The sequence below is a fragment of the Salvelinus fontinalis genome, chromosome 7 (assembly GCF_029448725.1).
Source record: "Salvelinus fontinalis isolate EN_2023a chromosome 7, ASM2944872v1, whole genome shotgun sequence".
NCBI classification, from domain to species: domain Eukaryota; kingdom Metazoa; phylum Chordata; class Actinopteri; order Salmoniformes; family Salmonidae; genus Salvelinus; species Salvelinus fontinalis.
Genome location: NC_074671.1, coordinates 28,674,274 through 28,735,221, shown reverse-complemented (window position 1 = coordinate 28,735,221; position 60,948 = coordinate 28,674,274). Strand labels below are relative to the sequence as shown.

At 42.1% G+C, this 60,948-nt stretch overlaps 1 protein-coding gene across 1 annotated transcript; it reads left to right on the top strand.

The window, feature by feature from the left end:
- The first annotated feature begins 2,484 nt into the window (after window positions 1–2,484).
- On the top strand, window positions 2,485–56,817 carry LOC129859337 (protein disulfide-isomerase TMX3-like). Its single transcript, XM_055928983.1, has 16 exons — window positions 2,485–2,602; window positions 2,888–2,939; window positions 7,013–7,052; window positions 9,946–10,069; window positions 12,882–12,927; window positions 17,535–17,615; window positions 18,260–18,359; window positions 19,052–19,129; window positions 19,582–19,648; window positions 38,617–38,715; window positions 39,408–39,465; window positions 39,697–39,750; window positions 42,264–42,320; window positions 48,842–48,971; window positions 50,180–50,248; window positions 54,391–56,817. Exons 1-16 carry the CDS (start codon window positions 2,485–2,487, stop codon window positions 54,661–54,663), a joined length of 1,446 nt encoding a protein of 481 aa, XP_055784958.1. The 3' UTR covers window positions 54,664–56,817.
- Window positions 56,818–60,948: the final 4,131 nt, after the last annotated feature.

Here is a 60,948-nt window from a genome sequence, read left to right as displayed (position 1 = left end):
CAACGGAGACTTGTTCTTGACACATTGATGAAAATCAATTATGGCCTCTCAACCTTCAAGCTTCATACTGGACCCTATTTCAACTAAACTACTGAAAGAACTGCTTTCTGTGCATGGCCCTCCTATGTTGAACATAATAAACGGCTCCCTATCCACCGGATGTGTACCAAACGTGGCAGTAATAAAGCCTTCCTGAAGACAAACAATGTATAAGAAACGCATCAGTCTGGTTTCAGACCCCATTATAGCACGGAGACTGCACTTGTGAAGGTGGTAAATTACCTTTAAATGGCGTCAGACCGAGGCTCTGTATCTGTCCTCGTGGTCCTAGACCTTAGTGCTGCTTTTGATACCATTGATCACCACATTCTTTTGGAGAGATTGGAAATCCAAATTGGTCTACACGGACCATTTAAGCCATTTTGCCACAACTTTGTAAGTGTGCTTGGGGTCATTGTCCATTTGGAAGAACCATTTGCGACCAAGTTTTAACTTCCTGACTGATGTCTTGAGATGTTGCTTCAATATAGCCACATAATTTTACTTCCTCGTGATGCCATGTATTTTGTGAAGTGCACCAGTCCCTCCTGCAGCAAAGCAACCACACAACATGATGCTGCCACCCCCGTGCTTCACGGTTGGGATGGTGTTCTTCGGCTTGCAAGCGTCCCCCTTTTTCCTCCAAACATAACGATGGTCATTATGGCAAAACAGATCTATTTTTGTTTCATCAGACCAGAGGACATTTCACCAAAAAGTATGATCTTTGTCCCTATGTGCAGTTGCAAACTGTAGTCTGGCTTTTTTCTGGCAGTTTTGGAGCAGTGGCTTCTTAATTGCTGAGACGCCTTTAAGGTTCTGTCGATGTAGGAATCGTTTTACTGTGGATATAGATACTTTTGTACCTGTTTCCTTCAGCATCTTCACAAGGTCCTTTGCTGTTGTTCTGGGATTGATTTGCACAAAGTACGTTCATCTCTAGGAGAAGTACTATTGTTTATACAGATGAACGTGGTACCTTCAGGCATTTGGAAATTTCTCCCAAGGATGAACCAGACTTGTGAAGGTTTGCATTTTTTTTTCTGAGGTCTTGGCTGATTTCTTTTGATTTTCCCATGATGTCAAGCAAAGAGACACTGAGTTTGAAGGTAGGCCTTGAGATACATCCACAGGTACACCTCCAATTGACTCAAATTATGTCAATTAGCCTATCAGAAGCTTCTGAATCCATGACATCATTTTCTGGAATTTTCCAAGCTGTTTAAAGGCACAGTCAACTTAGTGTATGTAATCTTTTGACCCACTGGAATTGTGATGCAATAAGTTAAATAATCTGTATGTAAACAATTGTTGGAAAAATGACTTGTGTCATGCACAAAGTAGATTTCCTAACCGACTTGCCAAAACTATAGTTTGTAAACAAGCAATTTGTGGGGTGGTTGAAAAACGATTTTTAATGACTCCAACTTAAGTGTATGTAAACTTCCGACTTCAACTGTATATGTTTTACATTGTTTGCAAACTGATATGTGACACGTATTAATGCCAAAATAACATGCAAAACAGGCAAGCCCCCCAAAAATAATATATATATATTTTTTAAATAACTTTATTTTCATTTTTATGTTCGGCTCAAAACAGGCCCTGAATGACGGGTTTCCACTGCCAATAGCTCTTACCAGTTTATAAATTACAGTGTATGGAGAATGCTGTATTTCTACTAAAAAGAATGAAGTAGATGCCTCTTCCTTTTGGAACCGGCAGGTTCACTCGACTTTATTCATGGTGATGGAATTATGAGTGAATTCAAGGTCAGATTAAGGTGTGTCTGTAGACACAACCTCTACCATAACTTCATTTCTTAGATCTCCACCCCCAACGAATAGCGGGAGAACAGAATTCAATTGTCATGCTTAAACTGAAGGTCAGAATAGGCATAGAGAGAAAAGTGCATAAGAAGGGAATTACATTCAATTTACAGGGCTTAACTCAGGTCGGAATCGGCCCCCTTAAGGCATTGGCCTGCCACAGCCTCTGGAATGCCCTCCCAGACCACCTGAAGGAAACTCTGGGCTCCTTTAAATGGGTCTAAAGACTTTTCTCTTTAGGATGGCTTTGTGTTGATAGCTGTGCTTCTTGGTGTCCTTGCCCCATAGCGTCAGCTGTATTCTTTGTGTCAGTTGCAGTGTCTAGTTGTGTCCATTTTTTTCTATTTGGTTTTTATTTTTATTACACTTATTACACATACACTTATTATTCTTTATGAGGAAAAGCACTTTACAAATGTAATAAATTATTATTAATTATTGGTTAAACGGAATCAGTTAATTTAACAGCAGGAAAATAAATATGCCTAAGAAAAGATTGTCTGTAAATTTAATTATGATGAACACTGAAAGACTACATGGGCTTTAAGTTATTATTATAAAAGTATTAGTATTTATGCATTTCTGATGCCTGCAACCTTGTGATGCTTCCGATTTAATGCAGCGTAATCACAGCGCATGCTCAGACAGACCGAAAATACTGCTTGTATTTATTTCCTGCTTGATGTTTCCTTTCGGAGCAATGGCAAAAGTGAAAGCCACCTTGGTTTGTGCAGGTACTTACACTTTCTAACCGTTTCTGTTTTGTTAATAAATGCGTTATTCGTTGCATTACCTTGATAACTTGTCTGATTTTTTTTCGTTTGGGTGGAATTGTGGTGCAATATGCACGGACAGTAACAGTAACGTAGCTAGCTAAGGGCGCGAGCTATTCTAGCTGATGCATCATGAGGTTGAAAGCCTTAGGTAACGTTAAATTGCAGAAGCATTTGTGTAACTGTTGCTTATTTGTTAACGTGATGATTTACACATTAACTGTTAATTTTGTTTTTATATTGTAGGGCTTTTTCTATGTTCAACGGTGCTTGCAATTGTCGAAGAACTCGATGACACGTAAGTGATGCTCTAATGTATTTCGCTTGTGGAATCTTCCTGTCTTTTGTTTAACGTCAATCCCTAGTATGTATGCGAATGTTGTCACCTGACGACCATTTTGGTTAATGTAATAGACCCAATGAATAACTATTTTATGGTAAAATAACTTAAGCTATTCCAATCTTAAACCAGGCACTCTCCCTGTACACAGAAACGTATGTTAATATTGTTTGTAAACAAAATTGTAGACTTCTGAGTTTGACTCAGTGTACCCATCACCAAGGGTGTAACTTTTGTGTTGTTATATTGGGGTGGTTGGGGGGGAAATAATATTGTTTGAAAACAAAATTGTAGACTTCTGAGTTTTGACTCAGTGTACCCATCACCAAGGGTGTAACTTTTGTGTTGTTATATTGGGGTGGTTAGGGGGGGAAATACATCCCAAACTTCTGATAGTTTGGTCAAAATATCCCAACCACAACTGAAATACCAATCATTTTGATATTACTTCAAACTGTTAGTCTAACTTTATTATGCAATCTGGTTTCTGAGCTGGTCATGGGTGCACCTCCGCCACGCTCAAGGTCCTAAACGATATCATAACCACCATCGATAAGAGAAAATACTTTGCAGCTTTATTCATCGACCTGGCCAAGGCTTTCGACTCTGTCAATCACCACATTCTTATCGGCAGACTCAACAGCCTTGGTTTCTCAAATGACTGCCTCGCCTGGTTCAACAACTACTTCTCAGATAGAGTTCAGTGTGTCAAATCGGAGAGCCTGTTGTCCGGACCTCTGGCAGTCTCTATGCGGGTGCCACAGGGTTCAATCCTCGGGCCGACTCTTTTCTCTGTATACATAAATGATATCACTCTTGCTGCTGGTGATTCTCTGATCCACCTCTATGCAGACAAGACCATTCTGTATACTTCTGGCCCTTCTTTGGACACTGTGTTAACTAACCTCCAGATGAGCTTCAATGCCATACAACTCTCCTTCCGTTGTCTCCAACTGCTCTTAAATGCAAGTAAAACTAAATGCATGCTCTTCAACCGATCTCTGCCCACACCTGCTCGCCCGTCCGGCATCACTACTCTGGATGGTTCTGACTTAGAATATGTGGACAACTACAAATACCTAGGTATCTGGTTAGACTGTAAACTCTCCTTCCAGACTCACATTAAGCATCTCCAATCCAAAATTAAATCTAGAATTGGCTTCCTATTTCGCAACAAAGCATCCTTCACTCATGCTGCCAAACATACCCTTGTAAAACTGACTATCCTACCGATCCTTGACTTCGGCGATATCATTTACAAAATAGCCTCCAACACTCTACTCAGACTGCATTCAATTTGCTATCACAGTGCAATCTGTTTTGTCACCAAAGCCCCATATACTACCCACCACTGCGACCAATATTCTCTCGTTGGCTGGCCCTCGCTTCATATTCGTCACCAAACCCACTGGCTCCAGGTCATCTATTAGTATTTTCTAGGTAATGCCCCGCCTTATCTCAGCTCACTGGTCACCATAGCAGCACCCACCCGTAGTACGCGCTCCAGCAGTTATATTTCACTGGTCACCCCCAAAGCCAATTCCTCTATTGGCCGCCTTTCCTTCCAGTTCTCTGCTGCCAATGACTGGAACGAACTGCAAAAATCACTGAAGCTGGAGACTCATATCTCCCTCACTAGCTTTAAGCATCAGCTGTCAGAGCAGCTCACAGATCACTGCACCTGTACATAGCCCATCTGTAAATAGCCCGTCCAACTACCTCATCCCCATACTGTTATTTATTGTGCTCCTTTGCTCACAGGAACTCTCTATTTTCACACTCATCTTCTGCATATCTATCACTCCAGTGTTTAATTGCTATATTGTAATTATTTTGCCACTATGGCCTATTTATTGCCTTACCTCCCTTATCCTACCTCATTTGCACATACTGTATATAGACTTTTTCTATTGTGTTATTGACTGCATGTTTGTTTATTCCATGTGTAACTCTGTGTTGTTGTTTTGTGTCGCACTGCTTTGCTTTATCTTGGCCAGGTCGCAGTTGTAAATGAGAGCTTGTTCTCAACTAGCCTACCTGGTTAAATGAAGGTGAAAAAAAACACAAATTTGTTCAGAAAGTAACCACGCTTGGCAATTTTTTTGGTAGAAGGACTGTGAGAAAGTCAGTTCTGGGGTGCGTTCAGTTCGATTGAACATTTGCTACATTGTTTAACGGATGGTGTTGTTTGGTGGGTGTGGCAGGGTGTGGCTTGAAACAGTGAGTGACATATTTGAAGGCCAGCGGTGAATTCTGAACCCACAACCCCTGCCCGTTTTTTAAACTGGTTGTTCAGAACAACGTTGCCTTTTATTTTTGTACCGAATGCAGCCCTGGTGACGTTTCTACTCCAAAATGAATTAAAGTAATATGATGGTGACACCATTGAAATATAATTTTACAATCCAAAATTGAGCCTAACAACATTTTGACCATGCTTGTCACTTATGAACATTTTTGAACATCTTGGCATAGTTCTGTTATAATCTCCACCCGGCACAGCCAGAAGAGGACTGGCCACCCATCATAGCCTGGTTCCTCTCTAGGTTTCTTCCTAGGTTTTGGCCTTTCTAGGGAGTTTTTCCTAGCCACCGTGCTTCTACACCTGCATTCTAGCTGTTTGGGGTTTTAAGCTGGGTTTCTGTACAGCACTTCGAGATATTATCTGATGTACGAAGGGCTATATAAAATTGATTGATTGATTGATTGGTCCATATTATCAGGCTGGTGTGTTATTTAGCAATAAGCATTATCATCTGTAGCCCAACTGATGCATCATAGTGGCTATAAATAAATAGACTGAAGCATGGGGTTGCCCATCTGTTTTTGTGCTAATCATTGACTAGATCAGTGCTTCCTAAACGTTTTCTGTCATGGCCCCGTTTCCTCATGGGGGAACATCATATGCCCCTTAACCTCCCCACAAAATGATGTTATAAGAATACTTTTTAGTCATCAAGAAACCGTACATACAAACACCAGTAACTGGTTTCCCTTCCATATTGAAATCAAGAAGAGAAAATGACAAATAGAGCAGCTTACTGCTGTGCAATGTCACATGTATCCTTATTAAAAATATAAAGTTGTTTCTGGGAGTACTCATAGGGTGACTATTAGGCTCCATAAACATGATGAATGCTTTCCTCCCTGAATTTTGGCCTTCAAAATAGTTTTCTAGGTTGCTGCTGCTGGTCATAGTATGTGAGACAGGCATACTGCCTCTGACTGGGGAGAGAAACAGGATTGCCTACTGCCAGAGGTTCAGAGGAACAGCCCTTCTCTAATTCTGTAGCCTACTAGAAACAAGTTGTTTCAAGTTTATAATACGACCAACGTGGTTTGAACTCACAAAATTTAGCCCAGTACGACCGTTACCAATTATCACTCATTTTGAGAAAATCTTGTCACTTTGCAATAGAAACTTAAACGTAAAATGTTTTCTTTTTCTATATAATTCTTATTCGTGCTTAGGAATTTACCATGTTAAATGTGACTGTCTTTATTTGTTACAAGTCAGCTCACAAAATTAAGGGTTTGTTAAGAGGAGAGAGCGAAAGAGCGGAGCCCAAAGCATATTTTGCGGCGGGGGGATCCAATCATAAAATTAGGAATTGAGTAGTAGTGTAAAGCCACAGAAAGCTAGTAACTACGGTGGGGAAATAATTTCCAATTCAACCCCTGCAAGTTAAGGGCCTGCTCATTACGTCCTTGTTGCAGTATGTCTTGTTCATTTTACTTGTGTCTATAATGCCTCGTTCACATCATATTGGAAACTCAAATGTCTGACTTGCTTACTCGTTGTAGAAAGATAGGTTTCCCACTTGGGAAATATCAGAATCAACCAATAGGAAACTAAACGCAAATCATTTTTGCTTAATTTAACTCCGAGGTCCCGATTTTCAAAGTTTCATACCGGTTATTGCGAAGTTTCATGGTTTGAATAAGTCTCTTTTAATGGCTTTGGTACTGGTTAAAATATAAAGCCAAAGTTTTATGAATTCTGATTATTATTATTATTTTTTCTTCCTCAGATTTAAAGACACCAGAGTAGATGATGTCTGGCTGGTGGACGTGAGTCTTGTTTGCTTTGCATCGCACACACTGTAATCATACTGACGTGACGAGGCTGAATGAGCCCATTCAGCACTGCTTTAGACCCTCGTCCTGACACCAGTGTCCAGCTCATCCCTTACGGAGGTGGGAAGGGGGAGGTGTGTCTACTGTGTGTGTTTTAGTCAATGAGAAGTCATGCATGGCGGGCGGCGCGCCTGGCCTGGGGGCTTTGGGGGGGTTTATTCCAGAGCCCAGGGTTCATGTCTGGGGCCTGAGCAAATCCAGCTGGCACCCAAAGCTGGCACTCCCTGTCCAGACCAGTCTGACCGCTTGAGGAGAAATGATTGGAGTGACAGCAGTTGTACTATATACACTGACGTGGATCACTATAGGCAGGCACAGACACAGCCGGAAACACAGTCTTGTAGACTGGTACACAGAACAGGGCTGTGCATTGACTATCAGGGAAAAAAATGCTTAGGTGGAAATGCCAATCCCAATACCAAGTACAGCATTGCCACAAAGATGGGAGATTTTTATTGAAATGTTGTAATTCAACTTTTTTGGCTGGTGGTGTGTTCAGGGTTGGCATTTCAAGTAAACCCAGGGTATAGCTAAGTGACAGGGTGGGGTTGAAGCTCTTTAAGGCCTACTGCATTTCTACACAGTTAAAAAAAACTCTAAAATGCTATTTGGAGAACAGGTCCCATGAGCGCCAACATGTTAAGTTTACAGGAGCATATATAATGTGGTGTCAAATGAAAGCTGAGTATATATTTTGGGGGAATTAAGGCACAGATATGTTTTTCAACCATTTTTCCATCCTAAAAATGTGGAATAAGCAGAGGCTTTGATTTCTGATCACACAGATGGAAAAGGAGTCTTAAAAAAACATTTAGAAAAAGTCTTAAAAGGTATTAGAAATACATCAAACCACAATGTTGAAGAAAAGGCCCCTGACAACTAATATCAAAATGTATATTTACTTTTGCAGAAATAATTTGCCTTCTGTAAGTTTAAGAAATATTACCTCATGTTTCTGTTACCACAAACCCACATATCTTTAAAATATTTTCTAATTTCTCTCCCTCATGAGGAGGGAGGATTATGAAAGAAGTAACAAGTAAAGGTAGACCTACAAATTAGTTAGGGTTTTTACTGAAACTATTTTGTTTATGAATTATTAAATGATTAAAACGTGTCACTCTGTTACCAAATTGGTACCAGTGACCAAAAACTCGAACAAAATGACTGCAATTGAATTGGGAAATAATAGTCACAAACCACAGGTACAGTAGAGTTCAGTACAGTAGAGAATACATGGGAAGAGTGCAGTATAATGCAATATACTGTACTGAACTATACTCTACTTTTTTTTTTACATGTACTCTACTATGCTCTACTGTACAGAACTGTATTGTACTGAACTTTACTGTGGTGTCAACTTGTGGAACATAGATGTTTATGATTGGTATAGATTTGGTCTGGACCAAACAAATTTGATCTAGTTTGGGAGCTGAGCTCATTAGAATAATAGCCATAGTGTAGAATAATATGCAAATGATATGCATTTTTTTTCTAGCTTTGTGTACCTTTTCAGGATACATCACCTTAAAGACAATGACTGTATAGTACAGATCCCATGATGCCATTATGTTACCATCGTTCTGTTATGTTACCGAGTGTTACTCTAGTTCAATAACCAAAATATATATTTTTCAAACTCAAGGTGTCATCCTAGCTGATACCGCATTCTTTTTGCAGACGTGTTTGAATTTTAATTCGTAGTAGATATTTACGTGGTCACATAAAAATCTGAGGGAGATTTTATTCTGTTAAACTTTGCATCTGCACTGTTCCTCAGGTACATGTGATTTAGTCAGTGGGAATTGTTAAAAGTAGACTTCTGCATGCACTGTAGGTGTATGGTTTGTTAAACTTAGCAATCAATGTTTATTTTTTTTGACATACATTTTTTTAAGTGAGTCTCTGCGTCACATTGTTACCGTGGAATTGCCAACAGCAAAATTGACTCCAGCCTTTATCAGTCCCTCCAGGATTTCCAATCTATTTTTTTTTGCCAAATCAAAAGTTCCCTGCATATTATGTAAATTTGTCCAATCACTGCAATATTTCTGGATAAAACAGTCAAATTATTGCATAGAACTGACCCATCACAGCAGTGCCAAAAGAGGGCTCACAATTTCAACCAATCTCCGCACATTTACCACATATGGTTCAATCAAGCCACACCACACATCAGCAAACTTTTTCCTTTGTCACCACATTTTTGCGACAAATTGGACAAAATCATTGCCTATTGCCATGCAAAATGTCAGAATTGGCAAAGTAAAATTAAGCATTTTTGCCTGCAAATATCACAAAAAATCCCTGCGAAATCTTGGAGGGACTTTATTTATCACCTTGGCTGCTGTAGCTTCATTCACCTCAAACACATGTCAATACAGCAGTTATCTTGCTACTCACTAGCTCAGCATCTGGATTAAAAACTAGTTTTGTTTTGTTTTATGTCTTGTCAAACTGCAGTTAAGCCTACCTAGCGTCCTAGCTGTCTACAGCTGTCTTCCACCTCTGCACTGTTTTGAGAGAAAAGTCTCGCTGTTCATCTGCCCGCTCCGACGGTGTCCTCGTGGTCCTAAAGTCAGCCCGCTAATACCGCTAAACTGCATTTGTCTTTTAATTGGATTAGGAATGATTTTATTAGCCTATTTTAAATTGTTGTGGTTGAGCTAGGATATGGCGACTGCCATACCCAGTTTGATGTCCCTGGGGGTGTTGCCGCCATGCGTGTTATTTCTGAACAGTGTGTGTATTTGTGTTCATAGTTTTAGAGCTAGGCCTATTTCATCATTTTTACAGTGACTGACAGTGTTGTGTTGGGCCTTTGCAGTTTTATGCACCGTGGTGTGGCTACTGTAAAAAACTGGAGCCCATTTGGTATGACGTCGGCGCCGAGTTGAAAAGCTCTGGATCGCCTGTGCGAGTGGGCAAGATGGACGGCACTGCATACTCTGGTGAGTCTCTGTTGCAGTGACCTTGTCAATGGCTTCTCTACATGTTCCTGATTGCCTGTAGTCTTGACTACCTACATTATTTTGTCAATGTAAGCACATTTGAACAGCTTTAAGTCTTAGACAAAAATAACAGTATGCATATATGGGTTAACATGTAGTCTATCGGGTTGACACCATAGCTATCTATAGTTCAGACAGGAAACGCCACGTATTCGTTTAAACATTTATTAGAAAAAGATTACAGTACATGCATGCGTTAGTCTTGGCGTTAGGCTCTGCTCCTTCGGGGTAGCTCACTGCCAGAGTGCATTATTATTATAATAATTATTATTATTATTATTATTACTATTATTATTACAGGCAGTGAGCAAGGTACGCTGTACAAATCCCTCTGACCAAAACAAAAACGGCGCTCAAACAGGTGGAGGCTTGCGTGGGGTGGGAAAGCAGAAAACTGACATGCATGACGAGTAACACGTTACAGCAATAGCATGTCACCAGAACCCCAGCGCATAGCTTGCGTGTGGCAGCCATCAGAGAATGTGTGTGCAGAACCTGTTTGACTGAATAGGCCGCCATATTAAGGTAGTGATGAATCTAATTTGTGCAATATCAGCTGATGCCAATACTTGGGTTTTTTGTCTGAGCGATTATGATGATTATTTTTTTTGTCTGCATACCAAATATACATGGCCAAAAGTATGTGGACATCCATTCAAATTAGTGGATTCTGCTATTTCAGCCAAACCCGTTGCTGACGGGTGTATAAGATCGAGCACACATCCATGCAATCTCCATACGCTAACATTGGCAGTAGAATGGGCCATACTGAAGAGCTCAGTGACTTTCAACGTGGGACTGTCATAGGATGCCGCCTTTCCAACAAGTCCGCTAGAGCTGCCTCGGTCAACTGTTAAAACTGTTATTGTGAAGTGGAAACATCTAGGAGCAACAACGGTTCAGCCGCGTAGTGGTAGGCCACGCAAGCTCACAGAACAGGACCATCGAGTGCTATAGCGCGTAAAACATCTGTCCTTGGTTGCAACACTCACTACTGAGTTCAAAACTGTCTCTGGAAGCAACGTCAGCACATGATCTGTTCGTCCGGAGCTTCATGAAATGGGCTTCCATGGCTGAGCAGCCGTACACAAGCCTAAGATCACCATGCACAATGCCAAGCGTTGGCTGGATTGGTGTAATGCTCGCCCCCATTGGACTGGACCCCCTCTTTTATGCTGCTGCTACTCTCTGTTTATCATCTATGCATAGTCACTTTAAATTTACCTACATGTACATATTAGCCAGACTAACCGGTGCCCCCACGCATTGACTCTGTACTGGTACCACCTTTTTATATAGCCCCGCTACTGTTATTTTCACTGTCATTTTAACTTTACTTCTTTTTTTTAACTACTTATGTGTTGTATACCTAATACCTATTTTTTTTTACTTAAAAATTGCACTGTTGGTTAGGGCTTGTAAGTAAGCACGTGACAAACTTTGATTTGAGTCGTGGAAACGCGTTCTCTGGAGTGATGAATCACGCTTCACCATCTGGCTGTCAAACAGACTAATCTGGGTTTGGTGGATGCCAGGAGAACACTACCTGCACGAATGCATAATGCCAACTGTACAGCCTGGTGGAGGAGGAATAATGGTCTGGGGCTGTTTTTCATGGTTCGGGCTAGGCCCCTTAGTTCCAGTGAAGGGAAGTCTTAATGCTACAACAGTGACATTCTAGATGATTCTGTGCTTCCAACTTTGTGGCAACAGTTTGGGGAAGGCCCTTTCCTGTTTCAGCCTGACAATGCCCCTGTGCACAAAGCGAGGTCCATATAGAAATGGTTTGTCGAGATTGGTTTGGAAGAATTTGACTGGCTTGCACAGAGCCCTGACCTCAACGCCATTGAACATCTTTGGGATGAACACCGACTGCGAGCCAGGCCTAATCGCCCAACATCAGTGCCCAACCTCATTAATGCTCTTGTGGCTGAATGGAAGAAAGTTCCCTCCCGCAGCAATGTTCCAATATCTAGTGGAAAGTCTTCCCAGAAGAGTGGAGGCTGTTATAGCAGCAAAGGAGGGACCAACTCCATATTAATGCCCATGATTTTGGAATGAGATGTTTGAGCAGTTGTCCACATACTTTTGGCCTAGTAGTGTAAATATCTTCCATCTAATTGAGCATACAGAGTCCCAAATGGCACCCTGTTCCGTGAATAATGCACTGCTAGGGCCTTTAGGGCTCTGGTCAAAAGTAGTCTCTCTTTAGGGTTCCCCTATGTCTTACTGTGCCTCCCTTGAAACTGCCATTCTGCTATCGGTTTCACCTGGCTGTTAAAGATGCACTATTCCTATTGCCAAGACCTAAGTCTGACTTCATTACTTAGGATCTCTTAATCTTTTTTTTCTCATGTTATTAACCCCTAGCCTCTCACTCTGGCTAATCACGCATAAACCAGATTAAAATTCCACGGACAGATTACATGACTGTCTGTCACTGACTTTACTCGCAGTCCAAGATTAGGCTAACTAAGAGGCTACTAAAACCTCATCAACAGGTGACGACAGCTTTCAGGTATTAGGGAAAGTGCATTCTGCGGACAGAGCTGGTCCTTAAAATGTAGTCCCAAAACAATTAACTGCGGATTATGGTTACTGTAGTTCTAATGGAATTTCTATTTCTTATTGTCCCATTCTGTAGTTCCATATGGGATATGCAGCTTAGGTTAATTTTTTAAATAAGAAGTAGTTGAGAAAATGGATTGACACATGCTTCAGTTTTGTTTAAATATTGTCACTTTCCATTCAGGCATGTCCTCAGAATTTGGAGTACGAGGATACCCCACAATCAAATTGTAAGTATGAGCACATATGAAGACAATATACACTGACCATTGCCGTTTGTTAGAAGTTTACATAACGAGCAATGCTTTACCCAATATTTTCTTTCACAATGATCACGTCTTTGCTGAACTGAGTTGTCCATTGTGACTTGACTTGTCAGCATTAGGCCTGATGATGAGACCTATGGAATAAAGCTCCCCATACGCCCCTGGGGCTAGCCAATGGGGGATTTAAGGTGTTGTTGCCGCCTACCCTGAGGGCAGTACATGGCCTAATGAGGTATTGTATCATTAAGATATGATGATTTGATAATCTATTTAGGTAATCCAAGGTGCCAGTCAAATATACTGAGTGCAGTGGAGCAGAATGTGTGTGTACAGTGCATTTGGAAGGTATTCAGACCTTTTGACTTTTTCCACATTTTGTTACGTTACAGCCTTATTCTAAAATGGATTAAATTGTTTTTTTTTTTTTCATCAATCTACACACCCCATAATGACAGCAAAAACAGGTTTTTAGATTTTTTTTGCAGCGATTACAGCGAGTCTTCTTGGGTATGACACTACAAGCTTGGCACACCTGTATTTGGAGAGTTTCTCCTATTCTTCCTTGCAGATCCTCTAGCTCTGTTAGGTTGGATGGGGAGCGTCACTGCACAGCTATTTTCAGGTCTCTCCAGAGATGTTCGATCGGGTTCAAGTCCTGGCTCTGGCTGGGCCACTCAAGGACATTCCTGTGTTGTCTTGGCTGTGTGCTTAGGGTGGTTGTCCTGTTGGAAGGTGAACTTTCGCCCCAGTCTGAGGTCCTGAGTGCATGGAGCAGGGATCTCAAGGATCTCTCTGTACTTTGCTCAGTTCGTCTTTCCCTCAATCCTGACTAGTCTCCCAGTCCCTGCCGCTGAAAAAAATATCCCCATAGTATGATGCTGCCACCACCATGCTTCACCGTAGGGATGGTGCCAGGTTTCTTCCAGACGTGACGCTTGGCATTCAGGCCAAAGAGTTCAATCTTGGTTTCATGAGAACAGAGAATCTTGTTTCTCATGGTCAGAGTCCTTTGGTGCCTTTTTGCAAACTCCAAGTGGGCTGTCATGTGCCTTTTACTGAGGAGTGGCTTCCGCCTGGCCACTCTACCATAAAGGCCTGATTGATGGAGAGATGGTTGTCCTTCTGGAAGGTTCTCCCATTTTCACCCTGACCAAGGCCCTTGTCCCCCGATTGCTTAGTTTGGCCGGGCGGCCAGCTCTAGGAAGAGTCTTGGTGGTTAAAAACTTCTTCCATTTAAGAATGATGGAGTTCACTGTGTTCTTGGGGACCTTCAATGCTGAAGACATGTTTTGGTACCCTTCCCCAGATCTGTGCCTTGACACAATCCTGTCTACGGATAATTCCTTTCGATTTCCATGGCTTGCTCTGTCATGCACTGTCAACTGTGGGCCCTTCCATAGCAGGGGTGGGCAATTCCAAATCATGTCCAATCAATTGAATTTATCACAGTTTGACTCCAATCAAGTTGTAGAAACATCTCAAGGATGATCAATGGAAACAGGATGCACCTGAGCTTAATTTTGAGTCTCATAACAAAGGGTATGAATATTTATGTAAATAAGGTGTTTCTGTTTTTTATTTGTAATAAATGAGCAAAAATGTATATAAACCTGTTTTCGCTTTGTTATTATGGGGTATTGTGTTTAGATTGATGAGGAAAATATTTAATTTAATCAATTTTAGAATAAGGCTTTTAATGTAACAAAATGTGGAAAAAGGAAGGGGTCTGAATACATTCCGAATGCACTGTATATAGAACAAAAATATAAACACAACAGGTAAAGTTGTAATATTTTTGATTGTGAAGATATTTCACAGCGATTTAGATTACAATGTTTCTCTACGCTATACTTGCTTGTTTTGTCACAAACTGAAATCCTTCAGTTTGAGACAACTTTTGTCCCTCAGTCAAGTATTGAATTTCAAGCACAGATTGAACTACAAAGACCAGGGAGCTTTTTGAAAGCCTCATGAAGAAGGGCAGTGATTGGTAGATGGGTAACAATAACAAATCAGACATTGAATGTCTTTTTTTAAGCATGGTCAAGTTAATTAGGCTGTGGATTATGTATTAAACCACCAAGACACATGACAGGTACAGTAATCCTTCTGAACTGAGCTGCAGGACAGGAATGAAGCTACTCAGGAATGTTACCATGAGGCCATTGGTGATTTTAAAACAGCTACAGTGTTCAATGGCTGTGATTGATTAGAGAAAACAACTGAGGATGGATCAATAACATTGGTAACTCTTTACTTCACACCCAGTGTCATAACACAGTCATAAGCATTTTATAATATTATAACAGTCATGACCCATATATTTACACCGGTTGTGACATATATTGTGTTATTTTATGGCTGGTTATGACACCTACATGTGTCAACCCACATTTATTCAAATGTATTTTTTGTTGTTGTAATGTATTATTTATAGTCAGGTTTTGTTCATCATATTTTTAATAACTTGTAGAAAATACACTTTATGACACTGTCAAGAAGCATTATGACCATCATAATAATATAAACCAGATAGGCCTATCACGTGCATGCCCTTATATCAATCATTAGTCAAAAAGAGTGTCTTTTTTTCTTTTTTTTTCTTTTTCTGCTCCTGTAAATTCTGCTCCTTCATTCATCCCAGTCATCAGCAACAGAGAATTGGAATAGGTGCATGTGTGACAATTGTGTGTGAAATTACAATAATTTAATATGGTCAATTTCAAATATGGGCACTTTTGTGTAACAAACATACTGTTGACACATAGGCTATGGTGTAATCTGGAATGTTATGTCTTGTGGGTTAGGTTTTGTGGGTTTTAACACTCTTATGTAGGTGTCATAACCAGGCATAAAATAACACAATATAAGTCATGACAGGTCTAAGTATGTGTCATGACAGTATGATGACAAGTTATGTCAGCTGTTATGAAATGTCTTGCTGTGTCATAATGTGTTATGATGCTGGGTGTCAAGTGTTATCATAACATTGTAGTGACTCCACAATGACCTAAATTTAGTTTTTTTAGGATGAAACGAAACTGGATGGAGCTAAGCGCAGGCAAAATCCTAGAGGAAAACCTGCTTCAGTCTGCTTACACCAGAGACTGGTAGAGGAATTCACCTTTTAGCAGGACAATGACCTAAATCTCAAAGCCAAATCTACTCTGGAGTTGCTTACCAGGAAGACTGTGAATGTTCCTGAGTGGCCAAGTTACAGTTTTGACTTAAACCTGCTTGAAAATATAACGGTAAGACTTGAAAATTGCTGTCTAGGCATGATCCCCAACATCTTGCCAGAGCTTGAAGAAAAAAATGATGGCCAAATATTGCACAATTTATAGACCTTCCCAAGAAGACTAGCAGCTGTAATCAATGCCAAAGGTGTTTCTAACATATTGACTCAGGGAGCTGAATATTTGCGCAACGACCATATTTTAGTGATTCCATTTTATTCACACAGCGTATTTTTTTTGAGATTGTTGACAATTAAATAGATTTTAATCCCACTTTAACACAAAATGTGAAGACATCCAAGGGGTTTGAACACTTTGGCAAGACACTGTAAATCCCTGAGGAAGTAGAAGCTTTAGCCTCTTCAGACAACAACACCGTATAATCTTTTATTCATTTATTTGAGGCTTCTGTAGGACACTTAGGTTCTGTTTGAGCAAACATGATAACTCTGTTAGATGATCACAGTGGGGGCAATCATCACATTAAACCAAGCGCGTGATGAAATATTCTCAGGGGACTACACTAGGTAGCATCCCCCGGAGAGAAATATAGAGACAGACCTGAGACTCCATCTCTCCCGGAGTTCATTAGAATAGATCCAAATAGCCTTGTGTACTGGTGTATCCCTAGCAAAAAACTCCTGGATGTATTTGTCAGGTCTTTTGGGGTCTGATCCTGGTAGTGTTGTGGTTGATGTAACTATAATGAAAGAGACGAGGGCCTTGTTTTCTCTCCTGTACTGCTATTGGAAATTGGATGACGCTTATCCAAAACCCTGATCAAATAGAGAGATTCTGGGGCTGAAAGTGTCAAGTATCTCTGAGTGGGAGTGCTGATCTTGGATCAGGTTTACCCCTGTCCATGTAATGTTATTAGTTGTGATCTAAAGGCAAACCTGATCCGTAATCAGCACTCCTACTCTGAGACGCTTGATACATACAGCCCTGACCTCTGGGTAAAGGGATCGCTTTGACCCATGGACCTGCCTCTGGATTGGAATCAAATTTTGGTTTGAGTAGTTTTGGATTTGACTCACACTTGCTGGGGAAGTGTAATCTCTTTTAGCTTTGGCATTGTTATCATGCCTTTTCACAGCACTACAAAGAGCAACCCCAGAGTGGGTTGTCAGAATGCACACATACAAGCACTAGATACCGAGCATAACAATTAAAGGGCCAAATGAAAGGCTTTTATCTTGTTTTTCTCATGCAAATGTACCATTCTGTCCATTTCTCCTCACAAAAGGACTGGCATAAAGAAGTAAATTCACAGTCTTTTTCTTGGTGTTATTCAATCTCTTTCTCTCCGCCACACTCACTCTCCTCCTTTCTCAGGCTAAAGGGTGATCTTGCCTATAATTACAAAGGGCCAAGGACAAAGGATGACATCGTAGAATTCGCCAACAGGGTAGCAGGGTAAGTCGTAGGACTCTTACCATATGCGCATATGCGCCCATCTCTTATGGGTGATATAAATGAGTACATACTCACTTATGTAAGTCTATATGAATAAATATCGGACAAAAATGGCTATACATGCCCTGAATACTGTGGTCTTCTAAACAGGACATTATGCTGTATGGGCTACACATGGAACTCTATACAACAAATGTCTTGTCTCCCCCTTAGAATGCAGTGAATTTCCACCCTAGTTCTTTAAAGTCTCTTCAAATGCCAGTTAGTAGTTTAGCTTAAGGGTATTCTTCTCTCTCGGGACAATCCAAACTAGACCCATGATGACTGATCAGTCGGAATGGTGGGTCAAAGACCTGGTTGGGTTTTCACCTCTGACTGCATGCTTCTGCGATGTTCACTAGATGGCACCAGAACCATACACGTTAAACTAGAGTTCAACTAGGAAAGAAACATGGCCGTGTTCAGTAGGCAGTCCGTAGCAATAAATAAATCAGTGTTCTAATATGAGATGTTCAGGTTAGTTCCTCTCTGTTTCACTTTGTTTGAAAAATGTTTTCTCAACTTCAGGCAATTTAACTAATGGCAAACACATGATTTTATAATCCTAATATAGTGTTTGTGTGCATGTCTTCTGTCCTCTTCAGGCCAGCAGTCCGAGCACTTCCAAGCAAACAGATGTTTGACCATATGATGAAGAGACATGACGTGCTCTTTGTATACTTCGGCGGGGAGTCTCCACTCAAGGTAGGGCTCTGGAAGTTTCTCTGGTCCAGACCGCATAACCTCCCAGTGTGGAGTGAGAGTGTTCACAATGTGCAGCAATATAATATGTGTGAAGTTGTTTTGACCCAATACCTTCAGACTTTTTGAGTGAAAAATATCAAAATCGACAAACATTTATGTTAAGTAATTCTCTGCATGAAATCATAGTAGGATTCATATTCTATCAGTGTGATCATGGGAATTTGTTAACGATACATTTATTCCAGTCAGTTCAAGTAGGTGATTTGCCATTCAGAGGTGTAAAAAGAAATAGGAATTCTTGGTTGGAGCTCTCACATAGTACACATTATATAGTAAGACGATCCATACTACATTGACGTATTGGTTAGCTACCATCCTGATTTAACTATATGCTTTCTGAGTAATTCGATATGCATTCCCCCCATATGTTTATCACTTCTCTGTGGGTCTGAAATGTTATCTTATCATCCAATCAAAGCCACTGAAAGCTGTCACGGCATTTAGCTAGAATTTATTGATTGGATCATAAAGCTGCTGCTCACACTGCTGCTGCCAAGCGCTCTCAGAGTGAGGAAAGGCCCATTTATACAACGTGCTAGACAACCTTGATAAATGTCCCAAATCAAGTTAACACCGAGGGCAATTCTCGGAGAAGAAGAAGCTTGTAACTTGTGTTGATTTCTCGTTTGCAGGAGAAGTATATCGACATGGCTGCGGAGCTGATTGTGTATACATACTTCTTCTCTGCGTCTGAAGACGTCTTACCAGAGGTAACGGCCTTGAGAATGTGGCATGTCCCCTGGCTCTTCGGCTAGGTTGTTTTCCCACATACCATTTCAGAGAGGAGAACTTATCAACGGCGCATTTGAAAGTTTCATTCTCATCACTTTTCTAATTAGGGATTTATTGTGATTTTTGATAATTGTTCTAGTCGCATAGCCTGCTAGTCGAACACAAGGCAGCACTCACAAGTGAAAGTCCAGCAGTGCTGCAGTGACATTCTCCATGCAGTATGATATGGTAAATGCCATAGGGACAGTGAAGCCTGCGAGCATGCTGCTTTTGCAGGTTTATCTGGCATGAGGTTCATAGTTTGCTAGGATGGCTTGCCGCCAATAGGACTGCTGTCTCGTATGGTTCAGGTGCCCATAAATTAAGAAAGTAAGGGATGATTTATGGAATTCGCTTTGAATTATGTATTTTATGTGTTTTCACCATCCAGTCAGTGACTTTGCCAGAGCTTCCATCGGTCGTAGTCTTCAAGGACGGGGCCTACTTTACCTATGATGGTAAGTATCTGGTCGGGGCTACGGGGCTGGGGTGGTGGGTGATACGCTTGAGTAGTATTTTGTTTGCGCTTTCCAAATATAAATAATTTTCTGTTTTAACTGCCTATGGCTTGTCATAAAATGTTCTCTTGGAGTAACTATGTGTGATATCGGCCTTTGAGGACCAGCTTTTCCCTAGAAAGGAGGTCAGTCTAATTTGGGCAGGGCAAGGGTGCCATTTTCTCCTTTGTTCCCCCCTTTCCTCCTCCTCTCCTCTCCCTCTACTAGCCTTGTTTGCTCAGGCTTTGTTTCTCCAGTCTTATACCAGAGTGTCTGTTCTTTCATCTTTCATCCGGCTTCACCACACTGCCTTTTGAAGTGGTGACTCCTCCGTTATAAAGCGGTTCGGCTCTTCCCACTATCGCCTTTGTGGTCAGGCCAGTGATGTCGTGGTGGTGGCTGTCTCTGGGCAGACACAGAGCAGGCAAAGGAACAGGGAAGGAGGGAGGGATGGATGGGTGGATGGTGGATATAACTGAGTGGGCGTGGGATGGTGGGAGACCACAGTGCAGTCCAGAGGAACCAGGGTAGGCCATGTCTGAGTCAGCTGCCCAGTAAAGTCAGGTCGGAAAGAATGATATGCTATAGCCACCAATACAGTTCCGAGCCCCCTCAGCGTATGAGCACCAGCTCGCCACATTCTTGCATCACTTCCTGTATACCGCCGCCGAGCGCTTCGGGTGGGAGGTGAAAACGGAAGGGCAGCGCGTCCAGGCACAGGCCGACAACAAAGGGGCCCCAGTAGTGTATGTTGGGGAGGTTAGGCGCTCTGTGAAGCGCCCGCAGAACAAAATCCATCCCCTGGTTTGGCTCTGGTCCAGCCTGGCACTGGATGTCTGTCTGTTCCACCTGGCTGTTCCAAAATGGGGGCTTCCGCCACCAGAAGTCCAGCAGGAGGCGGTCTCCACAGCGGACGGTCACCACGAAAATACCACACTCCAGCGAGTCCTCTAGGACCCTGATAACGAGGATGTTCTGTATGGCTTGCATCGCCATGGTTACTGCCGGAGATAAGCTAGGGAAATCAGAGCCGGAGCAACAAGATATGACAGAGGATTGGCTTTTTTCTGAACATGCAGCTTGGTTATCTCACTCCACTGGAAAACATAAGTGGTTCTGGGATAGATAACAGATTTTTATTACTTAAGTGTAAAAAATATATATATTTTACATTCTACACTTCATCTTTAGACATTTGGAAACAGAGGGGGTAGACAGGCAAGTGGGAGAACAGTAGAATTGTATACTGGTCTCCGGTGGGGTACCGTTACTCTGATACTGAGAGCGTTACTGCAAGAACACGGGCTCTGCACAATGAAAAGGATTTTGAAGGCTGTTACTTCAAGAACAACAGTAGAACATAATCCAAAAGTAAAATTGGAATGGTAAAATCTAATTTTGATTGGTAAACACATCTCATAGTGCCTCTAAGTGAAATGCTCTAGTCGGTATAATGACTTTAAAGCCTTTCCAATAATACCTTGTATTTAGTCAGTGTGATGCATATTTTACCTGAATCCTCCTCAGCATGGTCCCTAGTTTGGGAGTCCTGCCATTGGTGCTCTGCTCTGGGATGTGCTCTGTGCCTAATAGGCGAGTTCCTCTAATGTAGCAGAGCAGCCACTGAAATTATGTTCACATTCTCTCTAGTGCTCTATGACACATTTTTACTGCATGTGTTGGGCTACTTTCCAAATGGCACGCTATTATCTATGTAGTTCATAGGGTTCTGGTCAAAACTAGTGCACTATAAAGGGAATAGGGTACGTACACACGATATCTCCCCTCCACCACATATGCAAGTTACTATCATCGCCAGACGGTCAGAATTTGCATTGAACATAGTGACATTTACAACTACGTGCAATCAGCTCATTCAAATATGAGACTAGTACGTCACCATTTACTGTAGCTTTTAGTTGTTATGAATAGCTGTGGGGTTTAGCTTGGACACGTATATTGGCTTGCTTTTGTGATAATTCCAGTGTCTATTTGTACATGTATAGTGTTTTGTGTTAATTCCTGTTTGTACACTCATTGCCAGAATTTGAAAATGTCTACACAGAACACCCCTTCAGTATTCCTACACCGCAGTTTTAGTGTTGTCCAAATACGGCAGCCCCACTTTGTGTAAACACTATTTGACATAATGCCATCAAGCTCTGATCGGCTTGCTGCACAGAACAAACAACCTAGCAGTCCATTTTGGAGCATGAACGCTCCCACGGAATAGAAGTAATAATAATAATTTTCATTTTACAGAATAATCTGCTAAAAAATCAAATAGAATTTTTTTTACACTAGACATGGCAACTGACACAAAGAACACAGCTGACGCTACAAGGACACCAAGGAGCACAGCTATCGACAAAGCCTTCCTAAATAGAAAGGTCCCCCAAGGAGCAGAGCTTGGTCCTGGGGGCTTGGAGGAGCAGGCTATCACTTGACCCGAGGGTGAGGTTATTGGGGGAAGAGCAGTTTTTTGAGATAAGGAGGGGCATTGCCACAAATAGACTGGACAGTCAGCAGGAGGGTTTTGAGAGTGTGGGTGGGATGGAGTTTGGCAATGTTCTTGAGGTGATAGAATTACGCTTTACACAGTTGTTTGATGTGGTTGTCAAAGGTCAGTGAGGAATCAAGCTTTACACACAGATTGGAGGTGTGTTATTGGTGAGTTACCTGGTAAGGGTTGCCAACGATTAAGGCCTCGGTTTTGCTGCTGTTCAGTTGCTTCATCCATGCCTTTATCTCCTCAAGGCAGGTGTTCAGGCGGCACATGCATCATAGGGACTTGGGGCAGTTTTTACTGACAGCTGGGCAGTGGTATAAATAACTTTAAGTAAAAATAATTTAAAGTACTACTTAAATCGTTTTTTTTGTTATCTGTACTTTACTGTTTTTTTAACCATTTGTACTTTTACTCCACTACATTCCTAAAGAAAATGATGTACTTTTTACTTCATACATTTTCCCTGACACCCAAAATTACCCAAAATAAGTACGTGAATGAGACAAGAAAATGGTCCCATTCACGTACTTATCAAGAGAACATCCCAGTTCATCCCTACGTCCTCTGATCTGGCGAACTCACTAAACAGAAATTCTTTGTTGTAAATTATGTCTTGAGTGTTGGAGTGTGACCGTGGCTATCCGTAAATTCTAAAAACAAGAAAATCTTGCCATCTGGTTTGCTTAATATAAGGAATTTGAAATGATTTATACTTTTACTTTTGATACTTAAGTATATTTTAGCAATTACATTTACTTTTGATACTTAAGTATATTTCAAACTAAATACTTTTACTCAAGTAGTATTTTACTGGGTGACTTATCTTTACTTTTACTTTTCCACCACTGCAGCTGGGTGTCATCAGCATAGCAGTGGAATGAGATTCCATGCAGGCTAATGACACGACCGAGGGGGATTGGTCCAAGAACCGATCCTTGTGGGACACCGCACAGTTGGTGTGGTGGGTCCGGGACCTGGACCCACCTAGCGACACATACTCAAACCTGTCTGAGTGGTAGGAGTGGAACTAGTTCAGAGCTGGTGGTCCAGATTAGAGGTCGACCGATTATGATTTTTCAACGCCGATACCGATTATTGGAGGACAAAAAAGCCGATGCCGATTTTTGAAATGTATTTGTAATAATGACAATTACAACAATACTGAATGAACACTTATTTTAACTTAATATCATACATCAATAAAATCAATTTAGCCTCAAATAATGAAACATGTTCAATTTGGTTTAAATAATGCAAAAACAAAGTGTTGGAGAAGAAAGTAAAAGTGCAATATGTGCCATGTAAGAAAGCTAACGTTTAAGTTCTCTATACCATTTGTATTTCATATACCTTTGACTATTGGATGTTCTTATAGGCACTTTAGTATTGCCAGTGTAACAGTATAGCTTCCATCCCTCTCCTCGCTCCTATCTGGGCTCGAACCAGGAACACATCGACAACAGCCACCCCCGAAGCAGCGTTACCCATGCAGACAGAGCAAAGGGAACAACTACTCCAAGTCTCAGAGCGAGTGACGTTTGAAATGCTATTAGCGCGCACCCCGCTAACTAGCTAGCCATTTCACACTCGTTACACCAGCCTAATCTCGGGAGTTGATAGGCTTGAATTCATAAACAGCGGAGCTGCTGGCAAAACGCACGAAAGTGCTGTTTGAATGAATGCTTACGAGCCTGCTGATGCCCACCATCGCTCAGTCAGACTGCTCTATCAAATCATAGACTTAATTATAACATAACAACACACAGAAATACGAGCCTTAGGTCAATATGGTCGAATCCGGAAACTATCATCTCGAAAACAAAACATTTATTCTTTCAGTGAAATACGGAACCGTTCCGTATTTTATCTAACGGGTGGCATCCATCAGTCTAAATATTCCTGTTACATTGCACAACCTTCAATGTTATGTCATAATTACGTAAAATTCTGGCAAATTAGTTTGCAATGAACCAGGCGGCCCAAACTGTTGCATATACCCTGACTCTGCGTGCAATGAACGCAAGAGAAGTGACACAATTTCACCTGGTTAATATTACCTGCTAACCTGGATTTTTTTTTTCTAAATATGCAGGTTTAAAAAATATATACTTCTGTGTATTGATTTTAAGAAAGCGATTGATGTTTATGGTTAATGCTAGCTAGCAACTTACCTTGGCTTCTTACTGCATTCGCGTAACAGGCAGGCTCTTCGTGAGGCAGGTGGTTAGAGCATTGGACTAGTTTAACCGTTAGGTTGCAAGATTGAATCCGTGAGCTGACAAGGTAAAAATCTGTCGTTCTGCCCCTGTTAACCCACCGTTCCTAGGCCATCATTGAAAATAAGAATGTGTTCTTAACTGACTTGCCTAGTTAAATAAAGGTGTAAAAAAAAAAGAAAAGAAAAAGAAAAGATCTGCAAAATCGGCGTCCAAAATTACCATCGCCCATTCCGATTAATCGGTCGACCTCTAGTCCAGATATTCCGATGGTTTCCCGGGGGCATTCCAGGAGGATGGAGTGGTCGACAGCGTCAACCACTGCTCTCAAGTCCAGGAGGATCAGGAGACGCGGAGTGCCTGCATCAGCTGCCATCAGCAGGTTGTTGGTGACCCTGAGTAGGGCTGTTTCAGTACTGTGGTGTTGGCTGGAAACCCGACTGGAACTTCTCAAACAGGTTATTCTGATTGACATGGTCCTGGAGCTGTACAGACACCACTTTTCCCAACACCTTGCAGAGAAAGGGGAGGTTGGGTATTGGCCTGTAATTAGTTAGCACTTCTGGGTCTAGGGTGGGCTTCTTCAGAAGACCTCTTATAACAGTGGTCTTAAATGCAGGTGGGACACTGCCAGATTGGAGGGAGTGGTTAACAATCTGGGTTATAAGTGCAGGGATGCATGGTTTGAGCAGGGCTTTTGGAATAGGATCCAAGATACAGGAGTAGGTTTTCATTAATACCTCCCTGGGTCAAGGAAACAGGAGAGGGGCTGAGGTGGCATTCGTGGAGGGTCGAGGGCGGGAGGAGACGTAGAGCAGGAGATGAAAGATTTGATGTTGCTAACCTTTGTTTAAAAAAAAAAGTACACTGCTCTGTTGTCTCCATCTGCGACTGGGTTTTCAAAAGATTGTTTATGGTGGAGAACCGGTGCTGTGAGTTTCCAGGATTTTTATTGATGAGGTTGGAGTAGAACATTGACCGCGCCTCTTTCATGGCCTTGGAATAGGCCCTATGTTGCTCTTGAAAGGCCCATTTGTGGACGATGAAGTCTGAGTTTCTGAGATGCCGTTCCATGATGCGACCAGTGGATTTCGTTTTTCTCAGTTCTGGAGTAAACCAGGGAGCTAAGCGAGTGAATGCGATGTCCAATATTTTTATGGTCAAGCACACTGCTCAGGCATTGGTTGTAAAACTCCACAATTTCATTCACTGATGAAAAAGCTGGAGGAGACCGGTTCAATATGTCCTCTGACAAGCTGGCTGGGTTGATGTTTTTCCAGTTCTGGAAACACGTGCTTGGACTTGGTTAAAGGGGGAAGGAATGTCAAGTCCAGTACGACAACCTTCTGGTCAGACACACTAAGGTCATAGACCGGCATGTCGTTGATTGGGGCAGAGTCAGTGATGACCAGGTCAAGTGTCCCCACAGGTGTGCGTGGTGGCATCAACAAGTAGCTTCAGGTCAACTCAGAAACTCAGCAGTAGTGACATGAGAGAGAGTCAACGTGGATATTGAAGTCTCCTAGAATCACAATGTTGGTTGAGGTGGAGTATAGCGTTTTGGATTTTACAACGAGACATACAAAAGAGCACAGTTCAGGCAGGTGGGACCTTTCGAGTTCAACTTGGCATATGCTGGCTAAGCCAGTGCTGAGGAAGGTGGGCATGCCTTATTTAGGGCTGAGTAGACCCCAGGCTGATGCCAGGTTTCAGTTAGGCACATGTCAAGCTCCTTGTCTACTATGTGGTTGTGCAGCAGGAGGGATTTATTAGTGAGAGACTAGACAATAAATAGTTCCATTCTGATAGGCAAGGGAGCTGTAGATGGAACACGAGTTGCATGAAGTGTCTGAAGAGGTTCTGAAATCCACTCCGCGTTTTCAGATTAGCCTTGTGGGTCTCGTGGTGTTTCCAACTGCCTGAGGAGCAGCCTGCAGAGACGTGGCCAGTGTCCTTTATCATCCAACTCCGGTGGGCATGTTGTACTGCACTCACTGGGAGTGCACACACAATACTTTAGTTTGAGTAATCGTTTCCTAACCCCTTCTGTGTAGTGAATAATTTTTGCTGCTGTTTCTGAGTCTTTGTTCCAGCCTGAAAGAAAATGAGATGAGGCTCTTTGAAGATTTGGGCTGGTTTTCGAATCCGAACAATTAGCTAGTTGATTAAAGGAGTTGATAAAAAATAACTAACTTAACCTTGTTGGTAAAAATAAATATGTGTTCAATACTTGATTAGCTATAAAAAAATATATATATATATATATACTGTATATTAAAAACAATGCACATAATATGAAAAAAATAAAACAAATAATTACGGATACATTAGCAGGAGTAAACTACACAGGCTGCCATTAGGCGCCATGGCAACCAAAAAGTACAGGGGTTCATCCATTTTTAACCTCCTAAGTGCTCCGATTTGGAAGTTAGACAAAGTTCTACCCGACTTTGATAATGTTACAGCCTGTATATACTGTACAGGAGAAGTGCTTTGACTTGGAGTTTTTAATCTTACATAAAGTCTGTGTTCAGTGAAAGATAATGGGCTGCATGCTAGACTTGAACATGGTTATAATGAAGACGGAAATAGACGCTAGACAGTAGGGTTACTAGTTTGTTCTTCTCTCTGTCTCTCTGTCTCCAGCCTTTTGACATCTTTTTTTCCTTTCCCCTTGTTAAAGCTGAGCTCATATATAGCATACTGTTAATGAGATCATATCAACAATGTCTCGCTTGGCTGTTCATGGAACATTTCAGCAGTTTTATGCTTATATAGCCAGTTATGTGGTGCGGTTTATGGTATTACAGCCTGGAAGCCCTGCGTCAAGGCAAGATTAGTTTGCAAATGTTTCAGTACGTCAGTGAGGTGCGATGAATGAATGGGTTTATATGAATGTGTTGGATAGATAACCTGCTCTTAAGGACGACAGAACTTCGGTAATGATTCCTATTTCCCTCTATGGCAAGGAAGCATCTACTGCACACTGATACCAACATTTTACAAACAATACGATACCAGGCCAAGTATCACGACACCAAGTAGTAACGTGATACCACGGTGGGGAAAAAATCAGTGGCCTAGCATCCTGTTCTGCCCCCCACCCCGGACGCTTATTCAAGTTACAACACATTGAATTTGACTTCATACTGTTCAGTGTATAATGGACTACTGCATATAATGGCTGATTTGCTCATATTTGCAAAGGTCTTCCCAGAATATTCATTAGTGGAGGCTGGTGATGGGAGGATGGCTCATAGTAATGACTGGAACGGCGCAAATGGAAAGGCATCAAACGCATAGAAACCATGTGTTTGATGGAGCCCGTCCTCCCCTATTAAGGCTCAACCAACCTCCTGTGATATACATTCATAAGGACCTGCGTGTCAGTAAGGGGAAAACACCTCATGAAACCTTCTTAACTCTTCAGTTAACACACACTCTCCCTCTCTTCCTCTCTCTGTCTCCCTCACTCTCATAAACACACACCACTCTCTTTCTCCCACAAACACACTGCTCCCAACTTTTGAAACGTTAGCCACCAAACTGAATTTAAGGAGCATCAGAAAGAAATAGATTTTTCTAGATAGTTTAGGCTGACATTAGCCCTAAATGAATCCTACCTTTTGAAGCAGACCCTTTTCCTTTCTTCCTGTGCCAATCAAATTTGCCTAAACCTACTGTCAAGTTAGCAGGTTGTTAGCTAGCTAGTTAACATTACTGAACAACATTGTTTGTTATCACACCAATATTTAGCGACTCGGGATTACTTTAAAACGGCCCGCGTTATGGTTTGTGAAATTATATAAAAAGGCATCTGGGGTAATATGGGTATTATTATGTTTTTTACAATTTATGCTAGAGACAGCCGTTTTCTTTGCTCTAAAGCTGCAAGAATGCCTGTCGCCAAGTGGTGCTCCATTTTCCCACTGACACTCTGAGGCTGCATGACAGTGAACTTGCAAAGTCTACTCAGGCTGGTTTGTGCTCTTGGTTATAACAGGTGATTAAATTATACAATGTATCAACATTGTTCGCTTTGCGCACTGCTCCAATGTAACAAATGTACAAATCTAACAACAGAAGACTGATCTGGGTCTGCATCCCCGCTCGCCATCACAGCTAAATTATTTACCCCAAAAAACTGACGGAGGAATAGACCCACGTGAAGAGAGGACGGAGAGAAGCAGGTGAGTTCAGGCGCTCCATGCATTGGCCGTGCAGCATTTACGGTGATATGGCCTCTGCAGAAGTCAGGACATTTATGCTTCGCAGCGCAGAGCTGTTTAAAAAAAAAAAAAAATTTTTTTTTATTGAACCTTTATTTAACTAGGCAAGTCAGTTAGGAACAGATTCTTATTTTACAATGACGGCCTACCCCGGCCAAACCCTCCCTTAACCCGGACGACACTGAGTCATTTGTGCGCCACCATATGGCCTGTTGAGTATAGCTGTTGTCATGGAAATGAGTTTGTGTTATACAGGACCTCCCGCCCCCCACCTACCATCAACCAATCATGTCAATGCGGAGCTATATGGAGCCCTCCGCATTGTTCCAAAAATTGGGAGGCGCACGGCGGTGCGGTACAGAGTAAAATTTGACATCTGCATGCCTCCGGAGGCTCCACAATTGTGTCACACCAACACATACGGAGCCACTGGCTACATTTTAGGATCAAGCATAAATTGGCTCTGAGGGGTCTGGCTTGTAGGGGATGCATCTGGCTGATTACAGCTGCCACGTGATAAGTGCTTAAAAGTGAAGTGGATATTATTGGATCTGCGCATACAAGAGACTAGTGACTTGCTTAAATTCAACTGGATTCATTTAAAAAAAAAAAAGACTTTATAAACATTTTATAACTGGCGCCAACCGGTTCTTTAGATCGGTAGGGCTGAAAAACTTGGTAGTATCATATGAAAATCCAATTTTATTGGTCACATACACATATTTAGCATATTTTATTGCGGATGTAGCGAAATGCTTATATTCTGAAATGTTGGTATCATAAGTATCATGATGTTTTGGTACCGTGGTATTACCGTGGTACCGGTATACCGTACAACACTGCACACCATTTGCTGTCGTGTGCCCTGCCTGTCATATCATTTGCTAGCACACGGTAGGTAACCATGCTCTCCTTTGCTGATGTTCATGCCATGCCAGATATCATTATCATCTGGTCTGTGGATGTTGCCAAGCTATCCCAACCCATCTTTTGGCTTGTTGTGCTCTCTCTTATCGTGTGAGTGACATAGCCCTGGTAGTCAGGCCCTTAACACGAGCCTCCTCTCCTTTTCAGTCTGCTTTGTCTCAGAGGGCCAATCCACCATTAACCTTCCTTTACCAGGCATATGTCACACCTGCATCTCACATTCAAACTAAATACGCTGGCTTATCACCCTCCCTCGACCCCTCCTGATTTGTGAAACTCAGGCTGACAGGCTTGTGTTGGTGTATGTGGAGATTGCAGGGCTCGACCCAGGCAGAGACGAGCGCTAGGCGCGAGCTAATTTGTTTCAAGGTGAACGAGGCCCAGTCAGGCTGCTGGACTCAGCGTGATGCCTACCCTCTCTCCTCTCTCCCTCTCTGTCTCCCCCACTGCTTCAGTAGGGAGGGAGAATAAACTTTCAAGCTGCCGCCTGCCCACCTGCTGTCTATAAAGGCCAAGCAGCTGTGGAGAGAACTTTCTGGAATGCCAGTCTGCCCACGTCTGACTCGGTGCTGTGAAGAACATCTTGCTAAGACTACATATAACCTACTGTACAGTATGTAACGGCAAAGAGATGACTCACCGTTGCATACCATATATGCAGCCAAAGCTTAGCTTTTGACTACGTGAGGAAAACTTGTATTAGCATTGTATGACCATGATGGTCCATAAGTTTATTACAGGTATTATGGTTGGGTGGACAAAGCATATCTCCTATAGGAGGGAGTCCTACTATTAGCTTATTAGAAATGTGTTCACACCTACAGCATTATTTTTATTCTTTAGCCAGCCGGTGTTACCCAACGAGGTCTTGTTAACTTAACATTTCATAATGGAATCTTGTACTTGACATCAATCATTTCATCCGGTGCCCGTGTGCTGCTTCTTTTTCTGGGAGAACAGTGCAGTCAAGCTCGGCTCTGCTTCCCCGCTGCTCACTGTCGCTAGTGGCAGATGGCGAAACGAGATAAGGTATTTTCCGTTCAAACGCCTGTTCCACATGTCAAGGTAAAAAAACTACTTGCAACGTTGTTAGACATTTCATATTTCACAATAATGCCTTGTGATCTGGAGGAGGGCCTTTTGCATCCTCCCAAAGGTCCAAATGTGTAATCTGTACCCTTACCAATTATCATGGACAGTAAAGATTTGAAAGACACATTACCAGGCAACTCCTTTTTTCTATATTTACAACTTAGGTCAGCTATGTTGGCCTAGGGACTCTTGGGAAACCCAACTACCGAACCATCCAATGATGGGATGTATAAATAAATTATCTGGGTTCCCGAAAGGACTGATCTCTATAATGTATAATCTACTTTTGGAAAGCTCATATTCTGAGCTAGCCATTAAAATATGATCCACAGATCTAAGTGAATCTGAACAGCACTTTAACTGGAACAGAATATGGAAAAATATGACCTTGACATCCCGTAATCCGAACCATCAAACATTTAACCTTTGTTCACAGACTGGTTTTAACACCAAGGAAACATTTTACGATGAAATTGGCTCCAACTCTTACCTGTTCACTGTGTCCCTTCATATCAGCTAAGCACATTTCTTCATCTGATGTTGGAGTGCCCTTCAATTAAATGCTTCTGGGACAAAGTTACAACATACATTTGGAAGTGCATGAATGTAAATATTACTGTGTTACTCAATGATGATGGCTCCTTGATTCTCTCAATCAATCAGAGAAGATTACTGCTGGCAGGTAGCACTGCTGGCAGGCAGCACTGCCACAAAAATAATGTTGGCTCTTAGATCACCTTTCTCCCAATTCGCAGTTACTATTAGAAGTTACAACATTAGAATTAACAACTGTGAGAATGATTGGTGCTAGTCAAGGAACAATTGCAGCCTGCACAAATGCACTACCGGTCAAAAGTTTTAGAACACCCCCATTTTTCCATTTTTTCCAGAAATTTAAGCAGTTCAAGTCCAGTGAATAACCTGAAATGGTACAAAGGTAAGCGCAAAACACCAGTCTCAACGTCAACAGTGAAGAGGCGACTCCGGGATGTTGGCCTTCTAGGCAGAGTTCCTCTGTCCAGTGTCTGTTCTTTTGCCCATCTTAATCTTTTCTTTTTATTGGCCAGTCTGAGAGATGGATTTTTCTTTGCCTAGGACAGCATCCCGGAGTCGCCTCTTCACAGTTGACATTGAGACTAGTGTTTTGCAAGTACTATTTAGTGAAGCTACCATTTGAGAAATTGTGAGGCGTCTGTTTCTCAAACTAGATACTCTAATGTACTTGTCCTCTTGCTCAGTTGTGCACCAGGGCCTCCCACTCTTTCTATTCTGGTTAGAGACAGTTTGCGCTGTTCTGTGAAGGGAGTAGTACACAGCATTGTACGAGATCTTTAGTTTCTTGGCAATCTCTTGCATGGAATAGCCTTCATTTCTCAGAACAAGAATAGGCTGATGAGTTTCAGAAGAAAGTTCTTTGTTTCTGGCCATTTTGAGCCTGTAATCAAACCCACAAATGCTGATCCTCCAGATACTCAACAAGTCTAAGTTTTATTGCTTCTTTAATTAGCACAACAGTTTTCAGCTGTGCTAACATAATTGCAAAAGGGTTTTCTAAAGATCAATTAGCCTTTGATGAACTTGGATTAGCTAACACAACGTGCCATTGGAACACAGGAGTGATGGTTGCTGATAGTGGGCCTCTGTAGACGCCTATGTAGATATTCCATTAAAAATCTGCCGTTTCCAGCTACAATAGTCATTTACATTGACAATGTCTGCACTGTTTTTCTGATCAATTTGATGTAATTTTAATGGGCAAAAAAATTGCTTTTCTTTCAAAAACAAGGACATTTCTAAGTGACCCCAAACCTTTGAACTCTAGTGTACCTTATAAGAAAAGAACAAGACGGTAGGCTTCAAATCATGGAATGGCCTGCACAGTCTCCAGACTTGAACCCCATCGAGCTGGTTTAGGATGAACCTGGCAGAAGGGTGAAAGCAAAGCAACCTTCAAGTGCAACACATTTGTGGGAACTTCTGCAACAGTGTTGGGAAGAACTTTCCGAACGATATTTGATTTCCATTGTAGAAAGAATACCACGAGTGTGTTCGGCTGTTATGTCTGCAAAAGGTGGCTACTTTGACGATAACATTTTGTTAAACAAAAAGATTCCCTGATTTATTTTCTGTCTCCAATTGTTTATTTGTTCTATGCTTTAATTTCAGAATACATTAAGACAAACTGTGTGAACTTTTATAAAGAACTATAAAAATGGAGGTGTTCTAAAAACTTTGACCGGTAGTGTATATACTTTGTAAGAATAATCTCGGCTGAAGCCCAGCACATACAAATAAAAAATCTATAAAGCCCAACAAATACATACTAAAATAATATATATGAGTATGTACAGTGGGGCAAAAAAGTATTTAGTCAGCCACCAATTGTGCAAGTTCTCCCACTTAAAAAGATTAGAGAGGCCTGTAATTTTCATCATAGGTACACTTCAACTATGACAGACAAAATGAGAAGAAAAGCAATCTAGAAAATCACATTGTAGGATTTTTTATTTATTTATTTGCAAATTATGGTGGAAAATAAGTATTTGGTCAATAACAAGTTTAATCTCAATACTTTGTTATATACCCTTCGTTGGCAATGACAGAGGTCAAACGTTTTCTGTAAGTCTTCACAAGGTTTTCACACACTTGCTGGTATTTTGGCCCATTCCTCCATGCAGATCTCCTCTAGAGCAGTGATGTTTAGGGAGAAAAACTTCCCACAATAAGTTGGGTGAATTTTGGCCCATTCCTCCTGACAGAGCTGGTGTAACTTGTGTCAGGTTTGTAGGCCTCCTTGTTCCCACACGCTTTTTCAGTTCTGCCCACAAATTTTCTATAGGATTGAGATCAGGGCTTTCTGATGGCCACTCCAATACCTTAACTTGGTTGCCACAACTTTGGAAATATGCTTGGGGTCATTGTCCATTTGGAAGACCCATTTGCGACCAAGTTTTAACTTCCTGACTGATGTCTTGAGATGTTGCTTCAATAAATCCACATCATTTCCCCACCTCATGATTCCATCTATTTTGTGAAGTGCACCAGTCCCTCCTGCAGCAAAGCACCCCCACAACATGATGCTGCCACCCCCGTGCTTCACGGTTGGGATTGTGTTCTTCGGCTTGCAAGCCTCCCCCTTTTTCCTCCAAACATTACGATGGTCATTATGGCCAAACAGTTCTATTTTTGTTTTATCAGACCAGAGGACATTTCCCCAAAAGTATGATATTTGTCCCCATGTGCAGTTGCAAACCGTAGTCTGGCTTTTTTATGGCGGTTTTGGAGCAGTGGCTTCTTCCTTTCTGAGATGCCTTTCAGGTTATGTCGATATAGGACTTGTTTACTGTGGATATAGATACTTTTGTACCGCTTTCCTCCAGCATCTTCACAAGGTCCTTTGCTGTTGTTCTGGGATTGATCTGTAGCACACACTGCAGCAGCTATATCTCTCTGGTCACCCCCAAAACCAATTCTTCCTTTGGCCGCCTTTCCTTCCAGTTCTCTGCTGCCAATGACTGGAATGAACTACAAAAATCTCTGAAACTGCAAACGCGTATCTCCCTCACTAGCTTTAAGCACCAGCTGTCAGAGCAGCTCACAGATTACTGCACCTGTACATAGCCCATCTATAATTTAGGCCAAAAATCTCAAATTTGGACACATCAGACCAAAGGACAGATTTCCACCAGTCTAATGTCCATTACTCATGTTTCTTTTCCCAAGCAAGTTTCTTCTTATTGGTGTTCTTTAGTAGTGGTTTCTTTGCAGCAATTTGACCATGAAGGACTGATTCACACAGTCTCCTCTGAACAGTTGTTGTTGAGATGTCTGTTACTTGAACACTTATTTGGGCTGCAATCTGAGGTGCAGTGAACTCAAATGAACTTATCCTCTGCAGCAGAGGTAACTCTGGGTCTTCCTTTCCTGTGTCGGTCCTCATGAGAGACAGTTTCATCATAGCGCTTGATGGTTTTTGTGACTGCACTTGAAGAAACTTTCAAAACGTTCTTGCGATGTTCCACGTTGACTGAAAGGACCGTTGTTTTTCTTTGCATATTTGAGCTGTTCTTGCCATAATTTGGACTTGGTCTTTTACCAAACAGGGTTATCTTCTGTATACCACCCCTACCTTGTCACAACACAACTGATTGTCTCAAACACATTAAGAAGGAAAGAAATTCCACAAATGTAACTTTTAACAAGGCACACCTGTTAACTGAAAAAGAAAAACCCTGTTATGAGTAGGTGTGTCCAAATGTTTTACTGGTACTGTATATGTTTGTGTATATGCATTTAATTTTTGTTTTATTTGACTGTCATTGCTGTCAGGCCCACGGGGAAGGGGTGGTATGTGGAGTGTTTTCTGTGCTCGCAGGGAGGCTGGGTTGGGTGAATGGGATGGGAGGTTAGGGGTGGAGGATCACTTATTTTTGTTTCTTTTCCTTGTATATTGTACTAGTAACCTCCAATTAAGAAAAATGAAAAGGGGTCACAAAAAAAGAAAAACAACATGGGGTTGGTTTGCACTCAGGAAATGGTAGTGTTGAATATGACAATTTATCATTGAGGTTTTATTGAAGCGGGGGAGTTATGCATGCGCTGTACAATTGAAAAGAGCTCAGACTAGCTGCTTCCTGAGTCTGAATGGCATTTTTTTGCTCTGAGTCATTCACCAGTGTGGTTGTATACAGAAACAAACTTGTTAGGCTAATAAGGTCGGGGGAGAGGGAGGGTATTATTCATCCAGATGTCACAGTGTGAAAAGAATCCAGGCCTACACAGTTGTACAGTAGAATTTGAGACCTGTGTTCGTTATCTTGTGAATCAGACTCTTCTAAAATGCTTAAATAACATCTTCGGTCTGATGTTGTTCATTCATAGAATTTGTGCGTCAACAAAACTGTTTTCATGTTTGGAAAACTATTCTGATAGCCACCCTGATTCACAACATGCCAGCTGTGACACAGCACACCCACATGAACAAATGTACTAGTCTAAATATTGTAGTATTATATAAACTATAGTATTCACTGTACTGCTTTTGCGGACATGACTGTAGTATACTGTTTAGTTACTGTAGTGTTTTCGCCTACGTGACTAGTATTTACTGTTGCGTTTTTGCGGACATGACCATAGTATATTGTAGTAACACCTTTGCTAAAATGGCACAACTACCAGACTACGCCAGTTACTGTTTGTTGAGGGGAACACCTCAACCAGAACATAAGACACACTGGTTCGTGACAGGCCACTTATTGAGTTGGTTCAACAGTTCTGAGCAATGTAACAGACCAGACAACACTTCAGCAAAAATGTACAATTTGTATTGCCAGCAGCATACCACCCTGCATACCACTGCTGGCTTGCTTCTGAAGCTAAGCAGGGTTGGTCCTGGTCAGTCCCTGGATGGGAGACCAGATGCTGCTGGAAGTGGTGTTGGAGGGCCAGTAGGAGGCACTCTTTCCTCTGGTCTAAAAAATATCCCAATGCCCCAGGGCAGTGATTGGGGACACTGCCCTGTGTAGGGTGCCGTCTTTCGGATGGGACGTTAAACGGGTGTCCTGACTCTCTGAGGTCATTAAAGATCCCATGGCACTTATCGTAAGAGTAGGGGTGTTAACCCCGGTGTCCTGGCTAAATTCCCAATCTGGCCCTCAAACCATCATGGTCACCCAATAATCCCCAGTTTACAATTGGCTCATTCATCCCCCTCCTCTCCCCTGTAACTATTCCCCAGGTCGTTGCTGCAAATGAGAACGTGTTCTCAGTCAACTTACCTGGTAAAATAACGGTAAAATAAATAAATAAAAATTACAATTGTAACATCTAAACTTTAGGTTCTAGGCCCATTTATAGGTAAACATTTTAGAGTTAGATATAAAGAACAAGCTAAGTTTATTAAAATAAACAAAAATGCTTTGTTTTAAATGAAATGAAAATGTTGACCTATATCAGCCACGAATAAACAAAAGAAAAGCCATTGGGCTTTTTCCAATTTTAACATTTGGGGATGTTTTTTCTTCACAAAGAGGACCTGCTCGGCTTTGTCACAAGAGAGTCTGTTTATTTTTTTGGCTACAATGTTTGAAGATGCACTGAAAAGGCACTCACTGTCCACGCTAGTACAGTAAGCACCAAGATACTTGCACACAGCTTTAGCTAGGATAGGGAAACGGCTCTCCATCATGTAAAAAGTACTGTTCCATTTGGTGGAAACGTCTTGCTTAAGCCTGTTTTGTTTAGTGACGCCCATAGCAAGTAGCTCATGGACTTCGGTAGGGCACATCTGAGAAAAAGCGCCTACTTGGTAGTGTGAACCGGGGCTCGATGTCCTCGACCAGTCGGCGAAAGCCAACATCATCCAGAGAACAGTTGATTGTCAAGGGCAATGAATTCCATTATCTTGGCGTTAATGGATTTCGACCTTTGAGTTGTCTAGCTGAAATGTTCTTACTCTTTCAAATGACTGGTCGACTTGAACTTGTTGGAAGTGTGCTCTTAGTTTCTTTCTAAGTAGTCGCTGAACGTCTGGAGGTGTTGCACTTTCAAATAAGTAATTAGGTTTGTGGTATTGAAATATTTCACTAATAGCAGCACAAACATATTTTTATTTTAACCTTTTATTTAACTAGGCAATTCAGTAAAGACAAATTCTTATTTACAATGACGGCCTAGGAACAGTGGGTTAACTGCCTTGTTCAGGGGCAGAACAACAGATTTGTACGTTATCAGCTCGGGGATTTGATCTAGCAATCTTTCGGTTACTGGCCCAACGCTTTAACCACTACGCTACCGGTCACCCTCATATGGGCCTTTTTGTTATCCTCCTTTTAAACTTCAAAATAGATCCACACAGCAGACATTGTGGGCTAGGTTAGGAATGCTGTATTTTTTTTTGTGGCGTCATTACGCCATCTACCTACGTTATACAGGTATGCACGTCAGCTTTGACATCGGTTTTGCACATTGGCGTTAAACTATACATAGAGCCGATGCCATTGTTGGTATTTTTAGCTAATATCGTCTGATTCCGATATGCTTACCGATTTATATCGTGCATCCCTACATTTTAAACTTAATTTGTATTTTTCTCAACAAATGTCTTAATGCATTGTATCCACTTTTGTGCTTGTATTTGTGTTTTTAAATAGTCAAATCAATCAATCAAGAGACTACAGTGTGGAGTATAGTATTCTACAGTATATTTCAAAATTCTATAGTAAGCACTACACGATCGAGTGGGGACCTCACAGGAAATCCACGGCATGAGCTCCCCAGGGACAGCACGTTTAAATCAAAACAGCATCGACAACGCTAGCAGCTAGCAGAAAAACTATCTAGCAGTCCAACCGATCTAAAAATACTAAAGTAAACATTACGTAATCAAGTGTTATTACGGTGTGCAGTATAGTATTCTGCTGTATACTACAAAAGTCTATAGTAAGCAGCAGTTCTGAAATATATCCTACCAGACCACTTCACCCATAGACAAATATCTGGCAGAACACTGGTCCAATAGCACATCCTTACATAATTATAAATAATATATATATTTATTTTATATTGCGATTTTCATGCAAAATCTGTAAAAAAAAATAATATATATATATATATATGGCAGTTCATGAGAGATGGTCCTCCACAGCTGGATGATGATGCAGTTCAGTATAGGACTAGCTTGAGTAGAGGTGGCGTCGATGGTCCAGCCACATCTCCACTGTGTGGCCCTCTTTGTAGTGTCTGGATGTGTGGGAAACTTTGTGCGTGCGTGCGTGCGAGCTTGTCTTCCTCACATAGCGAATATCAACAGGTAGTAAGTAAGTAATTAGTCTGACCTTCTACTTCCCAACCACGCGTCGATACTCAATTGAACCATTCTCTGTAAACTGTTGTTTTCTCAATTGATCATCAATGCTTGACATTTCTCTGTTGTCTTGTTATTCTCTGTAATTGCAGAGTACGTGGACGGTGGCTTGTCTTCCTGGGTTAACAAAGAGCGATTTCAGAGCTACCTGCAGATCGATGGCTTCACCCTGTATGAACTGGGAGAGACAGGTACAGTATACATTCTGTACTCTACCAACCTACTGACAAGCACAGTATAGTTCTTTTCCATAATCCTGTGCACTTGTGGCTATCTGGGTGGATTTGACAGGTGTAAGCAATTTGGTAATAGCTCCAACTCCAACGTTTTACCCTAGTGCTTACACCAATCAAAGTCTCTCAGATCTCCACAAGTGCACAGAGTCAAGGAGTCGATTTGGGATTGGGCCACCCCCCGTATTGCATCCTATCATTACATTCAACTTAATAACCTCAACCAAGGCTTTGTCATGTAATGCTACATGACACGCCAGCAGAGGGCGGAGTAGTTCTTACCATTTCCAACTAAGTGCTTCCTTCCTGCATCAGTCCACAAGCCTGAACGCTGAACAATACATGAACACCCATCTTAAGTTGTATGGCAGTTGTTTTATGAGTCCATTTGTCTTGTTCTTATGGGCTTCTTCCCCTTCTACTGCACCTGAGTAGCCTCTGCTCACTGGTTCTAGAACCACCAAGAAGTCACCAAATGCAGAATGACAAATTAATAGAAACCTTGGTTGGTGCTTTCTTTGTTTTAGCTGCTTCTGTAGTGATGTGCTATATCTCCACCAAAGCCTTTTATCTTCAGGCTATTGTCCTCCCGCCTTCTCTTCTTCTGTCTGTTTGTGAGTGTGATTTGTAATCCCTCTCTCCCTCTACAGGCAAATTGGTGGCGATTGCAGTCATCGACGAGAAGGACCCGACAGAGGAAAGCGGCAGGTACAAAAGAACATTGTGAAATTAAAGCCTAGTGCTGCTAGACAAATTACAATCGCACGCTTCCATGGAAACCGCTGCGGCGGCATTTAAAAACGCCCAGCTTTTTCAACTAAAGATAAGCGCTACATTTATTGTTTGGATTGCCTACAAATTGATGCATGTGGGAAGAGCGTCACGATATGGACTGATGTGAACTAATGTGGTACCTTTCCCTCTTGATTTGTCTGTTAGATTAAAGACTCTGATTCAGAGAGTGGCTAAGGAATACAGGGAGCATTTTAACAGGTAAGAGTGTTTGGATGAAGATGGACCATTCATATATTCATAAGCACACACACACAAACTTTCGTTTTTCTGTCCTTGTGGCCGACCTAAAATGTATTTCCATTCAAAATCCTATTTTCTCTAATCCCTAACCTTAACCCCTAACTCTAATCCTAAATCTAACCCCTAATTCTAACCCTAATTTTAACCCTAAACTTAAAATAGTCTTTTGTCTTCATGGTCCTTGTTTTACAATCCTTGTGGGAACATTTGGAGATTTCAGGTCCCCACGAGGATAGAAGAACAAGTGTACGCGCACGCACGCACGCACGCACGCACGCACACACACACACACACACACACACACACACACACACACACACACACACACACACATTACAAGGGATCGCTGTGGGGAGACAGCCTAACCAGCTGTACTTCTTTGAGGACATGTCTGGTTTCATTCAGTATCAGTGGGGAGGTAATTATGCAAAATGTCAGGCTTACCAAAAATAGGCGCTCCTCTGGAGCTGTCAGTCGCTGCACAGTTGGAGGAACTTATTACCTCACGAGACTTTGTTCTCCTGTAAGAATACCTTATTAAACTATCACCAGTGTGAATGGAACACTACATTACAGAATGGTGCGTGCAATGGATTAATTTTGCTTTAATTAAGAAGTGATCTACCTCGCGACAAACTCGAAATGGGATTTCATAAGGCTGATGCGTAAGAACACACACATCAAATGCATTCACTGCAGTACAGACCCTCGTCCCATACATAGTCATACATATTAGTGTCAATGTACAGAATCTCACCATACTTGGCACACACTCCATATTGCTCTTTCTCTTTACTAGTTAATTCACCGGTGCTGGCCCTCTAGCTAAATGAAGAGCTATTATCTAAAATCTCTATGATCAAAGTGTTTCTTCTCCTCTCCAGGCAGCCACATTAGAGCTGATTGAATTTCACAGATCCCTATCATCAGTTAGACTATCTGCCACGCTATCGCGCCTTGTTTTTGAAGTCATCACACTCTCCTGATTCACAGTTAGATTATAGCCCAGTGTTTTGACACAACCTAAATGCTAGATGGCTCGTTGTAATTACGTCACACCCCCCTTGTTAGTGCCCCTTCTGGTGGGCAGACACGGAGACTGAGGCAGACACGGAGACTGAGGCAGACACGGAGACTGAGGCAGACACGGAGACTGAGGCAGACACGCAGGGCAGGCGACTGATGCAGATAGATGTCATTTGGATGAGTGAGGCGGTGTGTGAGGGCGGTAATGAATACTGTGGCATTCAGCTCGCCCTCCATCCGCAACAGTGTGACAGAGCGATAAATGCAATCTCTGAGAGGAGACTACCCAAGGAGACGTGTCTGTGTGTGTGGTGTGATTCTCTCTGTTTGGGTGCTGGCTAGGTGTGAGTGTCTGTGTGCTATGGTTTGGGGATATGTGTATTTGAGTGATTGTGAGTTAGCGTTGTGGGTCTGTTGCACAGCAGGGAGTTGAAAAGAGAGTGGGAGGGAGGTAGAGGGAGGTGAAGACAGGGGGAACGGGAGGGAGACAGCAATATTTATGCGGTTGAGCGGGGAGAGCTATGGTGATTGCTATGATGAACTGACATTTATAGACACGCTCACCACATAAAATGTGTATAATATATTCTTCCAAAAGTCTCTCACATGTACACACACACAGGCATATATATGCACACACACACACACACACACACACTGAATTCATTCATTGAAGTCAATAAACTAGCTTCCTCTTGGGTAAGAGTAATGTCTCACAATTGCTTGGTATCTTAGAATAAGAATTCAACAAGCCTCACTTCAAGTACTCAGTCTTTAGCCCAATATTATCTGACTGAGCTTCAGCCTAACCAGATTAGATCGAGTTTAATAATAGTTGAGTGTCTTCATAAACATGTCATTGATATTGGCACCGGCAGTATTGTTTGGCACCCAGGGGACAGGTGTTCCAGATGGAACCATGATTCAATATGAATGTAATATATATGTTGAGGCGGCCTAATCCGTCTCTCAGTGCAAATGACTGGGTTCTTCCCAGCTCCCCCGGCTTCTGCGGCAGTCCCCTTCCATCCCTATCGCCTGCTTTCTTCCCACAATGCATCACACAGGCGCCAACACAGAACAACACAATGAGATAGAAATGGCATGCGCCAACACAGAACAACACAACGAGATACAAATGGAATTCTTCCTTCCTCTGCCTTACCGTTTTTAGGTAAATCATCCGATACTTTTTTGAAAAGAAGATGGGAATTTTGTGTTATTTTGCTATTACGTGCCATTGGCGAGAGAAGGGAGTCCTTGGTTCAGTCTTCATAGGAAACTAGGTCTTGTGTTATGATTTTGATCTTGTTAGGATAGCAATGCTTATATGAGTTGGTCTCCTTTCATTTTGTTGGTCTTATGATGAGTTGTTTGTCATAAATGAGCTTGTTTGTATGCATGTTGTGTCTCACTTTGTTGCTTGTCTTGTTCTATCTCCCCAGAGACTTCCAGTTTGGCCACATGGATGGAAACGACTACATCAACAGCCTCATTATGGGGTGAGCGTCTCCTCCTTTTTCTCCTCCATCTCTCTGCTTCTTTACCTCCTCTTCTGTACTTCCTCTCCTCCTTCTCTCCTCTACCACCCCGTTCTTTTACCACCACCTTCCTGTCTCTTCCTCCCTTCTACTGCCTCCTCCTCTCTTCCCCCTACTCCCTTCTCAGGTTTCCTAGGCTACCGCAGTAACCTCACACTGTCAGACTCCATAAAACCGCAATTTAAAGTCGTCCTCCGCTATTAAAATGCACTCTGTTGGATCTGTCAATTACCCAGGACTGACCGTTATTTGCTTTTAGTGGGCTGGGAATTGTCAGAATTACCATGATACCTAGGTGCTGATACGATATGTATTACGATTCTATATGTATTGCGATTCGATACTGTGATTTTAGTGCAATTCGATGTTCCAAACATTTTGCTTACCATATGTCTGCTGCAGAGGGACAAGAGAGAGCCATGAGAATGAGTTTTGATCAGTCAGGGAAATAAAAGTGCTAAAAACAAAATGGCTACCTATTTAAAAAGAAGATCGAGAACACGCTTTGAAGGAAAAATACTGCCTTTTTGGTGCAGGTACAGCCAACTAGCGCAAAAATATTGCGACATTGTCAAAACGATACAATATATTGAAAAAATAATATCCCGATATGTAACTGTATCTTTTTATTTTTTCCCCCATCACTAATGCTAGCTCCCTGCCAGGTTTACCTTGTATAGATACCGCCGTGGAGAAGGGGAGAATACACGAGTCCTATGAAGCTGGTGGATTAGAGTCTTATTGGGCCTGTGCTTTAATGGCTGTCGGAGGGAGAGCTGTGCTAATGATGCAGTAAGCCCTGGTATGGAGCTGCGTGACAGGGCTCGCTGCTGCGTGGTGTGGTGTCATGCTCTGAGAGGCCTGTGCTGCTGCTGTTCTGACACCACCACACTGTTAATTAGCCCAGACCGCCAAGCCTGGCAGGGCCAGCAGGATCACAGCGGTGCAGCGGGGGCACAGGACATAGTGTGTTTAAAGTGTGTGTGTGTGTGTGTGTAATGTATGCATGCAACATTGCATACATACATAATACAAGGAGTATACCAAACATTAGGAACACCTTCCTAATATTATTGAGTTTTTGAGCATCCCCCTTTGCCCTCAGAACAGCCTTAATTCATAGGGGCGTAGACTATACAAGGTATTAAAAGCATTCCACAGGGATGCTGGCCCATGTTGACTCCAATGTTTCCCACAGTTGGGTCAAGTTGGTTGGATGTCCTTTAGGTGCTGAACCATTCTTGATACACACAGAAAACTATGTCAAAAGCACATCAGTGTTGCAGTTCTTGACACAAAACAGTGTGCCTGGCAACTACTACCATACCCTGTTCAAAGTTACTTACATATTTTTGTCTTGGCCATTCACCCTCTGAATGGCAGACATACACAATCCATGCCTCAATTGTCTCAAGGCTTAAAAATCCTTCTTTAACCTGTCTCCTCCCCTTCATCTACACTGATTGAAGTGGTGACATCAATAAGGGATCATAGCTTTCGTTTGGATTCACCTGGTTAGTCTTTTTTAATATGAGCGTGCCCAAAACGTGTGTTTGGTTAGGGTTGTCGTGATACCAGATTTTCCATGGCAAAAAAGAAAACACGGAGCAGACTAAACTCGATGGTCCTTGAAAAAACGACTTTCTGTAAAATATATATTTTTTCAACATTATGACTGTTTTCCCCCAAAAACAAGTCTCCTTCATGTTTTGTTTCCTTAACACGGTATTTCGGATGAATTGCGATATTAGCATCATGACAACCCTAGTGTATGTGGAGGGGGGGGGGTTAAATACCTCGGAATGTTATTGTTTGTGTGAGGGAGATTACAGTAAACATGCTCTTTTAATCACACCAGGGGTTTACAGAGTGTGTTTGTGATGACAGCAAATGTGTTACTGTGAATATGTCTGTGATCAAAGTACACTGTGTGTCTGTGTGTAATGCTGACACTGTGATGGGGGATTATAATAGACATACATATTAAAATGTGTATAGGGTGGGTAGTGATTACACAACTGTTTGCATGCTTGTGTATATATATGTGCTTGCTTGTGTGTGTCTGTGATTTCTTTTGGACGGCCCCGGACCGAGTTTGCCCAGGATTAATTGGCCTCCTTTGAGGAATAAAATCCCGGCCTGTCAATGGCCACTAATCCCGCTCCCTTAGGAAGGCCAGGGAAATAAATCTGATGGCCTTTTATCCTCCCCTCCTTCATCACACAGATTACTGGGCTCCTTCTCTGGCAGCGAGAAGCGCCCAGTCATATCTGGCAGACACACACACGTGCACACACGCAAGCACACACACTCCCTAGTCCCATGTAGTTTAACGTCTGAGGCTGGTTTTAGTGTTTCTGCCCGTCTGTTTGAGTATAGGATTAGCGCCGTAGCAATGCCGCTGCAACATCACAGCCGGGCATATGGTATGCATTCATTGCATTGTGTTTGGGTGGAAACTGGAGGAGCCAGAGCCGTGGCGACTCTCGCACTCTCCGTAATGGCCGTTGCTATGACTGAGAGCCATTCTGCAATATGCATGGGCAGAGTGAGAGTGGAAGTGCTGCTGAAAAGCCCCAGCAGTCTGCTCTCTGAAAGGTGAATGGGCTAATCCATGTTGATTCAAAATGTCTGCCATCTGTTGGTTCTCGGCTGAATGTCAGATGGAGTACTCACGTAGGGTTTGTGGATGGGGTTGTGTGTGTGTGTGCACAGCTCCAGATCTCAGCCTAATGGTGGTGTAGTGGAGGGCTGTCTACAAACCTAGTGTGTGTGCGCAGCTTGTGTGCCTAAGCTCAGCTGCGGTGTGCACAGTGATGCACAACATGCTTTATCTCAGCTGGTCTGTGTAGTTGTGTGTGTGTGTGTGCACGCACGTATACATTGTATTTATCTATACGTGTGCCTTCTCTCAGTTGAGCTGTGCAGTTGTGTCTGATCTTCTGGGTTACACTGTGTGTCTGTGTGACACTGTATATGTCACCTCAGCTGTGTGGCCACCCAGTGCTAGACTCCCTCTGATTCAGTTGTCAGCTCTAATTTGTAAAGGTTCCTTTAACTGTGGCCCCATGATTCCGCCAGAGTCGCACACTGTTTGCATAAAGATCAAGATGACACTCCAAAAACTCTGCATCGCATTGCCTTTCATCCATACCAAATACCAATGCCCTCAGGAAAAGTAGAGCCGCATCGAAAAGAGCTGTGTATCCCATCTTGACTGTAAAGCTTCTTTTGTTATTTTTGTTTCTTGTGCTTCTTACACTATAATCTACTATTTAATTGGCATCATGGTTGATATGCGTTCAACACCATCGTGCCCACAAAGCTCATCACTAAGCTAAGGACCGTGGGACTAAACACCTCCCTCTGCAACTGGATCCTGCATTTCCTTGCGGGCCGACCCTAGGTGGTAAGGATAGGCAACAACACATCTGCCACACTGATCCTCAACATGGGGGCCCATCAGGGATGTGTGCTCAGTCCCCTCCTGTACTCCCTGTTCACCCACTACTGTGTGGCCAAGCACGATTCCAACACCATCATTAAGTTTGTTGACGACATAACGGTGGTAGGCCTGACCACCGACAACAATGAGACAGCCTATAGGGAGGAGGTCAGAGACCTGGCAGTGTGGTGCCAGGACAACAACCTCTCCCTCAACACGAGCGAGACAAAGGAGATGATTGCGGACTACAGGAAAAGGAGGGCCGAACACGCCCCCCATTCAGATCGACGGGGCTGTAGTGGAGCGGATTGAGAGTTTCAAATTCCTTGGTGTCCACATCACCAACACACTATCATGGTCCAAACACACCAAGAAAGTCGTGAAGAGGGCACGACAATGCCTTTTCCCCCTCAGGAGACTGAAAATATTTGGCATGGGTCCCCAGATTCTCAAAAAGTTCTACAGCTGCACCATCGAGAGCATCCTGACTGGTTGCATCACCGCCTGGTATGGCAACTGCTCAGCCTCAAACCGCAAGGCACTACAGAGGGTAGTGCATACGGCCCAGTACAACACTGGGGCCAAGCTTCCTGCCATCCAGGACCTATATACTAGGCGGTGTCAGAGGAAGGCCCAAAAAAATTGTCAAAGACTTCAGTCACTGAAGTCATAGACTGTTTTCTCTGCTACTGCACGGCAAGCGGTACCGGAGCGCCAAGTCTAGGTCCAAAAGGCTCCTTAACAGCTTCTACCCCCAAGCCATAAGACTGCAGAACAATTTGTTTTTACACTGCTGCTACTCGCTGTTTGTCTATCCATAGTCACTTTACCCATACCTACATGTACAAATTACCTTGACTAATCTGTACCCCTGCACATTGACTCGGTACCCGTACCCCCTGTACATAGTCGCATTATAGTTATTTTGTGTTACTTCTCGTATTTAATGTTTTACTTTAGTTTAGTTAGTAAATATTTTCTTAACTGCATTGTTGGTTATTGTTGTAAGTAAGCATTTCACATTAAGGTCTACAGTCGTGGCCAAAAGTTTTGAGAATGGCACAAATATTAATTTTCACAAAGTCTGCTTCCTCAATTTGTATGATGGCAATTTGCATATACTCCAGAATGTTATGAAAGGCGATCAGGTGAATTGCAATTAATTGCAAAGTCCCTCTTTGCCATGCAAATGAACTGAATCGCCCAAAAACATTTCCACTGCATTTAAGCCCTGCCACAAAAGGACCAGCTGACATCATGTCAGTGATTCTCTCGTTAACACAGGTGTGAGTGTTGACGAGGACAAGGCTGGAAATCACTCTGTCATGCTGATTGAGTTCGAATAACAGACTGAAAGCTTCAAAAGGAGGGTGGTGCTTGGAATCATTGTTCTTCCTCTGTCAACCATGGTTGCCTGCAAGGAAACACGTGCCGTCATCATTGCTTTGCACAAAAAGGGCTTCACAGGCAAGGATATTGCTTCCAGTAGATTGCACCTAAATCAACCATTTATCGGATCATCAAGAACTTCAAGGAGAGCTGTTCAATTGTTGTGAAGAAGGCTTCAGGGCGCCCAAGAAAGTCCAGCAAGCGCCAGGACCGTCTCCTAAAGTTGATTCAGCTGCAGGATCGTGGCACCACCAGTACAGAGCTTGCTCAGGAATGGCAGCAGGCAGGTGTGAGTGCATCTGCACGCACAGTGAGGCAAAGACTTTTGGAGGATGGTGTCAAGAAGGGCAACAAAGAAGCCACTTCTCTCCAGGAAAAATATCAGGGACAGACTGATATTCTGCAAAAGGTACAGGGATTGGACGGCTGAGGACTGGGGTAAAGTCATTTTCTCTTATGAATCCCCTTTCCGATTGTTTGGGGCATCCGGAAAAAAACTAGTCCGGAGAAGACAAGGTGAGCGCTACCATCAGTCCTTTGTCATGCCAACAGTAAAGCATCCTGAGACCATTCATTTGTGGGGTTGTTTCTCAGCCAAGGGAGTGGGCTCACTCACAATTTTGCCTAAGAACACAGCCATGAATAAAGAATGGTACCAACACATCCTCCGAGAGCAACTTCTCCCAACCATCCAGGAACAGTTTGGTGACGAACAATGCCTTTTCCAGCATGATGGAACACCTTGCCATAAGGCAAAAGTGATAACTAAGTGGCTCGGGGAACAAAACATCGATATTTTGGGTCCATGGCCAGGAAACTCCCCAGACCTTAATCCCATTGAGAACTTGTGGTCAATCCTCAAGAGGCGGGTGGACAAACAAAACCCCACAAATCCTGACAAACTATAAGCATTCATTATACAAGAATGGGCTGCCATCAGTCAGAATGTGGCCCAGAAGTTAATTGACAGCATGCCAGGGCGGATTGCAGGTCTTGAAAAAGAAGGGTCAACACTGCAAATATTGACTCTCTGCATCAACTTCATGTAATTGTCAATAAAAGCCTTTGTCACTTATGAAATGCTTGTAATTATACTTCAGTATTCCATAGTAACATCTGACAAAAATATCTAAAGACACTGAAGCAGCAAACTTTGTGAAAATTAATATTTGTGTCATTCTCAAAACTTTTGGCCACGACTGTACATCTGTTGTATTTAGCGCATGTGACAAACAAAATAGGATTTGATTTGATAGAGGTGGTGAGTGTGCTTGAAATAGAGAGCGCTCACCCCTGACCTCCCACTGGCCAAAGGCCTCCTGCCTACTGTAGCCCTGTAATCACAGTCACCTGTTGTATTCGGCGCATGTGATCCGTGGTCTAGTGCTAATGCTCCAAGCTTAAAGGCATATACTGCTCTCCTCACCATAGACAGGGGTTCAATCCCTGCTCCAACCCTCCAATCTATTTCTCCCACCTGCCTGTACCTCAATCCTTCCACTGCTAAAATGATTGCAGTCGAACGATTGCAATCATCCTTTATTGAGATTGACATTTTGCTGCATAGTTTATCTTCTGAATTGGTTATCTGCCATATCTCTGTGACCTTTTTTAGAGTGATAATCTCCTCTTCCTCTCTCCCCCACAGAGAGGTGTCGGTGCCGTCCATCATCATCCTCAACACGTCTAATGAGCAGTACTTCCTGCCCAGCGAGCCCGTGGAGACCCTGGAGCAGCTGGTTCACTTCATCAACAGTGTTCTAGACGGTTCCGCTCAGGTCCACAACTCCACTCTTCTGACTCCCCTCCGCCATTTTGGCTCCAGCTGGTTTTCTTTTCCCTTCCCCTATTTATTTGACCATTCTAACTGCAACAAAAAGCTCAAATTGTTTGTGCAGCGGTCCAGGCTTTGTTTAGTCTTTATTTATCCAGGGAATTCCAATGAGACTGGATGGACTCTTTGGCAATATCCTTTATTGCGATTGACATTTATGTTACATCGTTTTTCTTCTACATAGCCTTTCTGCCATTACTCTGGCTCCTAAATATTTATTTACAGTGTCAGTATTTGGCATATAATATATTCCAGTATCAGTATTTGGCATTATAATATACTCCACTCAATGATTTATATGTACACTAGATGACATATGGGAGTGCTGTGTTGAAGCCACCATGCCTCCATCTTGGCACCCCCCCCCCCCCCCCCCACTGTTGTAAAATAAATCGTTTGGAAGCTATAGAAATGCATTTATTAATTTCCCCCCCCTATTCATTCTACTAGAGACACCTTAATGCAGACTTTTAAATTATATTATGTGAGCTAAACATACATATAAAAAATGAAAATATATTTTTTAATTCCTTAAAGTATAATATTTAGAGATGACTTATGTAACTATCCCCACTACAACAACCAAATACTTAAAGACATGTAATTTTGTCGTTGAAACATGTAATTTAAATACTGTAGGATTCCATTAATTCCTATGGAGTACTGCTCCTACTGGGGAGTGCCAATATGGCCAACCGGTGGCTTTAAAGCCGCTCTATGGACAATACATAGCATCAGCAATCAGGGGTTTCTATACATCATTGAATCCACTAAATGGCAGCTGGAAAAAGTGACATCCTTTCCCCCTCTTGTTTATTATAATGTCACAGATGAATTAAACCGTAATCCAAACACAACGGAAGTCCTTCTCTTTCACAGAGCGTTCAGCAGTGTTATTTTTCGCCTGGCAAAACAAACCAAAACCCCACCAAGTAAACAGCAGTGGAGAGTGAGAACCCTGTTCTGTTCCCCAGGCTCGTGCCAGCCCAGCCAGCTCACCTCATGGCTGCTATGCTGTCAAAGACTCTAATGAGGAAGCGCTGGCAGGCTGATGTCTCTCTCTCTCTCTCTCTCTCTCTCTCTCACTCACATTCCAGTCTCCCCAGTGCTCCACTATAACACCACATCCTCTGTCTGTGTGTTTCCCCTCAGGCCCAGGGAGGAGACGGCATGTTCCAGAGGGTCAAACGAGTGGCCTTCGACGCCAAGTCCACCATTATGGTGAGTGGCTGGGCACAATCAGCATTAGCCAAATAGCAAGGGGAAATGGGAAAACAAGATGATTGAGGGAGGATAAATTGGCCATGTATGCAGCACAGGTTAAATGTATGCTGTCGTGATGTCTCTATCAAAACAATTAAGAAAAAACAACATTTGGTTTCCGTTTTTCATTTGAATAATATTTCTCATTATATTTTCTGAATAACAAGTAGAATATGGAAGGAAACAGCTCTCTGTACAATATCCTGTGTAGCTAGCTACAGTATGTGTTAGTGATATGACATTTTTGGCCGATACCGATATCCAGTATTTTCCTTGCCAAGAAACCTGATGCCGATAACCGATATTTACAATTTTAGCGGCATTTTAAGCATTCTAGTACAGTTAAATACTTAACACACACACACATGGACACACAAAACCTATTTCTTTCACTTACTTGCTGTGCTGTTTCGTTGTTCATTTGTTCAGTCGTTTCATTCTCAACCAGGATTTCTATGGAACGCCGTTTGGGTCTTTGCGTGTCAAAAAAGATACACGTCAAATAACACTATTTGACGTGTCAAATAACACAACATCTGTGTCAGTAGCTATAGTTAGCTAGCTAACTATATACTTGGTGTCATCATCTAAAATAACCCTAATTCATAAGACAGCTCTTATTTGATTAATGGTGGGCGGCGAACACATCTATGTGAAGCTAGCCACAATAAGGAATAGCCACAATAGTGGACTTTGCAGTTAGCCTTCAAAATGAAAGTATGGCATAATTCTACTATTTGTATTCATTTGCATTACTGCCAATGACATTCTTTTATTTTGAAGGCAAGCCGCAAATTCCACAATTGTGCCTAATCCTTATTGTGGCTAGCTTCACAATACATAACCCGGTGTGGTCGAGCCTCACTAGCCAGATTATAACGTTAGCTTTGGGCAACAGGGTTCAAGTTGCTGACTAGCTAGTTATTTTCAGGAAATTAAGTTCAATTTCAATAGGCGAACAACAAGTGGCAACCTAGCTAATACTTACTCACAAGGATTCCTAAATCATTGCTAAGAATAATGAAAATGACTGCAGGTTCTTCTGGTCATTGTTTTCAGGCTGGTTGTATTGATGCTAGCTAGGTACCAAGCTAAAGCTAGCTACCCCAGAAGATGCGGTCGAACAAATTATGCTTTATTACCAATGCGGTATTGTAAACACATTGTTCGTGGCCGAGGTTTGCTTTTTTGTACAGCGTTGACAGTGCTACTGTATCTTTTTTCACACGCAAAGACCCAAACGGCGTTCCATAGTATGTATGTGGTGACGTTAATAGCAGTGACGCTATTACTGTGTAACTCCGGTAGGGCAACATCTGAAAAATAGAGCACTTGGTAGTGTGTACCGGTGCTCGACCAGTTGGCGAAAGCCAACATCACCCATGACAAAGAACGGTTGATTGTCAAGGGCAATGAATTCCATTATCTCGGCTTTAATAGATTTCGCCTTTGATTTGTCTCGCTGAAATTTTGTTACTCTTTCAAATGACTGCTGACTTGTTGACTGCTCGATCCACACATCATACATTGTGGGCTAGTTTAGGAATGCTGGATTGCACGTGTAGCGCAACATTTTACGTGGCGTCATTATCAAATTTAATTTGTCACATACACATGGTTAGCAGATGTTAATGCGAGTGTAGCGAAATGCTTGCATTACGTCATGTACCTATGTTATATAGGTATGCACGTCAGCTTTGACATCGGTTTAACTAGACTTGGGCCGATACCAATGTTGGCATTTTTAGCTAATATCGGCCGATTCCGATATGTTCACCGATATATTGTGCATCCCTAGTATGTGTCTTAAGGCCCACTATTATTCCCCTGATAGTTACCCACTATTATTCCCCTGATAGTTACCAGTATCACAAGGAGATGACTCGTCAATAGAAGAGTGGTGTATTGAAAAAGGAAGTTGCAACCGTGACAGAGAGAAAAGATGACAGAAAGAGAGGGAAGGGATAAATAAATCTTTCTTTGAACTGTTGGAGCTGTTCTTATAGTACAATTAGACACTACACTACCACTTTCACACTCCATCCCCAGGTGACAGCACCAACTGAGTCAGGTGTTGTGCTCTGCCAGGAAGTTTTGTTAAGTGTTGATTGTGCACAGGTGTGGGTAATCAGTCAGTGTGGCAGCTTGCATAGCCGTGAGGCTGCTGCAGTTTGAGGGCCATTTGGGCCTTTGGTTTGAATCGTTATTTTTTGGGCATGCCTTTTTGTAGTTTCTTTTTTTTGTTTTTATATTTTTTTGTCACCACTTTGAACATCCATAACTTGTTTGAGCTGGCCGACAAAGGAGTCAAGACTGAGCTAGCCCTGGACAAGACTGAGCTAGCCCTGTAAGGTTGCTGTCTCCTGGGCAGATGCATACATCACGGTCCGCACACATCAAATCAGGTTATAGCTAGGCCTAGGACCCCTAGACTTAGCGAGTGTAGTGAAGTCAGTAGGCTAGCTAGTTGGTATCGTAACAGGGAGGACTAGTGTTTATTTGGCTGACTGTGTGATATGAATGAAAATGGGATGTAGTAGCGTAATGCTATTCAGAAAGTAGACGATACCCGATCCAAGAATAGACCTTAAAGGTGCCCTCAAATGGAAAAGAAAATGATAGATTAGATTTAGAAAAATGCTAATCTGGCAGGAAAAATAAATTGATGGAAAATGGTCACCGAGGGGGGAAAAGGGAAATCATTGTTTTTTTTGACAAAAATTACCTTTTTGAAATGTATAGAAGTTTCACAGTTGTTTTTTTGTGTGAAGTTCAAGCATGCCCCACTAAAATCTGTAATGGGAAAGAAGGATTTCGTTATTTTTTTTCAGTCTGAATGTCATCATTTTTTTATTGTGAAGCACTCAGTTGTTTCTTTTGAGTAGTGCCCCTGCTAGCCTTGGTCACTCAGTGAACTAGATGAGCAAGCAGCCATCAACTTGCCCTCGGAGTGCACACAAACACACATCACTGCAAGGAAGCAATGGTCCACATTAGACCCAATGACTCATGATGCTGCATGAGTTAGCAAAGCACACCCATCTTTAGCATTACACACGCCTGGCAATTACCATCCCTCTTCTTCCCCTGGCGTTGTCGGCAGGATTTCTCTTCCTTTCCTTCCTGGATGACAGCAGCCTTTGACTGAATGTCTTGCCTCTCGGCACATTGTCTCCCCTGCAACCCGCTCTATTAAGGCCCAATGATTCACTGCCACTCATCTATATTTTAGAGGAAGACATTGTGCGTCACTGGAGTAGTGCCCTGAGCTCATCTGTGCCTGTAGGTGAGGCTAATTTAGGTTGGTTTATAAGGGAACGCTGAGCAAAGAGGGCAAATTATACAGAGTCATATTTGAGGTTCCTGGGGTTGTGTGTGTGACTGTGAGGGTCGTTTAGCTTGGTTTAGAAGGGACAACTGAGCCAGGCAAGCATAAATAGTGCATGTTAGGTAATGATATGTTTGGCATTGAATATGTGTTTATGGTTTGGGCTTATAGAGGGCATTGTTAGGATCTAATTATCAGAGTAAAAAACTCAACGGACGCTATGAAAGCTTCACCAAGTTTAATTCTTCCCAGAGGATCAATACAGCTGAATTAGACAAAACATGTTTCCGCCACCACAAGTATATATACAATTTAGGCACTCCTCCTTCTCTCCAATCCTTACATATTTTATGGTTCGACAGAAAGACAAAGTGATGGGGTAATAAACCATTCCTTCTCCCGTAAGGTGATCTGACCTGACCTCAAACCCCTTGATGCCTAACCCAAAGATCTCCACCCATAGCAATCATGTGACTGCCTCCCAGCTACCCAGCACATTCCAAAGCCATCTGGCTCCTACAGATAACCATTAACTTCTGATGTAAAAACCAGTCTATCACCCCTCAGATACCATAGTCTTACTTCTGATGTATCATGTCTCTAGGATAGCAATGTTCCAAGTTTAACCCAGAATCTAACAGCATAAATATATTTTACTCTTTCCACTGTTCCACCCTACCTTCTGTCCACCACTGCCAAACCTACTCTCTCTTTCTCTCCATCTCTGCCAATCTCTCAATCTCTTCCCCCGATCACCCCTCCCTCCTCTCAGTCTGTGTTTCGCAGCTCCCCAGTGCTGGGCTGTTTCCTGTTTGGTCTGCCGCTGGGTGTGATCAGCCTGATGTGCTATGGCATCTGCACAGCCGAGTCAGACGATGGCCAGGAGGACATGGAGCTCATGAAGAGGGAGGACGACGAGGAGGAGGACGAAGAGGAGGACGAGCCTCGGCAGGCCTCCGGAGAGCTGGAGGGCCCCGAGGAGGACGGAGAGAATGAGGAAGAGGAGGAGCAGGAGAAGAACCCGGACGACAAGAAAGCAGATTAATGCCAAGGGTAGTGGAGGCGGAGGAACCGGCCTAGTGACATACAGCAACATGGAACTCAGACACATATCAACAATGTGTTGTTTTATATATATTTTTCATCTTTATCATCCTTTTCCCCCCTTGCCCTACTGTTTTCTTTTCGCAGACTGTTTTTTATTGCTATTGAATCTTATTAGTCAGTTAGGTCAGCCGCTAGGCAACGCACTAAAAAAATCATGTCCTTTATTAAATTAGCCTTTTTGAAATGGAATTACAAAGATTAGTCATTGATAAGTGTTGCAGAGAAGAAAGGAAGGAAATAAGCCACATTTTAGCTAAATGTATTATTATCGTTTCTTAAACAACCACTACACAGGGTCATTCCATACTTTGAATCAGGTAGCATTTGTGCTTTAAAAAATGTGACCCATTGGTAATGTGGTTAAAAAGGTAACCCATTTTTCCCGTGTCCATAGGCGCTGAAATATTTGATATTGATTTATACACTTTGTTCTGATGGAATTTAGTAATCCTATTTCAAAGCTTTTGATTAAAATACCCCCCCCCCCCTCGCTGAATGTTGCAATTCACCCATAGTCGACTGCAGAGGAAGTGCCCATGAAGGAAAAGTTGCCATAAAATGAATACTCATGCATTTCAAATGGAATCTCACGTTTGTAATTCCAGACACTTATTCATAGAACAGTGTACAACAGTGGAAATGATGCAAACAATTACATAGGTAGAGCCCACAATCTGGATAATGTAAGGTTGAAGGGATGTCTGGCTTATTTACCCTGCTGTAGTTTTAAATAGACACACTGTACAGTAAGTTTTTTTTATTTTCTATTTTAGATGGCCAATGGTTAATGTAATGGGAGATAGGCTTAATGACATCAATGTGGGTTGTGCATCCGAAATGGCACCCTATTCCCTATATAGTGCACTACTTTTGACCAGACTGTCCAAAAGTAGTGCACTATATAGGGAATTGGGTGCCATTTCGAATGCAAACATGGAATGGTAATACACTTGAAGACAATGGCTGATCAGATCCAAAATGGTGGCTCTTTGCTCTCCTCTGAAAGATCTTCACCACCTGTTGTCCATCACTAGTTCTGGTAGGAAATGGTATCAGATTGCATCCAAATGCACTGAGATTACAATACAATTCAGTGTGAGTTTACTCAATGCACTGACAAAAACCTGTTGGGAGTTTTTACAGTACTTAATGACAGTACATTGCAATAAAAGGGTCATGTGGCGTTTAAAGGGGTACACTGTCGTTTATATTCTTAGTCCTACATAAGCATTGCATGACATAAACAATGTATTTGATATGACCTACGGTTGATGAACAATGCCAGATCAACTACTACAACGGTTTGTCTTACGGATACATGGCATACTGATGTTTGTGAAATGTTAGATCAAGGTCAAATAAGTATTGCGAAAAACGTGATCTCCAGCTCTCTCGTTAAGTTACCCAGTAAAACTGTTATATTACATAACAATTGTTACTTTTCTTTAGCGGTTTTCATAGAAGTGTTGATAGTTTAGAAACAAAACCGAAATGTGCGCAACTATAGGGCAAAACAGATTGTGTTAGATTGATGACAAAATGTTATATATTTAGTCTCTGTTTATCGAAAACAATACAGTTGTACAATGAGCACTTATCTCAAATAGATCGTTACAGTTGTTAGTTGGCTAGCAAATTTGAGCCATATTAGCATAGACATGACTACAGTCAAAGCAACTCAAAAACAAGACATGGTATCAAGAACAAGATAAAAACTTGCTACCTATGATTCCCCACATGGCAGCCTCTTGTCATTGTTGCTAGCTATCTGGCCATCCAGAATCACAACACACGGCCCTCTGCCCCATTGAAGCACGCGCATCGTTTTCGTGACGTCAGCTAACCCGTTTATTGTGCTTGCGTTTAACTAGCGTTTAGTTGACAAAATTAGGCACCCGAACCCAAGTACTAATCTTGGTTTTCAGAAGACAACTGTGAAATTGCACTATGATAACCAACATGCCCTTGCCTTGCATTCTGGTCATTGTAGTTGCCTACCATTCTCTGCCAAACTCCACTCATTGGGTTTGAATTGAGATTGTCACACTTTATTACTGGTTTGAAATAAAGATTGTCCTCTTTTTCTTGTTGACTTGACGCCTGTTTGTTCTTCACTGAAACACTGTTACGTATACTTCAGAGGAGGCTGGTGGGGGGAGCTATAGGAGGACGGGCTCATTGTAATGGCTGGAATGGAATAAATGGAACAATCAAATGTGGTTTCCAAATGTTTGATAGCTGTCCATTTATTCCATTCCAGCTATTACAATGAGCCCGCCCTCCTACACATGTAATACTCTCCCTCTCTTCAATCTCCCTATATATTTTTTATATCCTCCTTCCACACGTATTCTCCCTGCTCTTTGCTATTATAATGTAATTTTAGGTAGAGACATCTACTCAATTATTGCTGATATAATCAACTTTGGGAGATCTACGTCTGGCAGAGGCTAATTGCATTACTTTCAATGTAAAACTAATTTATTTCCTTTCCCGGGGGAACAACAATGTACAAAAGTCAAACTCCCAAGACTTGACTCCATAAAATGAAAAGGCACCTCATAGGCCTTCAAACTCATACTTTCACCAGGAAAACATGTAAAGCCCCCATGCAAAAGGGGTTGGAAAAATGAAACTCAAAATACATTGCATTTTCCCCTTAGATAAGAGTGGTTTGTTTTTCCAGGTCTAATGAAAGGAGAAGACTGTACATTTTCCTTTGGGTTGTCATTAGACGGATGAATTACGACCAGAATGGGAGATAATAAATACACCAGAATCAGTGCCATTGTGTGTTGCCCATGAAAAAAGTAATTCATCGCTCAATTACCTCGCCATATAGCGAGAACGAGTTTCATTGTGTGTTAAATGAAGGAGGCGAGCTCGCTGTCTCTAACTACCCCTGCAAAGACTTTCTCAAAACCAACAATCTAAATCACTGGACAAGGGTGATTACGTTTCGGCTTCAGTTTCTTATTTATGCTGCATGTTTAAATAGCAAACAAATAAGGCCGGGACAAAGTTGAATTACTGTTTAACGGATGCCCCGCCTCACTTTTCTCCACACCCCGAAAAAAAAACAATCAGATGTGTTCTTTTTTGGCCAATACATGCGGCTCTTTGTTTATAATGCACTGTCCGCTCTCCCTTGAGGCTTTCCCAAGTTGACGCCCAAGAACCCAAACCGCCTCAGATCACGCGCTCAAATCATGTTCGAGCCTCAGTTTGGACAGTGAAACACACAAGCTGGCACCTGCAGGCGACGTGCAGATGTTTCAATTCTCTCATGCAGTCATGGCTGAAGCCGGCGCAAATTCTTATGTGTCCAAGTTAAACGTGGGACGTCCCTCATTATAAACAAACAGTCGGTAAAATGTATGGTTATTGCATCATTTTCAGATATATTTGAAGCGATTCATAAACGAAACAAACATCTGGACTTGTCAGAGATTAGGGCATTCATCAGCAAAAACGCAGTGTAAGCTGATAGTATTTTGTACAACCAAATTGAAGTCAAAATGATTGATGAAATCGAAGTGTGTCAGCTGTATGGTGATTTGCGATTCATAACTTACATTTTACCGGTACTACCAGTAGTAATAGGCCAACCGATAACACCACGACGGAATGCGTTAGAAGTGATGATGCACCGCGGAGAACAGCTAGCTTGTCCAGCAAAGTACATCGCCAGTGGCACGCACACACTTCGTGCAGATCAGCAGGTGGGGGCTTTTCGTGGCAGCCAGACGAGACAATCGAAGGATGCGGTGAGCAAAGTTACTGGGCTCGAATTGAGTCGGCTTGCTCTATATAGATTGATGCTTCTATTGTGCATGTTATTTAAAAACAATTTGTGATGAAAGGTTATACTCTATGGCTGGATTTATGTATTTTTTTCCACTGCTACATTAATTTGGCAGACCTAACTTGATTGACCCTCTTTCTACAAGGCCTACTAGTCTATGAGAGGCCTAATCGTATAGAGATGCATGCAGGTAATAAGCTCATGCATCATTTTAATTTGATTACAATTTATTTCTTGTTAATCATTCTTGAATTTGTTAGACTATACAATTTAGTAGATTAATGAACTGATAATACATTTATACATGACTTTTTTTCCTATGATAGAATATTGCATTCTATTATACATCCTGTTTGAATCATGTTCATTAATGTTCATTTGTGTATTAATAATAATCTGAAAATCAGTCTGAAATGGAATATTTTGCCTATTGTTCATGTCCATATAGCCTAGAACAAGGTGGTAAAGTTGTTATTCCTTTATCCACCTTATTATTTTTATTTTTATTTTTTTGCTCGCTCACCTCACTTTTCTGGGGGGGAAATCCGTTAAACAGTGAATCAATTTTGTCTGGCCTAATAGTAGAATACATTCTGTAGCAATCACTTTTACTCTCATTCACAGAGCCATTTAACAGTTTGAGGTCAACATGATGTTTAAAGTGACAAATATATTGACATAATATTTGCCAGTTAATAACAATGGTTGATATACACTGAGTATACAAAACATTAAGAAAATCCACTTCAATCAGTATTAAAGCCACTTCAATCAGTGTAGATGAAGGTGAGGAGACAGGTTAAAGAAGGATTTTTAAGCCTTGTGACAATTGAGACATGGATTGTGTATGTGTGCCATTCAGAGGGTAATTGGGCAAGACAAAATATTTAAGTGCCTTTGAACGGGGTATGTTAGTAGGTTCCAGGCTCCCCGGTTTGTGTCAAGAACTGCAACTTTGCTGGGTCTGTGAACATAATGGCACCGGAGGAGATGGCTGCCGTTTTACGGTCCCCTGACCAAGTGTGCTATTGTGTGTGTTTTTTCTCGTTATTTGTAACTTATTTTGTACACCATGTTACTGCCACCGTCGGTTATGACCGAAAAGAGCTTCTAGATATCAGGACAGCGATTACTCACCCCGTACTGGAAAAATATATTTTTTATGGGTTCGAGTCGGACGCGAAGGATTTACTCCAGACACCCGACAAGGTCCTCATCCCCGGCATTTGCAGAAGAAAGAGACAGAGATATCGGGGACGTAGGTCTGGGTGCCTTGTAAGGATCCGACGGTGAGTGGGTAATCTGCCTTTACCATCGATCCTTTCCCACTGTGAATGTTTACACGGTGTGTTCAATAAAGACATGAAAACGTACACTTGTTTGTGTGTTATTAGTTTAAGCAAACGGTGTTTGTTAATTGTTGTGACCTAGATGAAGTACAGATCAAATTTATGAGGAAATCCAGGTATTTCCAAAGGGTTCAAATACTTTTTCTTTTCACTGTACACTCTGTCGGCAGGATAGAACAGCAGCCTCTGGTAAGACAAGGGGTGGCGGTCTATGTGTAATTGTAAACAACAGCTTGTGCATGAAATCTAAGTAAGTCTCGAGGTTTTGCTCGCCTGAGTTAGAGAATCTCATGATAAGCTGTAGACCACACTATTTACCAAGAGAGTTTTCATCTATATTCTTCATGGCTATCTATTTACCACCACAAACCAATGCTGGCACTAAGACCACACTCAATATGCTGAATACCTCCATAAGCAAATAGGAAGACGCTCATCCAGAGGCGGCGCTCCTAGTACCCGGGGACTTTAATGCAGGAAAACTTAAATCCATTTTACGTTATTTCTATTAGCATGTTAAATGTGCAACCAGAGGGTAAAAATTCTAGACCACCTTTACTCCACACACAAAGACACCTACAAAGCTCTCCCTCACCCTCCATTTGGCAAATCTGACCATAATTCCTCCTGATTCCTACTTACAACCAAAAACTAAAGCAGGAAGCACCAGTGACTCTGTCAATAAAAACGTGGTCAGATGAAGCAGCTGCTAAGCTACAGGACTGTTTTGCTAGCACAAATTGGAAAATGTTCCGGGATTCTCAGATGGTATTGAGGAGTACACCATATCAGTCACTAGTTTCATCAAAAGTGCATCAATGACATCATCCCCACAGTGACTGTACGTACGTCCATACCCCAACCAGAATCCATGGATTTCAGGCAACATCCGCACTGAGCTAAAGGGTAGAGCTGCTGCTTTCAAGGAGCGGGAAGCTTATAAGAAATATGTCGTCCGACGAACCATCAAACAGACAAAGCGTCAATTCAGGACTAAGATTGAATCGTACGACACCGGCTCCGATGCTCGTCGGATGTGGCAGGGCTCACAAACCATTACAGACTACAA

Excerpts from the sequence above, each read along its gene's own strand:
- LOC129859337 (XM_055928983.1), top strand. The coding sequence starts at position 2,485 with ATGCAGCGTAATCACAGCGCATGCTCAGACAGACCGAAAATACTGCTT. Across the intron at positions 12,928-17,534 it reads GGATACCCCACAATCAAATT|GCTAAAGGGTGATCTTGCCT; the intron begins GTAAGTATGAGC and ends CTCCTTTCTCAG. Across the intron at positions 48,972-50,179 it reads TTCTAGACGGTTCCGCTCAG|GCCCAGGGAGGAGACGGCAT; the intron begins GTCCACAACTCC and ends GTTTCCCCTCAG.